Source organism: Pygocentrus nattereri, chromosome 17 (assembly GCF_015220715.1).
Source record: "Pygocentrus nattereri isolate fPygNat1 chromosome 17, fPygNat1.pri, whole genome shotgun sequence".
NCBI classification, from domain to species: domain Eukaryota; kingdom Metazoa; phylum Chordata; class Actinopteri; order Characiformes; family Serrasalmidae; genus Pygocentrus; species Pygocentrus nattereri.
The window spans coordinates 6,836,395-6,907,439 of NC_051227.1; the positions used below are offsets into that span (position 1 = coordinate 6,836,395).

The window sequence follows — 71,045 nt, forward strand, 5'->3', positions numbered from 1 at the left end:
ATTAAGCAGTAATTTTGAACTAAATGATGCTGCGGCCTGGCGACCTGTCCAGGGTGTATCCTGCCTTCCGCCCGAAGATTGCTGGGATAGGCTCCAGCACCCCCCGCGACCCTGACGGAGAAGCGGCTTACAAAAAAATGGATGGATGGATGGATGATGCTGCGGCCAGGCTTGTATGTGTAGCTTGCTTCATACATTGATAAGGAACCTGTACCAAACATACAGTGGCACAAAGTTAATTTGCGTAAACAGTTTTATCCATGAAACATAGTTCAGCCCGATAGCTTTCAGTTATAACAGCATTCATCAAGATGTGATTAGTTCAGGAACTTCTGAGCGGATTTAGGTTGAATGAAAATGAACGTCCGTGCACATTTTGTGCTTACGAGGTCGCAAGAGAGCGCTGTATTGATTTTGTTTTAAGGTTTAATTGACGTTTCCATCACAAACGCCCCTGCAGTACCTCCACAAACCACTAGGTGTCACAAAACTGAGCTGCAGTGCCGGAAACCCCACATTACTTGTTAGCTATGTTACCCTTGTAGCTCCAGTGCATAACTACAGAAGCAAACATGCCTCGGCTGGTCAGCTACACTCCTAAAAAAGATGGTTCTTCAAGGGTTCTTTGTTAAAGACAGTGGTTCTGTCTTTAAATACCCATTTGCATGCTTAAAGGGTTCTTTGTAAGAGTGAAATGCTTCTTCAGATCATTCGATGTGTTTATGGTTCTGTGTAGCACAAAAGGGTTCTTCGGTTGTTACAAGCTTGCCAGCAGAACCCTTATGGAACTATACAGAACCATATGCAGCACATTCTCCATCTATATAGAACCGTGAAGACTCAAAGAACCATTTGCATGCTTAATGTTGAAATGGTTCTTCTGATCGGTGGATAATGTGTTTATGGGTCTATGTAGCACTAAAAGGGTTCCTCTGTTGTTACTAGTGTGATGGCAGAACCCTTTTGGTGCTATATAGAACCACATACGGCACATTCTCCATCTATATAGAACCATGAAGACTCAAAGAACCATTTGCATGCTGGTGAAATGGTTCTTCAGATTGATGGAGGATGTGGTTATGGTCCTATGCGGCACCAAAGGGGTTCTTGTTAAAAGCTTGACAGCAGAACCCTTTGGTTCTATATAGCACAGATACACATTCTCCATCAATCTGAAATGGCCAGTTCGCCATGCAGAGAACCATTTAAGCAGGCAGATGGTTCTTTGAGCGTTCATGGTTCAATATGGAGACTAAAGAACCCTTGAAGAACCAACTTTGGATATTCACTATACTGGCTGAACTCCAGTCCATTCGTCTTCACAGATCAGAGTAAACCGTGCTGACCAGTGGTGGACGCACTTAATCCCTGACCACAGTAGGTGCTCAGTGGAGGCTCTTCACTCACAGTGAAACTGGTTTAAAGGCAAAAGCCAACATGGCTAAGAACCAGTTAGCATGGCTCATTAGCATGATGCTCATTGGCGGCTGTTTATTCTCAGCGTTGGCTTGTTTGGCCAAAAAATTCCTCTAATCCGTGTCACAATGTCCAGCCAGTGAGCATCTGCGCTTCTCTTCACAGCTGGATTAGATGGAGACGGATTAACAGCTGCTGTCCACGAGAGCCACCGACTTGACTGCGATTTCCTGTTCGACGATCTCTCCTCCACGGTGCCGTGGGACCACAGTGAATCTCCGCTGATCAAGCGGCTGAACTCCTGTCGAGCGTTTCTCGCTTCTGTTTTCTACTTCTTCGTTTTTTTATTATCTGATTTTACACTGGTATTTATTTCTTCGTTTTTAATTTAATGCTTATGTACTTTGCTTTTGGCCGTTCTCGAGGGTTTTTCTGATTTAGGAAGATGAAACATCACGATAGTTTTCATTCGGTTGGATACTGTATGATAATAAAAAGCACATCGTAAACGACGCTGGGCGTTCGACCGAGTCTGTGAAGTTCTGTTTCTGACTGTTTTGAAGTGGGAGACGTCAGGTAGACGTTAGTTTCTCGCTTTTGTAATTGTACTTATGTGTGTTTAGTCTACGTCCTTGAAAAAGATGGTTCTTCAAGGGTTCTTTAGTGAAGGCAGTGGTTCTGTGTAGAACCACGAACACTCAGCGAACCAGAATGGTGTATATGGTTCTATAAAGGACCAAACACGATTCTTCTATTGGTGCAAACTTGAGATTGAAACAGAAGAACCATATACAACACGTTCTCCACCAATCTCAAGAACGGTCTCACCATGCGAAGAATCATGTGAGCATACAAATTCATGAATGTATATAGAACCATTGTTCTTTACAAAAGAACCCTTGAAGAACTTTTGTGTGTGTGTGTGTGTGTGTGTGTATATACACACGCGCATGCATGCATACATATGTATGTATAAACTAAAACTGCATATCCCAGCAGCCCATGCTAACAACATACTGAGGTGTAGTAAGTCATTTTGAGTGTAGTCTGACTTGCCGAATACAAAAAAATGGAATTCTTGGAATTTAGCAGTTTTCTTTCTTCAGTATTCTTTCTTTCGTTCCTGACATGTTTAATGCCAGGATTAAGGACAAGAATGCTTAAGAACGATGTCCACTTACTGTAAAACTGTGTCATTTATGCCAAATCACTTCTAATCTTAGATTTTTTTCCAAAATTATACAAAACTAATATCATTTAAATGGGAATTCCTAAATTTCCTTATAACAGTGTGTGAGCTGTAAACAGAGAGATTCAGAGCGGTTTGCTGTGAAATGGTTCAGACATCTTTATGGTGGTGGTGATGGGAATCAGGTGTCGCCGTGATGACAACACAAATATAACCATTTTATTTACCCTCCAGAACCACCAGAGAACCTACGCGAGTCTTCTGAGTTTATACGAAATGTTGATGATGGAAAAATAGTGGGGCATTTATGTTACCTTGACTTTTTGATTGCTATTTTATGCCATGAATGGGACTTAAATAGACTTTATACCACAAATGTATCACAAAACTCTCATAAATACACCAGTCAGTGAATTCACAACCACTGGGAGGGAGCTTTTAGAGGTGGACGTCTGGTTCCTATCACCACCACTGTGAACAGCTCTGGGTCTGCCAGTTTCTCTAAAACAGAGCGTTTTACACCAAACCGCTCCGAACCACTCTCTTTACATCTTAAACCTTTAATTATGCAGAGGTTTGGAGAAATCAGTGGAGTTCACCTTTAAATTTTAAATTGGGGCCTTCTATCAATATACATAGTTTTATGTAATAAAACCCATATATATTAAAGCAAAATTAGACTTTATGATTTTATATCCTTTCCCCAAAGCTAAATGAGGTCCGCGGTTGTCCTTAAAACACTTTAAAATGGGAAAATGAGACCGTAAAGAAGTGAAAATCGGTGCTGTTGGGCGTGTGGAGGGTTAAGCCGCGGTTGCCATGGTTTCCGTCCTGCTGCGCTTGCTCTGTTGACAGCTAAGTTACCTTTAGCTTAGCTTAGCTTTAGCTTAGCTAATTAGCCGTCTGCAAACAGAAGCTGCTCGCGGTTGTAAACCGGCTGTTTTCCTCATAATGAACACGGTTCGTTTCTGACACCCTTTCTGCCTGAAAAGGAGGCCTAAGAGCGGCGTTTTGTGGACGGAAAAGGTGAAAACGGTTCGTAAAGTGAACTACGCGGTAACGTTAACGCTAACTTTTCCCCTCTCGCCAGTTAGCGGCTCAGCTGTGATGGCAATGCGAGTAAAACTGGACATAAAAGCGGCCAGCCGGGTGTCCGAGCGCTCGTGTGTGATTGTGTTTTCGCTAAATTTACTAAAACTTTATTGTTTTTTTTTCGTACGCAGCTTTCTGTTATCCAGCTCCTTGTTCGAATTGTTCCGTTCCACCTTAAATGGCGCAGCAGTCGCATTCCGCACGGAGCTGAGAATGGAACTGCTGCGCCGTTTAAGGTGGAACGGAACAATTCGAATAAGGAGCTGGAGAATAGGAAGCCAACTTCAGTCTTTATTGTTTTTTTAGAGGTTCTCTGATGGGGTTTAACTAATAAGACGAGATAATAACGACGTAATTGTGCTTTATTAGCACTAAATTACATTACAAAACGCTAAATTTACATAAAACGGGGATGTGAAATGAGTTTTTCAGCAGTATCTCACAGTTCAGCGTCTAGACGTTTTTAATACAGTTGGTGATCATTATTGCTATTCGTTCACACGAAGTAGAGAAAATCCCAAGTTTTAGCTGTAAAATGCTCAAATTAAAAACGTTTTGTTGAATATTCCTCACTAACGTTGCCGTGGAAATACAGCCAGGTAGCTGCCGCTTACTGACAGGATTAAAGGGCAATTCCACCGGTTTTACAAAATTTCTGAGTAATTCAGTGCTCGAGCTGTGTAAACAGGGTGGTGTGGTGTGAAATGGTTCAGATGTCTTTACAGTGGTGGTGATAGGAACCAGGGGTCACCATGACTATGACACAAACCTACTGTCCAGAAGCACCACGTGGACCTACACGTGTCTGGTTCATATTTGTTATTGATTTCAACCCTGCCTTGTTTCTTTTGTTCACCTTCAGTCAGCATGAATGCTGCTGCCCTCCAAATAGGAGACCAGCTGATCCTAGAAGAGGATTATGATGAGAACTATATCCCCTCTGAACAAGGTATTCCGTCCAGCCTCCCCGTCTAGTGGTCAGATTTTGCTCTTGCAGCGTGTTTTATTCCGAAATCTAGTGCACAGAAAAGTGCACAGAAAAGCACACTTGAAGAATTACGATGAATCTGAAATAATCATAATTGTGAAGTTTAGTGAAGATTAGACCTTATAATCTGGGTTCTTGCTGTGTTACTTTGCTATTTGAGTGTAGTTACATACTAAGTACATGATCTTAAAACATAATTGCATTCTGTATGGTCAGGTGAGTGTGTGTGAGAGTGTGTGTCCCTTTTTTCATCCCTGTGCTTCTTTCCCCACAGAGATCCACGAATACGCCAGAGAGATCGGCATTGATCCGGATCGGGAGCCGGAGCTCCTCTGGCTGGCCAGGGAGGGTATCGTTGCCCCGCTGCCCCCCGAATGGAAACCTTGGTAGGCCGAGTTCTTCACTCCTGACGCTCACATCAATAAACCCCAGCAGAATGAGTCCTTTAGGCAGCGTAGGGGCAGCAGCTGATGTATTATTCAACTATATACCTATGCAGAGGTAGACAAGGTGTAAAATTAAAGGGCAAGTCTGCTCATTTTCCTACGCTTCTGTGTAATTCACTTGCTGAGATGGGAAGTCATTCAGTGTGGTTTGACCAGAGGTGCGTAGAGTCTAAACCCACACTCAAGGAAAAGTGTTGATAGGTATTAGGTAAAATAATGACTCAGGTAATAGTTAAAAGTACTTTCTCAGAACGCAGCTTGAGTAGAAGTACAAAAGTATTAAGTCAAGTACTGAGTAATGTATACAACTGGAGTGGCATCTGTCAGCATGGGAAAATTAAGACTTTTAGGCTTTCTTCTTCTTTTTTTGGGATCTTTTTGGTCTAAAATAAAGTTCTAAAGCTCAAGGCAGGTTTGACGAATACCAAGACAGTACAGATGTTGGGGCAGTCGTGGGCTGGAGGTTGGAGGAACTGGCCCTGTGACCGGAAGGTCGCCGGTTCGATCCCCAGTGCCAACAGTCCATGACTGTGGTGTCCTTGAGCAAGTCACCTAACCCCCAACTGCTCCCCAGGCACCATGGATAGGGCTGCCCACCGCTCCACGCAAGTGTGCTCACTGCTCCCTAGTGTGTATGTATTCACTAGTGTGTATGTGGTGTTTCACTTCATGGATGGGTTAAATGCGGAGGTGGAATTTCCCCGTTTGTGGGATTAAAAAAGTACTTGAATAATGTGAAATTACTCAGAAGAGTACAAATATTTTCCTCAATTACATGTAAGAGTTGTTGAAGCAAGGCTAAGGCGAGAGGTTCAGATCAGTGAGCAGCAGTTTGGTTTCATGCCCAGAAAGAGCACCACAGATGCAGTTTTTGCGTTGAGAGTGTTGGTAGAGAAGTACAGAGAAGGTCAGAAGGAGCTACATTGTGTCTTTGTGGATCTAGAGAAGGCATATGATAGGGTGCCAAGAGAGGAACTGTGGTACTGTATGAGGAAGTCAGGTGTAGCTGAAAAGTATGTTAGGGTGGTGCAGGACATGTATGAGGATAGTGAGACAGTGGTGAGGTGTGCAGTTGGAGTGACAAATGGTTTCGAGGTGAAGGTGGGGTTACATCAGGGATCAGCTTTGAGCCCCTTCTTGTTTGCAATGGTGATGGACAGGTTGACAGATGAGGTCAGGCAGGAGGCTCCATGGACCATGATGTTTGCAGATGACATTGTAATCTGTGGTGAGAGTAGAGAGCAGGTGGAAGAGAATCTGGAGAGGTGGAGGTTTGCACTGGAGAGGAGAGGAATGAAGGTCAGTAGAGACAAGACGGAATACAAGTGTGTGAATGAGAGGGAGGCAGGTGGAAAGGTGAAGATGCAAGGAGTAGAGGTCGTAAAGGTGGATGACTTCAAATATCTTGGGTCAACCATCCAGAGCAATGGACAGTGTAGAAAAGAGGTGAAGAAGAAGGTGCAGGCAGGATGGAGTGGGTGGAGACGGATGTCAGGGCTGATGTGTGACAGAAGGATAGCAGCAAGAGTGAAAGGGAAGGTTTACAAGACAGTAGTGCGTCCTGCTATGATGTATGGTTTGGAGACTGTGGCTCTGACTAAAAGACAGGAGGCTGAGCTGGAGGTGGCGGAGATGAAGATGCTGAGATTGTCGTTGGGAGTGACAAGGATGGACAAGATTAGAAATGAGCAGATCAGAGGGACAGTGAAGGTGGAGCAGTTTGGAGATAAAGCCAGAGAGGCCAGGTTGAGATGGTTTGGACATGTGTTGAGGAGGAATAGTGGATATATTGGTCAAAGAATGTTGGAGATGGAGCTGCCGGGTAGAAGGAGAAGAGGTAGACCTCAGAGAAGGTTTATGGATGTAGTGAAGGTGGACATGGAGATGGTTGGTGTAAAAGTAGAGGAGGCAGTGGATAGGGCAAGATGGAGGCAGATGATCCGCTGTGGCGACCCCTAAAGGGAGCAGCCGAAAGAAGAAGAAGAAGATATTAGTGATGGAGCTGTTTAGGCTGTTGGCTCTTTTAGTCTGTTAGCCAGCTGACCAGCCTGGTTCTAGTTAAGAAAATAAGTTGTCAGCCGCTCAGTTTAAACAGAGCCGGGTTCTTACTTCATCAGTACACTCTGTGGTCCATAGGTGTGTATGTGGCAGAAAGCCAGAAATACTTTGTGGGACCACATCAGGTGGGGTGTCAGACCTCTAGTATCAATTGGCCTTGAGACAGTACTCACAGTGATGCAGACTAGAGGCAAAGGAGATCCAGCCGTTGTGTTGTTTTTGTTTACGTTTTGTTACATTTGTTTTGTTTTTGTTTTTTTCTGTGTGTGTAAATGAACGCACGTTTGTGTCAAGCACATGGAGGTGTGTGTGTGACCCCCTCCTCTCCCCCCCTCTCCAGCCAGGACGTGACTGGGGACGTGTACTACTTCAACTTCTCCACCGGTCAGTCCACCTGGGACCACCCCTGTGACGAGCAGTACCGCCACCTGGTGACTCAGGAGCGGGAGCGCGCTCAGCCGCGATTCAACAGGACTGCGCCCACCGCCTCAGGCTCCGTCCCCACCGCCGCCGCCACCACCGCCAAGAAGGACAAGGAGAAGAAGAAGAAGAAAGACAAGAAGGAAAAGAAAAAGGAGAAGAAGAAGAATGAGCAGGAGGGACTGAAAGCACCAGGAGTGAGTTTGAATCATTGTGTCAGATTATCCCTCCTTGTTTTGGAGTTAAAGTGATACTTTGTGGGAAAATCTAATGTGCAGTTTCCCCTTTTACTGCAAAGTCAATTTGGCATCTGAATCCTTTGGTTTTGCAGTTGAGCTTCAGGGCTAATGTAGCTAATAAATGAAGCTTAGAGTCGTACTCAGATTTGTAAAAAGGAAAATGTTTTATTTTGTTAATGGAAAATAAGCTCTAATAAATAAAACAAAAATGAAAGTCTTTACATTAACTTACATTAAAAGTTAAGTAAAGTTACTATTTTGGAGGTGTTTTTCTTTAGCGACGATGTATTAGAGAAAATTAAAAACAAATGTTTTTTATGTTAAATTTAACCAATAAACATAAAAATGTGCGTTTCTGTAGACGAAATGAACTTAGTCAGAAAATCAAGGATTGCCACTGCTTGGGTTTGTAGTCTGCTTGCTCAGCTGATGTTAAGTTAGCCGATCGAACACCACAGAACAGGTTTAGTTTCCTCTTTCAGTTCCTCCAGCGCCAGCTGTTCAGCTACACTCCCTCAGATTGGAATCATTATCATCTAAACTTGTGTCAGTGCTTTAGTTACCCAGCATCCAACATGTTCTTTTGTTAGAAGAGCTGTCGCTTACCTTTTGTCCCATTTCAACCAAAACCAAGCCACCTTGGGAGCCACAGCATTTCATGTCCATTTTATTGAAGTAACGATTTGCTACCTTGGCTGTAAATCTGTCTCAGTATGTGCTGATGTACTAGTGTAGGCCAAAAAGTACTAAATAAACAGAAGCACAGACTTACTTTGCTTTGCTTTGAGCTACAGCTGCTTTTCTCACGTCTCTGGCAGGAAACTTTCCGCAAAAGTAGAACAATTTCCAGTAAAATGTCTCTCAATATTCGACTTTTTACGAGGCGAAGTCAGCATCTTATTCGCCTGCTTCTAGTTCCAATTTTAAGTGGTGCCTGAGGTGCCACAATGTAGCTAAGTGCTGTACTATTTAAGGTGGAACCGGAAATTTTGAAGAATCTGGCGAACAAGAATCTGACTTCAGCTTTGCGACGTTTTAGTGTTTGACAGTTTCTCATTGTGGATTAAACGTAACAGGAATCCAGCTGGATTGATTATAAACACAAATAAGTCCATTCATCTCCAAATTCTTGATGCTCGTCTTAAATCTCTCTCTTTGCCTTTTCGCAGCTACTAGCCAAGTGAGACTGTTGTCTGTGTTGCTATAGCGACCAGCAGTCTATTTTTTATTTTTTAGTATGTACTAATTGAACTCTGCCATGGAGCCACAACAGGACAGTAAAAGAGCAGCATGGGGCTCCTGGGTCCCATGATGCCGACCCCTTGTGTAATTGAACTAAATGGTTTGATTGTTTTCAAGAGATACTGCCCAACCTTGCTGACCATATTCCAATAGTTGTGGCCATTTTAGCTTCTGAGACAATATGTAGTCAGACATCATAACATTGTAATCAGACACTGTTGTGTGTTTTGTTCACATATAATCAGGCTACAGATGCAGGTACAGCGAAGAGGAGTAAGAGAAAGAGTAGAAAGGGAGAGGAGAGATCAGATGATGGTCAGGACTCGTCTAATGCCACCCGACTGGCCCTCAGCCCGCTCCGAACCCACCCGGCCTGCTGTATGCCATGTTTATCGGCCTCTGTCCCCACGGCTCAACCTACCACAGCCCCTTCTCCCCCCTCAGTCCAGCCCACACCTCCTTTTGCTGCTTCTATAGACTCATCAAAGATGCTGGAGGATGTCGTTGAAGTCCTGAGCAGGGACTTGCTAGCCGAGCCATCTGACCATCATGAATACACTCAAAGGGAGGAAGCAAACGTGGAGCCTGGGTTCTGTAAGGCTCTGTCAGAAAAAATTTCTCTCATAAGCCTGGAGAGATACAGTGATGGAGAGATAGTGGTAGGGAGAGGAGCAAAAAGGCCGGCAGACAGCAGCAGTAGTGACAGCGGTAATGCTTTGGGCATTGATCCTTTAATCGTGCAAAACTACTGGCAGTCTCTAGAGGGTGCCGTCGGGGCAGTTTCACCAGTCTGTCACTGTTTAGAGCATTTTCAGCTCATACATGCCCGCACACCCTCTTCCACACTGGTCCCTCTTTCACAGCAGAAGGAGAGAGAGGGAACGGAGGGGATGGAGACGCTGAGGCTAAGCCGAGTAGAGGTAGGAAGAGAGGGAGCTGAGGATGTAGCACTCATGCAAACTTAATTTAATACTCTAGAAAATCATCACAGTCATGGTTTATTTATTCTTATACAACAATTAGGTCTGGCCACGCAAGCTGATTGGTTGAGGAGCGTTCTAACGCCGAAATAGCGGCATGTTTTTCTCACAAACTTTCGACGGGGTGGTCCTGTTTTAATCAGTATAGCTTTTCTAGCCTTTACGGTAGCTTTAGCGGCCCAGGAGAATCACAGACCAATCGCATGCGTCGTAAATATCACACATGATGCCAGTCAGCCAATCGGATCTGAGCATGACGATGAGCACTGAGACTTGATTGAGTGACGCCGCACGGGAGGGACGAGGCGAGAAACAGCAGTCAGAGAAGAAAGTGAGTCAGGTTATTTTACATGACGTGATCTAAAAAGAGAAAACTGAGAGTAAACGTTATTGAAATGTGACTGAACTGGACTTTATTTGAGCTGACATTCATGACGCAAGTTCCGGACCTTCGCTTGGGGTGTATCTTGTGTTTACGTCACGTTGTCTTCTCTGAGTTAATTGGCTGGTCGCAAAGCAGAAATCTGATTACTGTCTGACTGTCTGTAGACCCAGATTTCCCCATTATCTGATCACTCAAGTGCACGTCATCTCCTCTCTCTCTTCTCTCCCTCTCCTCTCTCTCCTCTACCCCATTCTCTCTCTTCTCTCTCTCTCTGTATCTCTCTCTCTCTCTCTCTCTCTCTCTCTCTCTCTCTCTCTCTCTCTCTCTCTCTCTCTGTCTCTCTCTCTCTCTCTCTCTCTCACCTCTCCCTCTCCTCTCTCGCTCTCTCGCTCTCTCTCTTTCTCGCTCTCTCGCTCTCTCTCTCTTTCTCTCTCTCTCTCTCTCTCTCGCTCTCTCTCTCTCTCTCCTCTCTCTCTTCTCTCCCTCTTCTCTCTCTTCTCTCTCTCTCCTCTCTCACTCTCACTCTCTCTCACACTCTCCCTCTCTCTCTCTCTCTCTCTCTCTCTCTCACTCTCTCTCTCTCTCTCTCTCTCTCTCTCCCCATCTCTCTCTCCATCGCTCTCAGGCATTGGGTCCTCTGGCCCCGTTAGGCTCTCTGGCTCCTCTGCGAGGTGTGAGTGATGCTCCGGTTCCAGCACTGCGTGGTTCCCTGGGCACCTCTGCAGGACTCCAGCCTTTAAAGACTCCACTAGGGGTAAAAGAGCACACTATAAAGACTCCACTAGGGGTAAAAGAGCACACTATAAAGACTCCACTAGGGGTAAAAGAGCACGCTATAAAGACTCCACTAGGGGTAAAAGAGCACACTATAAAGACTCCACCAGGGGTAAAAGAGTGCACTATAAAGACTCCACTAGGGGTAAAAGAGCACGCTATAAAGACTCCACCAGGGGTAAAAGAGCGCACTATAAAGACTCCACTAGGGGTAAAAGAGCGCGCTATAAACACTCCACTAGGGGTAAAAGAGCGCGCTATAAACACTCCACTAGGGGTAAAAGAGCATGCTATAAAGACTCCACCAGGGGTAAAAGAGCGCGCTATAAAGACTCCACTAGGGGTAAAAGAGCGCGCTATAAAGACTCCACTAGGGGTAAAAGAGCGCGCTATAAACACTCCACTAGGGGTAAAAGAGCACGCTATAAAGACTCCACTAGGGGTAAAAGAGCACGCTATAAAGACTCCACCAGGGGTAAAAGAGCGCGCTATAAACACTCCACTAGGGGTAAAAGAGCACGCTATAAAGACTCCACTAGGGGTAAAAGAGCGCGCTATAAACACTCCACTAGGGGTAAAAGAGCGCGCTATAAACACTCCACTAGGGGTAAAAGAGCGCGCTATAAAGACTCCACTAGGGGTAAAAGAGCGCGCTATAAACACTCCACTAGGGGTAAAAGAGCGCGCTATAAAGACTCCACTAGGGGTAAAAGAGCGCGCTATAAAGACTCCACTAGGGGTAAAAGAGCGCGCTATAAACACTCCACTAGGGGTAAAAGAGCACGCTATAAACACTCCACTAGGGGTAAAAGAGTGCGCTATAAAGACTCCACTAGGGGTAAAAGAGCGCGCTATAAAGACTCCACTAGGGGTAAAAGAGCGCGCTATAAAGACTCCACTAGGGGTAAAAGAGTGCTCTTAAGGAGCGCTCTTCTTTGTTGACACATTTTTCTGGATGACTGTGTGAACATTAGTGAGCAGCTTTGACTGAGGTGTAAAGGAGTTAAGGTGTGTGTGTGTGTGTGTGTGTGTGTGTGTGTGTGTGTGTGTGTGTTTGCGCGTTAGGGCATGTCTGGTGTAAGCTCCAGCTTGCTGAGAGGCCGACCAGTTGAGAGGCCGTCTCTTTCGCCACCCATATTTCACTCGGACCAGGAGGACGATGAAGTGGAGGAGGAAGAGCAGGACAGGGATTCTGTTCATGAGGTGTGTCTGAATAACAAACTGCTTGGTAATTTTCATCTTACATTCCCTTTGTTGCCCTTTAGTGAGCTGCGATAATCTACCGATTTCATTACAGGGGTTGTAGGTAAAGGAGGGGTGATTTGGGTAACATATCACATATCACTTATGATGCACAGCACATGATGTATGGCAGCATTGAGTTTTTCTGAGATTTGGAACAAGACTTTGAACGATGGAGCAGAAACAGTAGTGCCTTTAAAAAAAACTCATTTTTTATACAGAAATGAATAAATAAATCAGCTACTTGTTGTTTTTCAGCAGTTAGTCACAGTCCGTAGTTATACATCACCTAAATCTGTCTTTTTGTGGTCCCTGTGGTTGTTCAGTGTTCTAGTACTGACCATAACCACCACTGAAGCATGTTGTGATATAATTTAGAACCGTAGTCATATTATCATGTTTGTTCACTCTTCACATATGTTTGAATAGAGTCTACGAGGTTCATCTCGTCTGCTGCAGAACCTGCATTTGGATCTGAACGCTCTGGGTGGAGGAGGGCTGCAGTACGAGGTAACGGGTTTGTGCATCTCTTGAAAACATACACCGCCCGTCAAAAGTCTGGAGGCGCTATGACTTCTTTTGAAATTATTATTTGACTCAATAAAATACTAATAAGCTTACTATAGCAGTGAGATCCTAATGCGTGGTCACGACTAAGTAAGACGTGGGAGTGAGATAAGTAAGCTTTTATCACAGCTTAATAAGGCATGGTCTTGCTCCTACCCCTTGTCAATAGGCATACATTAGGATCTTGTTCCCATGCCTTACTAATTCTTAGGCATACATTAGGATCTTGTTCCCAAGCCTTACTAAGTCATAGTCACACATTAGGATCTCATTCCCATGCCTTACTAAATCATAGACATACATTAGGACCTTGTTCCCAAGCCTTACTAAGTCATAGGCACACATTAGGATCTTGTTCCCATGCCTTACTGAGTAATAGGCACACATTTTTGACATAATTTTAAAGCAGTTAAAAGCACAAGCACTGCTCACTGCTGCTCATCTCACTCTGACTAGACTCACGTGATGCTCGCTGTCATGGTAACGTTCCCTCTAAGTGGTTCTCCACCATGCGCATCATTTTGCATCGGATTACTTATAGCATGCATGTAAGCGACGATTTTCCTTCGGCTTGTTGAATAGAGTGAGCATAAACACCGCGGTCTAAATCTGTAGTCGGAATGTCTTCAGTCGGATTGACAAAAATCTTTGCATGTAAACACAGACATTGAGAAGCAAGTTTGAAAAGTGGTCGATGCCGCAAATATCATTAACAAACCAATAAACAAAAAATAGACCGGAGGCATCCACCTTTGTCAGTCCCTGAAGCTCTGCCGTGATTGGTCCAAGAGCTGTGTATGATCCGAAAATCAGACCTTTTCCAGCCCTGGAGCAGGTTAGGAGTGCAGCGTAAGTTGCCATGGTGATGTATCCTGGTGAAAAGTGATCCACCATCATGAAACAGAAAATACAGAAACACTTAAGCTGAACTGAGCTTAGAGTTAGCTGGCTAAGCAGGAAACCCTGCTTTATGAGACAGACCCCTGCCCAGTCTTGAATATGTTAGAATTACAGACGAACAAAATGTGCTGATTTGCATTAAAACAGTTTAAAAAGATCGGTGTCCTCGTTCTTTCGACGGGCAGTGTACCGACACACTGGGCAGCATGGAGGACCAAATCACATAAATATGTTTGTCTGTGCACCTGTGTGTGTGTGTGTGTGTGTGTGCGTACGCATGCATATGTCTGTGGGCTGCATCCATGTGTCCAGGACAGTGAGGTGAGTGGCACTGGACCTGCTGAGGAGAAAACTGAACCAGAGCTCCAGGATCTGGCTCTGTCTGGAGACCACAGTCCAGAACCACCTTCTCAGGTACCTTCATCATCACTACTTTTACTGTCATCATATCAAGCTGGCCACTTTATTAGAAACACCCACCTTATATTTCCACTCACTGGCCACTTTATTAGAAACACCCACCTTGTATTTCCACTCACTGGTCACTTTATTAGAAAGACCACCTCATATTTCCACTCACTGGCCACTTTATTAGAAACACCCACCTCGTATTTCCACTCACTGGCCACTATATTAGAAACACCCACCTTGGGTTTCCACTCACTGGCCATTTTATTAGAAACACCCACCTTGTATTTCCACTCACTGGCCACTTTATTAGAAACACCCACCTCGGGTTTCCACTCACTGGCCACTTTATCAGAAACACCCACCTTGGGTTTCCACTCACTGGCCACTTTATTAGAAACACCCACCTTGTTTTTAGTGTTTTATTAGAGACACTGGTAGTTTGATTTTCCTCTAGTGAAATGTAGAGTTAATGATTATAGTTGTAAGAGTTGTAAGCATGATATGAGGATAATTTAAAGTGTGCATTAGATCCAGCTTCCTGCTGCCGAGCCTGGGACTAACGTGCTGTGTAAGATGGTTAAAGTGCTAAAGTGAGTCTCACTCCTGTGTCTGTGTGCTCCTCACTCCCGTAACTGACCCTCTGCCTGTTTACGGCTCTGACTGGTTGTTGTAGGTGTTGTGTTGTTGGAACCTGTCGTTCGGTTCAGGCTGTCACTGTGTTCTCCTCCTCATCTTGCTCTCCTCCTACTGTCACTGCTACTGCTTCGCTGTCTAAACTCTTGTCTCCTCTCCTCCTCTTCTCTTCTCTGCTCATCTCTTCTCTGCTCATCTCTTCTCTGCTCATCTCTTCTCTGCTCATCTCTTCTCTTCTCTGCTCTTCTCTGCTCTATCTTCTCTGCTCATCTCTTCTCTTCTCTGCTCTTCTCTGCTCTGCTCTGCTCTATCTTCTCTGCTCATCTCTTCTCTGCTCATCTCTTCTCTTCTCTGCTCTTCTCTGCTCTATCTTCTCTGCTCATCTCTTCTCTGCTCTTCTCTGCTCTGCTCTGCTCTATCTTCTCTGCTCATCTCATCTCTTCTCTTCTCTGCTCATCTCTTCTCTTCTCTGCTCTTTGCTTCGTTTTTCTTCTCTGCTCATCTTTCCTCATCTCTTCTCTTCATTCCTTTTATATGCTCATTGCTGCTCTTCTCATTTCTTCTCTTTTCTCTTCTCTTTGTTTTTCTTTTCTGCTCATTTTTTTCTTCTCTTTTTTCCACTTGTCTGCTCATCGCTGCTCTCCTCTTCTCTTTTCTTCTCTTTTCTACTCTGCTCATCTCTCCTCTTCTCGTCTCTTCTCTTCTCTGCTCATCTCTCCTCGTCTCTTCTCATCTACCTTCTCTTCTATCACCTCTTCTTTCATCCTCTCTTCCTTTCTTTTCTTTCTCCTCTCACTCACATGCCACCTTCACTCTATCCCTTATACCTTATTCTTCCTTTCCTGTTCTGTTCTTTTCATCCCACTATCATTCAATTTTTCTCTTTCTTTCTCTTGGTCTGACAATGTCTTGTTTCTCTGTGTTTGTTTGTTTGCTAATGATGTTCCTGTTCTTTTTCTCGATGGGTTCCACCTTCTCTGAAAAGCGTGAGTGTATTTGCTCCTATCGTGTCTGCGTCTCAAATTGTCTTCCAACACTCCTCACCCCCCTCCTCCCATCTTCCTCGCCTCCTTTCTTCTCTCTTTTTATCCTACTCTAAACTCCAAACTCCAACCTCCTTTTGTTCTGGATGTCTGTCTTTTTCTCCCTCTTTCTCTCTTTCTGCACTTTCCTCCTTCTTGCCCAATGTTTTTCTGTGTAAGGATTCCCTGCGTGGGCGCCACGCTTCTTCCAAGCCACCAGGGGCCAGCAGAGACTGCAGCAGCGCTGATGTTTTCCCTCCCAGTAGCAGAGAGGGCGAATTACCCGATCAAGAGAAGGACGATGAAGAAAAAACAAGGGATGAGAGAAAAGATAGTTATGAGCTGGAGGAGGACGAGCGTGGAGAGAGGGAGGAAGACAAATATGTGAAAGAGATGGAAGATGGAAAATCACAGAAGGAAGAGAAAACAGAGAAAAGCAACAATAAGGTAAAGGAGGGAGGCGAAGACAGCGGCCGATCAAGTGGCAAAAAGGAGTTGGGAGCAGAGGAGGGGGAAGAACAGGTAGATGAAGAAAAGAAAGACAGTGATGAAGAGATAGTGGAGGAGATCAGGGAAGAGAGAAATACTGTGGACTCTGAGGAAGGAGAAGGGGATGAAATAGATGGAGGAAAAAAGAGAAATGAGAGTGATGAGGATGAGATTGTTGAAAGATTTGCAGAAAAAGAGGAGCCTAGAGGGAAAAATTCACAAGAGGAGGATGAGAATGAGGGAGAAGAGGAGGAGAGAATGGAGGGAAGAAAGACAGAAGAAGGGAAAATCCCAGAAAACTCGGAAAAAGATGAGAGTGATGAGATTCTTGAGAGATTCGGAGAAGACATGGATGAGTCTAGAGCTGAAGATTCCAAAGAGGAGGATAAGAGCAAAGGAGAACACGAGGAGATAAAGGAAGGAAGAAAGACAGAAGATGGGAAAATACCGGAACACTCAGAAAAAGATGAGAGTGATGAGATCCTCGAGAGATTTAGCGAAAAGCAGGAAGAGTCTGGATTTGAAGATTCCAAAGAGGAAAATGAGAGTAAAGAAGAGGAAGAGAAAAAGCAAAGGAAAAAAGAAGATAGGGGAATGCTGGAAAACTCAGAAAAAGATGAGAGTAATGAGATCCTCGAAAGATTTGGAGAAGGTCAGGATGAATCTGGAGCTGAAGACCCCGAAGAAGAGGATAAGAGCAAGGGAGAACAAGAGGAGATAAAGGAAGGAAGAAAGACAGAAAATGGGAAAATGCTGGAAAACTTGGAAAAAGATGAGAGTGAGGAGATCCTTGAGAGATTTGGAGAAAGTCAGGATGTGCCTGGAGCTGAAAATTCCAAAGAAAAGCATACGAGCAAGGAAGGACAAGAGGAGATAAAGGAGGAAATAAAGACAGAAGATGGGAAAATGATGGAAAACTCAGAAAATGATGAGAGTGATGAGATCCTTGAGAGATTTGGTGAAGGCAATGAGTCTGGGGCTGAAGATTCCAAAAAGGAGGATAAGAGCAAAGGAGAGCAAGAGGAGATAAAGGAAGGACAAAAGACAGAAGACGGGGAAATGCCAAAAAACTTGGAAAATTTTGACAGCGATGAGATCCCTGAGAGATTTGAAGAAAAGCAAAACAAGTCTAAACGAGGAGCTAAACATCCTGAAGAGGAGGACGGGAAAGACAGAAAGGAGGGAAGCCATGAGGAACTGAAAGGAGCAGATGAAGACTCTGAGGAGGAGGTAGAGAGATACATCCACAGTTTGGAGGAAAAAGCAAACGAGGAAGAGAGAGAGAGTGATGAAGTGATCAAGATCTGCAAGGAGCGTGAAGACATAGCTGTGGATAAACGAGAAGAAAGGAAGGAAGGAAGTGAAAAAGAAAAGGAAGAGAGCGATGAGATAGAGGAGTGGCTGGAAAGAGAGGACATCAAGAGCGAAGAGGAGGTGGAGAGATGTGTGAGAAGCTCAGACGAAGAGTGTGATCGAGGTGAGAAGAAGGCTGGAGCAGAAAGTGATGAAAAAGAAAGAAAGAAAGATGGAGAGAAAGACAATGATCTAGGGAAAGGATACCACAAGATGAAGCCTGAAAACAAAGAACAGCCTAAAAGTATCACTACACGAATGGTCAGGACTGCAGACAGCAGCGGTCAGAAAACGTCTGAGAGCGAGGATGAAGAGGTTGAATGTTTTGAGAGCCCAAAACTGTTGAAATTCCAGCCTTCATCCCTGGAGAAAGGCCCTCTTGGAAAGAAGGTCGTTCCGAAGTGGGATCGGGTCACCAGTGAGGTAGGCCACAGTGCTGTGGACGCTGTGTGACCCTTGACCCACATGTACTATATGTCCAAAAGTATCCAGACACCCCTTATAAAGAGTCTCTGGAGAGTAAGGTCACCGTACTCAATGGAAAGCCTGGGCTAGAAGGGTACAGCATTGGGCTGTGAAGCAGAACTGCGTTCTCTGGAGAGGTGGAGCTCCATTCAATACCTTTGGGATGAGTTATGAACCAGAACTGATCTTCCAACATGAGTACCTGACCTCACTAATGTTCCGCGAGTTCCAATGTCTAGTGTAAAGCCTCCCCAGAAGAGTAGAGGCTGTTACAGCAGCAAACCCCCTATTAATACCCTTCATTTCAGAAGAAACACTGTCTACAAACTTTTGGACATATAGCGTACATGCCTCCTCTTGTCCTCCATGCTCTTTAGATGGAGAAAACGCTGACCTGCTGCTGTAGCCCACTATGAGAACCATGCTTATGCTATCCCACTCATCCCTTCATCCGTTCTTCTATTCCCCTGTTAATGAGATGAATGTAGATGTAGTTCATCAGCCAAGACATGTTTGGGGTCCAAAGTTTGCTTGTTTAGTTTTTGCATTAGAGCTATGAGGTAGTGGTGGGCAGTACACTGGTTGAAAGTCTTCCCCAGGTACAAACAGGGCAAGCCACACTAATGTTAACCCCCTTGAGTGTCCGAGTCAGGGATGTTCCAATTACGTTTCCAATAAAATTGAGAACAGCTCGAAAACCTCCTGCTATCAAGTCCATCTCATCTGAAGTAGTCCATGTTGTACAAGGCAGTGGATGTAAAGGAACAGCTGGTCTTTTGGGGTTAGCTTTAGCCTGGAACAGAGCCACCGCAGCAGTTGCTGCTCTTGTATTTCACCTCCAGTCTTAGGTCCTTGTGCATGAACAGGGCGTGGATCAGCTGGTCTTTAAGCATAAATAACTGCCAAATGACTTAAGCTGAAGTTGGCTTCTTGTCTGAATTTCCCATTACACCTTAAATGGTGGAGCAGTTCCATTCAGGTGCTTGTACAGGTGCCCAACTGGTCGCTGCATTTAAGATGGAATGAAAAATTTGAATAAAAAGCTGCTGAATTAGAATCCAACTAAAGCCTTATTGAAGTTCCAGGCCCAGTGAAGGCAATATTGGCAGATTTATCTTCTATCAGGGTGTCCAGTCTTATCTGCAGATGGCCAGTGTAGCAGCTGGTCTTTACTCCAGCAAGAGGTCACCTGGTGAAATGTTTGAAGACTGAGACCAGCTGATTAATCAAGTAGAATCACCTGTGCTTCAGCTTGTTGGAGTGAAAACCTTCAGCCACACTGGCCCTTTGCCATTAATATTGGACACCCCTGATCTATGCATGGTTAAGTTTTGCTTTTCTATTTTGCACAATAAAAATATTTCAGATTTACTTGGGTTAATGTTTCTTATGAAAAAGTAAAATGATATCCCGGAATCAAAGTTTTGGCCATACCACCCACTGCTACTAGTCCTACAAGGCTAACATAGCTAATAGGTAATGGACGCTTATATTCAATCCTGTCACGTGTGTTACATAACCATCTGATTGGCTTTCACATTACATGTTCACGCTGTAATAATCAGATTAGAGGTGGATTTTAATCCATTTATCTGAGGCAAATACATGTGTGCACACAAATCTGATCCTTTGCCCTAACGTGACTCAGATCTGATGTTTTCAAATCCGACCTGAGCCATGTTCTTATGTGGATACCTCGGATCGAATACCTATCTGATTTGTGGCATGTGCGACCTTAATGTGACGCTCAGATCGGAATTCATATGCTATTTTTCTACATCACCATCATTCAGCGATTACCTTGGCATCTAGTAATGAAGCTGAGAGCTGATCAGAGTTAATGATCTTCTCAGCGAAGCTCGTTCTGCTTGTTAGTTTGTGCTGATGATGCAGTGATTCAGTCACGTGACGTTACTGAGTAGGATGGGCTCATGAGGGTCCTTTCAGGACGCCAGTTCGTTTCACCGTAATGATAGATTTGAATCGCTTACCTAAACGAGTGTGAACCATCGTGTTGGAGAGATTGGATTTGAGCAGAAAGTCGGATTTGAGCAACAAAGCCTGTAACGTGAACGTAGCTTAAGTATCGACTGCTAAGAAAACAAGATATCTAATTAGCCTAGATATGCTTGTACTTTAATAGTATGCACCAGTTAGCATGGTGCTAACTACATGCACGAGTTATCAAGTAATCTCAGACTGACTTTATTATGTGGTTCTGGCACTGTATGACCTACTGTTATCTAAAAACATGGACAAACAAGATTCAGGTTATTTACAACATTTGGCTGACGCTCTTATCCAGAGCGACTTACATCATTATACACAGGTAGGCCAAGGTGGTGTTAGGAGTCTTGCCCAAGGCCTTTTATTGATATAGTGTAGGTTGCTTTCCCTGGTGGGGGATTGAACATCAGTCTACAGCATAGAAGGCAGAGGTGTTACCCGCTATACTATCCAACCACTATGTCAATTTGAGTAGTATGAACAGTATGTCAATTTGCTGACTGGTTGATTGCTCTATGTAAGCTTCCATTGCTTGTTAGCTACATCTGCCTTGTAGTCTAAAACTAAAGAAGCAAGCATGTCTTGGCTGATTGGCTGTTTATGCTAAGGGGAAAATCGTGTAAATTTGGCCAGACTCTCCCACAAGCCTTCCCTGTTTTCCATTCATTCATCCGTCCTTTCATTCCTCTCTGTCGGTGTCGTTTGCTAAGGCTCTAAATTCTTTATCACAACTTCAACACAGCAGAAACAATGGGACAAACAAGTGAGTACCATCGAGAGCCTTTGGTTCAGAAGATGTAAATGACCAATAGGTGACCAGACTTTAGTGAACTGGACCAAACCAGACATTATTTGAGAGATCCAGGACAAAACGGACCAGACTAGGCTTTACTTAAGTACTGACACAACTGGACTGGACTGTTCTTCAAATATTAGAAAGTCGTCTCCTGCTTTCTTGTTTCTACTGTTTGCTCTTTGTATGGTTCTAGCTGTTCTGTGTGTCTGTCTGTCTTATTTGTCCTGCTTGCTTGTGCTTTGTGCTTCATATGTCTGTCAGGATGCTTCTTAAACAAGTTTATGGCTGTGCTGCATGTTAGAGACCCTCACTGCTCTGCTGTGTTAGACTGCATTACAGGAGATTTGAGGGACAGGAAGAGTTTCTGTTTCTGTTTGAGAAGTAATTTAGTGTCATTTTTTCCGATTTTACAGAAGTCAGAGGTCAGTGAGCATATTGAAGACGTGTCCTGCCGTTCTGATGATGTAAAGGTAAAAACTTTCATCCGTTCTGCACAAAGCGCACCTGTTGCTGTTGCTTGCTGGACAGTGGTTACTATTGTAACATCTAAGACTTGTTCAATAAGACTAAAACACTAAGGCTCTGTTCACACAGCAGGTAAAAGTGGCCCAAATCTGATTTTCTCAACAAATCAGATTTTTCTGTTTGGCTGTTCACAAAGCTCTCTGTTTACTGGTCAGTCTACATCCTGACCCTCACCTATGGTCATGAGCTGTGGGTAGAAAGAACGAGATTGTGAATACAAGCAGCGGAAATGAGCTTTGCAGGGTGGCAGGCTACACTCTACTAGACAGGGAGAGGTGCTCGGTCATCTGGGAAGAGCTCAGAGTAGAGCAGCTATTCCTCCCCATTGAGAGGAGCCAGTTGAGGTAGTTCTGGCATCTGATCCGGATGTCCCCTGGACGCCTCCCGAGGGGGAAGTACCAGGCACAGTCTACTGCAACGAGACCCGGGGTCGTCCTAGGACCTGCTGGAGGGATTACATCTCTAATTTGGACCGGGAGTGGCTGGGGGTCCCTGGGAATGAGCTGAAGAAAGTTGCAGGGGACAGGGTCATCTGGGATTCTCTGCTCTCCGAAGTGCTACTGTGACCATTTCTGGATTAAGTTAATGAGGTTGAATGAATGAATGAATGTTCACAAGATCTTTTAAATGTGATCTGAATGCGACATCAGTTTGAGCAGATCAGCTCCTAAACTGACCCACATGCGCAATAGAACAATGCTTCATGTGGTTCATCCAGAGGTAAACAATCACAACCGCCAACAAACTCCAGTCGCTCCCAGAGGATCATCACCAGCATCACAGGAGTGATTATGAAGTTCCAATGGTTGCCAGCTGGGTTCATCACCCAGAATGTTCACTGTAAAATGGGCGCATTATTTGGCTATGGCCACTTCTTTGGTTCATGTCCTTGGATTCTTTAAACTTTTGTCGCTGTAGTATCGTTCTCCTATGGCTGCGTTCGGTCACACGAAGCAGTTGCAATAAGTGCCATCTAATTTTTTTGGTGCATAAACATCAGCCTAAATTTATGAGTTTATGAGTGACTCATAAACATACATAGTTTATGAGTCTCAGCAGGGCAAAATTATGACGAATGTCCAGTTGGATTGATGTAAAAGTTGCATCACTTCCCGTCTGGCTCTTCAGACTGAGTCGGATATGCATTGGATTTCAGTATCACATATGAAAGTGTCCCAATTGGCATTGAAACTGTCAGATTCAGTGTGTTTATCTGTTCACGCTGACACACAGACACCTGTCTATGTCACATATGAAGAAAAAGATAGACTTTGGGCCACTTTTACCTGCTGAGTGAACAAAGCCTACATCAACAGCGCTAAAATGTTGATCATGCTGTCTGTTAGTGTTCCTGACCCGCATTTTAAACTTATTGTTTTATTCATTGTAATTAATGGTGGTTCTTCTCATATTAAATCAGATGGGTTTCCACTCCAAGTTTTCAGAGAACATTCTAGACCTGACAGAGCTTTCTCCAGCTGAGCCTTCAGCAACGCTGGTGAGTTTACCATCAGCTCACTCAGCTGTAGATGCTGCCCTCAACTAGCTGTACATATAGGCAGTTTTTACACTTCAACATTCATGTTTAGACCTAAACCTGCACTAGAAAGGATTTTCAAAGATAAATCACCATTACCAAATCAAGACTTCATCCATATATTGAAATATTCCCTTTGCATCCTACTGGAACTACATACAAAAATCTACTCATTTAGGCCGCATCGGCTGGTTTTACCATTTCTGTTAAGTTTTCTCAGGTATTTTATGGTCTATAAACTGTATGCATGTTCAGCTGCCTTTGTTATGCCATATGAATATGAATTCACAAAGTCACTTCCGTTACATCCCAGTTAGGCCTTGTAGGATGTTGAATCTCTTAATACTTTAAACTTTTTCATACTGTTTCTCCAGGATGAAAAGAAGAAGGACGAGAGAGTGGAAGACAGTGATGTGGAGGGGGATCTGAGAGCAGTCAGGTTAGACTCAAACATATTTCCTTTCTCACAAATATTTGACGACACAGTAGCCTCTTTTCCAACTGTAGAGCCAAATGGGTCTCACAGCTGTTGTGTGCTGGTGCAGACTCGTGAGACCTGTTATAGTTTGTGCTGCTAAATCAGGACTGGGAAATATCAAAGAAAAACTATGCAAGACAGTGGCTCAGTGACAGCTAACAGGCTAACAGACCCTACCCTTTGTTTTCGAGTGTCACCTTAACCCCTTGGAACTGAGTTAGGTGGTTGAACTCTTGCCCTACAAAATGGAACCCCCAAATAAAAAAATAAAAAAATTAACAGCTACCAGCCCTGCTCTGTAGGCGACCCTGCCCGTCTGCAGTGACAGCAGAGGAGGGTAAAGTTCAGCTCCTCACTGCTGGGCTTTAGTTACATTTAAGGATCATACGCTTCAAAGAGGGGGCACTTATTTATTATTTTTTTTCTCATAAAACTCTGTGAGTCTCTGAAAAACCTCCGTCATGTAGCCCAAACGCTTCGCCCCACCCCCCATCTCAACAAAAATTGGGACGCCCTACCCCTAGACGTGAAAGCACAAAATGGAGGGTAAGGGCTCAGTGGTAGGGGCGAGGGGTGAAATGGGATTGGGCAAAAATATACGTATCTTTAGTAGGCCTGAACACTGTAGACAAAAATATATGTTAGATTGCTGTTGTTGGAAGAAAACCTCATATCTCCATGTTTGATGTTTTCAGTTTGTGGCATAAATTGAAAATACATGTTGCTCTTTCCATTGTATGTAAATTTCATGATGAATAGACCAAAAGAAACAACCCAAAATGACTTGGAAAAACGTCTGGATCCATTCACTTACATTAAACATAAAGTATGTTTTTTCCTTCTCCTGTAAAGTTACCATTTTGGAGATACGAGGTTTTCTTCCAGCAGCTACATACCGTTTTATTTCCACACACGCCTCGCAGTGTATTAAACGTACTGGTGAATCTGATTGGCCTGAATTTTGACCAAAGTGATTTAAGTAAACCCAAAAGAGTTTACTGAAGTCCAGACTGCAGTACTAGTCTGGAACTGTGATTGTTTAGAGTGTTCATTTGCATATTGCACCCTTTTCAGTATCAGTACTGAAGTAAATAAACGGTATATTGGGCAGTTGTGTGTACATATAAATATAATGGATGATGCACCATCTGCATTATCAGTACTGCAAAGCTACAGATGACATATGGTTGTAAGTAAATGTTTGTATGAAAAAATACATATATAAAATGTGGCCTGGGCAAAAGTTATGGTGCAGTTTATATTTTACACTATATATATATATATATACAGTACTGTGCGAAAGTTTTAGGCATCTAAGCAAATGTTTAAACAGTTTACCTCAGCAGTGACAATAGAATAGAACAGAAAAACAATAAAAAGTAACAAGAATTTCTTGGGTCCATATTTTTCCTGGACACCTTCACAGCCGCCACTGAGACTCGTTAATATCATCAATTACATCATGAGCTCAATTTACTGAGCACTGATTGGTCAAACCAGGAGCTGCTTTTTAACTACATATAATACTGGGCTTCCTCGAGGAGAGACTTGGAAATGGGTAAACAAACACACCAACATCCAGAAATTCACCATCTATATATATATATATATATATATATATATATATATATCCATCCATCCATCCATCCATTTTCTAAGCCGCTTCTCCATCAGGGTCGCAGGGGGTGCTGGAGCCTATCCCAGCAGTCTTCGGGCGGAAGGCAGGATACACCCTGGATGGGCCACCAGTCCATCGCAGGGCAATATATATATATATTAATTAATATTCTATAAATGTTGTTTGTTCAAATATTAACACTTTTCTCAGCAAATAAACACAAACTACACAAATAAATAGATTTTGAAAATGTGTCTTGGGTGCCTAAGAATTTCACACAGTACTGTATTTTGCAAATATGCGAAACCCAGCAAATAAATGTAAATTGTACAGTAAAAGGTTAGCGGGGAAATACTGTACAATGTTGTAACTTCTTTTCACTTAGAAAATCAACAAAATGTGTGGTGCAGCCTTAATTCCCAGTAAAGTTAAATATGAAAGGTATTCACAACACAGTAGTTCAGGTGGGCTACGACTGTAAGAGATGCAAAATGCAATGATTGCTCCTTTTATTTCTCCTTTCAGCAGCAGGCGCCTGCGAACCACACACTTGGACGAGCCTTCCTCCCCTCCGTCCTCGTCCGCCCACTCCAGACCCTCCAGCCCACAGCAGGAGCGGCTCAAAACCAGCAGCAGCAACAACAGCGCCCCCTTCTGGCCCAGACCGGAGACGGCCCGCGGGAGGTTAACCAGGAGCGCTCCTGCTAAGGAAGAGGACGAGGAAAAGATAGAGGAGGAGAAAAGGAAGCAAGAAGCAGAGGGAAAAAGAAAAATGGAACAGAAAGAGAGAGAGGAAGAGAGGGAGGAAAGCCAGAGAAGGGAGGAGAGAAAGCATGCAGAGATGGAGAAAGGACGAGAAGAGGGAAAGAGGAATGGAGGAGAAAGAGAAAAATCTACCTTGCGTCTGCTCAGAGAGCAAGCCAGCAAAGAAGAGGAGAAGGAAAGGGAGGAGGAGAGAAGACTGCAACGGAAGAGAGAGCAGGAGGAGAGAAGGAGGGAGGACGAGAGGGAAACGGAGAGACAGATAGAGGAGGAGAGACGGAGGGCGGTGGAGGAACGAGAGAGGAGACTGCGCCTCCTCCGAGAGGAGCTGAGGAGAGAGGAGGAGGAGGAGGAGCAAAGGATGAAGGAAGAGAATGAGGAGAGGCTCAGGTGAGTTTGTGTTTGTGCCTTTACAAACATCTGGAGTTACTGTCCTTTTGCTGTAGTGTTTAATTATAATAACATACATAGTATTTTACATAATGTACTGTGTTTAATGTTAAACACTAAATTATATAAATTTAAGTTAAATTAAGTACGTGGCAAGTAAAAGCACATGTTTCCTAGCGCAACATACCAGAGTTGTAAAGGGTTCCCAATGGTGTCCTGCCATAAACCGTCCCATGCAGCTTGAATATTCTCACGAAGTTCCTGCAGATTTTGTGGTTGGGTGGAGCGTTGATGGCACGTCCAATAGCATCCCACACATTTTCAGTCAGGATCGGTCTGGCGGTGAGGCTGGTCATGGCACAGTATCTGTGTCTTCGAGGGAAGCCAAGGGAAGGGATGAGCGTTGACCTGTTGGGATGGTGCACCAGAGTGTGTGTTTAGGAAAGATGGGGCTGCTGGTCGCAGGACCTTGTTAACGTAACGTTGGTCAAAGTGCCTGTAATGAAGACCAAAGGTGATCTGGCTTCAAATGAAATTGCGCCCCACACCACCACACCAGGCCTTCTGGACATGTGATGCATGACGACAAACCATTGATCTTGGCGCTGACCACAGTGCCTCCTCACACAGATTCGTTGGTCATCTGCACCAAGACAAAAGCAGGACTCGTCACTGAAGATGACCCGCTGCCTTTCTGAGTCACTCCGTGTCAGTCTCTTTCACATAACCATTGCAGTCTTTGGCGATGTTGACCTGGTGTTAAGTGCGTCGTTTAACGGTCTGCATGCATTGAGTCCTGCGTCATGCGCCCGTCTGTCACTGGTGATGGATGAAGAGCATCGCTGCTTACTGAATGGCCACAACTGGGCTACTGGGTCGGACAATCCATCGGTTCCCTTCATGACGCTGGTGTGTGCCTTCTTCTATCCACTGCCGCCAACAGCATGCTATGGTAATATCCGTATGACCGGTATGGCGTGCAATACGGCAATAAGACCATCGCATTTCCCAGAGCCCTGCGATGTGACCCCTCTCAAACTCCTCCAACTGCTCAAATTGCTTTCGAACTCTTTTCCGAGACAGACTTCACTTGGTAAAGGATACTACCAACACATCAGCACGAGTCAGAATGGCAAGCGCGCACAGGTACAGCGATACGGCCGTCCTTGCTTATGTCATGCGTGGCTGAGGGGGAAACTTGAATCATTTGTGTGTCTCACGATGTCAAACCTACCCACCAAGTTTCAGTCCTGTCAGTTGATTCCTTTATGGGTGCAACTATTTTTCGATGATGAGTGTATCCACAGCAAATACCATCAGCTAAAATTGGTCCACCAAGGAATTTCTTAGATTAGGGCTGACATTCACTTCATTTCCTTTGACTTTCTCATGCTTTGTGCAGGTGGATTATCTTATATTTAGTCTTATATAGTCTTTGGGGCAGTCGTGGGCTGGAGGTTAGGGAACTGGCCCTGTGACTAGAAGGTTGCTGGTTCGATCCCCAGTGCCGACAGTCCGTGACTGAGGTGTCCTTGAGCAAGACACCTAACCCCCAACTGCTCCCTGGGCGCTGTGGATTGGGCTGCCCACCGCTCTGGGCAAGTGTGCTCACTGCCCCCTAGTGTGTATGTATTCACTAGTGTGTATGTGGTGTTTCACTTCATGGATGGGTTGAATGCGGAGGTTGAATTTCCCCGGTTGTGGGATTAAAAAAGTATCACTTAACTTAATATCTCTTCAGAAACATCTCCTGAAATGAACAACTTGAATGTAATTACTGTTTTGACTGGAAATTAAATTAATGAAGAGTGGTCCTGAGCGTATGGTCCTCGACAGCACTGTGTATGAAGCATGTGACTATGAGACATGTAAAATTATATGAGTATGCTCTGTTGCAAACTGTTTTTCAGGGCTCTTAAGCAGAGACTGCAGATAGAGCGGAGGGAGGAGGAGGATCGTCTGGGCCAGGAGACACAGACCAAACTCCAGCAGCTCAAAGAGCAGACGCTGAGAGAGCGAGAGACAAAGATACACACTCTCAGGTAAACATAGGAAAGTGATGTATGTATTGGACATTATACACCAATTAGGCATTATGAGCACCTTCTTGTTTCTATGCTCATTGTCCATTTGATCAGCTCCACTTACTTTACATCTACAAGGTGGACCCACAAGGTAGGAGTGTCTAATAGAGTGGGCAGTGAGTGGACAGTGTTTAAAACCTCCAGCAGCACTGCTGTGTCTGATCCACTCACACCAGCGCAACACACACTAACACACCACCACCACGTCAGTGTTACTGCAGTGCTGAGAGTGATCCATCACCCAAATAGTACTTGCTCTGTGAGGGTCCATGGGGGTCCTGACCAGTGAAGAAGAGGGTAACAAAGTATCAGAGAAACAGATGGACTACAGTCTGTAACTTTAACTGTTTTGATTTGAAATGTGACTGAAACATCCCTGACTCACTCAGCTAAACGGGTTAACGTTAGTATGGTTTGCACTGTTTTTTCTTCCTCGTTCATCTTGTGTTTGAAGTGTTTAAAAGGAAATGTACTTACAACCAGACCTGTCTGTGTTAAAGCACTGTACGCGACAGAATGGCAAAATAGAGATTAGATCGAAAAAGACTGGAAGCTTAAAAACTTTGTGCAATCGCGCAACCCCGCATGCTCTAAAATCCCTCGGATATTACTGCATTCTTCATTTCTCTGTACATTTGTGCATGTAGAGAGGAGAACGAGGTGCGCCTGAGAGAGGTGCGGTCAGAACTGGAGGCGGAGCGAGAAAGGCTGGAGGAGCAGAGGAGGCGGGACCTGGACGCGGTGAAGGCGGAGTCAGAGGAGGAGCTTCAAGCTGAGAGGAAGCGGCTTCAGGAGAGGAAGGAGGAGCGATTAAATTCACTCAAACTGGAGGTTAGAGAAAAAGACATTTGCTTTGCTGAAATAACAGCCTCTGCTCTTCTGGGAGGGCTTTACAGTAGATGTTGAACATTGCTGTGAGGATTTAATTGAGCATTAGCGAGGTCAGGTACTGATGTTGGGTGGTCAGTTCTAGACCTCCGGCTCATCCCAAAGGCGTTGGATGGAGCTCCATCACTCCAGAGAACACGGCTGTGTTGCACAGCCCAATCCTGGGGGGGCTTTATACCCCTCTAGCCCAGGCTTGGCACTGGGCATGCTGACCTTAAGGTCAGTTTATAGTCCAGATGACAAGCTTTGCTTGACAAAAAATGACAGAAAAGAGACAAAAATCTGTTGCGGACCTTGTTGCGGATATCAAAATGTTTGAAAGGACTTTGTTTGGATAGAAACTCAAAGTTCCACATTTCGGATTGTTGCCGTGGTCACGGTGTGTGGCTTTGTTTACTTTCTTGCTGCTCTGCTGCTGTTATACATTTATAACACAATTTGTTTTCATTGTCATATCTTTTTCTGCGACTGCGATTACTTTCAAAAGTAGCAGAAAACGCACCCGTGACTATGTAATTCCCCCTACTCTGCACTTTCACTACCCAGAGTTTTTGGGAAAATCGTGAATCTGTAGAAAAAATTTATTAGGCTGTGCCTGGTTGCCATAGCAACCCTACATCTTAAAATCCTACAGTTTCACTGCAGCCGCTGTTTTCTGTTCTGAGCAATTTCATTGTTTCAGTAGCTGCATCGTCATACAAGCTTGGATCTATAGATGATGTTCTATTCTGACTGTGAAAGTTTCCTGGTCCTCATGGTCCCAGTGCTCTTGGTCCTCATGGCCCCATTGCTCTTGGTCCTCATGGTCCCAGTGCTCTTGGTCCTCGTGGTCCCTGTGCTCTTGGTTCTCATGGTCCCAGTGCTCTTGGTCCTCGTGGTTCCAGTGCTCTTGGTCCTCGTGGTCCCAGTGCTCTTGGTCCTCGTGGTCCCAGTACTCTTGGTCCTCATGGTCCCAGTGCTCTTGGTTCTCATGGTCCCAGTGCTCTTGGTCCTCATGGTCCCAGTGCTCTTGGTTCTCATGGTCCCAGTGCTCTTGGTCCTCATGGTCCCAGTGCTCTTGGTCCTCATGGTCCCAGTGCTCTTGGTCCTCATGGTCCCAGTGCTCTTGGTCCTCGTGGTCCCAGTGCTCTTGGTCTTCGTGGTCCCAGTGCTCTTGATCCTCATGATATCTTCTATGTGTATCTTGCTTATCAGGGCAGAGCGAGTGACCGACAGAGGGAACTGAGGAGTCCTCGACCTGAACAGCAGCTGTCCGAGTACCAGAGAGAGGTAATGTAACTGATAACACAGCACAACTTCCAATAACTGACCACTTTCCAGCACCACGGACAGTTCTCTCTGACCACCGCCACAATGTCTTCTGGAAAAGGTTCAGTACACGATGGGGACCTTTTTACTGGGGACCAGTTAAAAACCAGCAAAAAACACAGGTTTATAGGGGTGAATCTCACTTTTTCAAATGATACTCATCTTAATATATAGTTTGTTTTAAAACAAAAACATTGTAGTTAAAAAAAAATCTGATACGATTCTGTTAAATTCTGGTCTGATTCAGTTCAGTTAAATTCAGTTATGTGTTATTAATATGTTTATACATGAAACATCAATTCTTTCTTTATTTAATAATTTAATTTGTTGCACTTGGCTTCACTATGTACAGTCAAATGTTTGTGCACCCCTGGTTAATACATTTTAATGCGTCCTCTGCAGAGAACACACTTCTGCACACTTAATACACAATTAAATTGAACACATTTGTGATCTGTGCAAAACTTGTAGCACATTTTTTATTGTTTTATTAAACCAATATGTTAAACTCGGCAAATAAATAGAGCTAAACCTTGCAGAAAAATGTTGCATGTATGTTTGTTCCATGTAGATGTGTTAATTTATTTTCATTTCATTGGACTGGGAGTGCCCACACATTTGCATATCTCTCATATACATTACTTTTTTAAAGTTTGACTTTTTGGTTGTAATTAAAAATAGAGTTAATTAAATTAATTCTCCATCATTATTCATTTGAATCATTCTTTATGTAACAGTGTATCACCAAACTTGTGTGTGTGTGTGTGGTGGGCAGCTGTCTGAGGTGTTGCAGGAAGTGAGGGAGGAAGTGCAGAGGGAGCACAACAGGAAACTGGAGCAAATTAAAGAAGAGCACCGGCACCAACTGCACACCATCAGAGTCACACACATGGAGGAGGTACACTTACTCTGAGTGTGTGTGTGTGTGTGTGTGTGTTGGTAGTAAAACAAGTGGAAAAACTGTTCTAACATTCAGAACTAGCAAAATGGTCCCAACTTTACAAACTAAAAGAGCAAATCCACTGCATAAAACCAAGTATTACGTGTTTGTCTGTGTGTGTGTGTGTGTGTGTGTGTGTGTGTGTGTGTGTGCGTGTAGGAGAGCATGCAGAGGGAGCGTCTGCTGAGCGCTCTTCAGGAGGAGAGAGAGAGGCTGCTTTCCTCTCATACGACTCGGCTGGAGCAGCTCAGACTGCAGCTCGACTCTCAGCTCCACAACATTCGCAAAACACACGCACAGAAGGTACGACATGCACGCACGCACCCACACACACACAAGGTACAAAACACACACACACACAGAAGGTACAAAACACACACACACACACACACACACACACACACACACACACACACACAGAAGGTACGACATGCACGCACGCACCCACACATACACAGAAGGTACGACATGCACGCACGCACAGAAGGTACGAAACACACACACACACACACACACAGAAGGTACGACATGCACGCACGCACACACACACACACAAGGTACAAAACACACACACACACAGAAGGTACGAAACACACACACACACACACACACACAGAAGGTACGAAACACACACACACACACACACAGAAGGTACGAAACACACACACACACACACACACACACACACACAGAAGGAACGAAACACACACACACACACACAAGGTACAAAACACACACACACACACACACAGAAGGTACGAAACACACACACACACACACATACACAACTCAAATGTGTTCCTCTGATTAGCACAAAACTTTGTACAGCTGATTTTTTGGCCTGTCAACACCAGGGCTGGAACTGAAAGAGGATATTAATTTGCATCCAGAAGAGGATGATATTAGATGGACAGCCGCATATCCGTTCATGAACTCTTGCAAATACTCAAATAGCAAAATAATACAACAACGTACTGTGGTCTGGATCGAGGGAACCGAACTACAAATGTAAACGCACCCTCACAAAACGTCTTAACCAATGCCGTACTGTGTTCGTGTGTAGGAGGCTGATGTACAGCAGCTGATGGAGCAGCTGGAGCTGAAAGCCAAAGAACTCAAAACTCAGGAAGCAAGATTGCAGGCTCAGGTAAGCAGCATTTACAGTGTAGGCCAGAGGTCGGCAACACGGGGCTCCGGAGCCGCATGTGGCTCTTTTCCTGTCCTGTTGTGGCTCCACAGCAGAATTAGGTTTGTAAAAGTAAAAATAAAATAAAAATTTGGTAATAATAAAATAATCCTCCTTTACAGTAAAATAAAGCTCTGCTGATCGTTCAACACAGTTTAACAGTAAATGGTCTTAAACACTGGAAACGCTGTAAAACTGCTGATTCACCCTTTAACCCTGAAGATCAGTGCAGACTGCTGGTCACATAGCAACGCAGACAACAGTCTCACCCGGCTAGTAGCTACGAAACGGCAAAGAGAGAGATTTACGTCAAAGATCAATAATTTGGGGACGAATGGGCTTATTTGCATTTAAAATCACTCCAGCTGGTTTCCTGATACGTTGAATCTACACTGAGAAACTGATAAACACTGAAGAAGTGCAGCAGTTACACTCTGGGCCTCATCTGGGCACCATTTAAGGTGAAACGGGAAAATTTGAACAAGAAGGTGGTGAAGGAGAAGCGACTTCAGCCTCGTAAAACGTCAAACATTGAGAACATTTTACAGAAACTATTCCACTCTTGCGGAAAAGTTTCCAGCTGGAGATGTGAGAAAAGAAGTTATAGCTGAGATAAAGCTTAAACCAGAGCAAAGCAAGTCTGCGTTTTTGTCTATATTAGTACATTATCACATACTGTGACATGTTTACAGCCAAGAAGGTAAAACGTTACTTAAATGAATGGACATGAAATGTTGTGACTCTCAAGGCGGATGATTGTTAACATTTGTGTTGCCGACCCCTGGTGGAGGGTGTGTAGAAGAGGCTGTGAGTGAAAGTCTGGAAGAGGGTGTTAACTGTGTGTGTGTGTGTGTGTGTGTGTGTGTGTTATCCATATATATTCTTGTTGTTTGATTGCAGGCAGCTGATTTGAAGAAGAGGAGGCAACAGTTGGGCGAGGAAGAAGAGGAAGTAGAAAGAGGCTTAGAGGTGTATACAAAGTGGAAATGTGTAACTGCATGTAAAGTACAGAAGAACATTTGGTGATGCTGGTTGTGCGAAACTGTAGAACAGACTCAGTTTATATCACAATACCTACATTTAGAGTCGGTTATTCATTCAGTCTAATGAGAAACTGTAGAACAGACTCAGTTTATATCACAATACCTACATTTAGAGTCAGTTATTCATTCAGTCTAATGAGAAACTGTAGAACAGACTCGGTTTATATCACAATACCTACATTTAGAGTCGGTTATTCATTCAGTCTAATGAGAAACTGTAGAACAGACTCGGTTTATATCACAATACCTACATTTAGAGTCGGTTATTCATTCAGCCTAATGAGAAACTGTAGAACAGACTCGGTTTATATCACAATACCTACATTTAGAGTCGGTTATTCATTCAGTCTAATGAGAAACTGTAGAACAGACTCGGTTTATATCACAATACCTACATTTAGAGTCGGTTATTCATTCAGTCTAATGAGAAACTGTAGAACAGACTCAGTTTATATCACAATACCTACATTTAGAGCCGGTTATTCATTCAGCCTAATGAGAAACTGTAGAACAGACTCAGTTTATATCACAATACCTACATTTAGAGTCGGTTATTCATTCAGTCTAATGAGAAACTGTAGAACAGACTCAGTTTATATCACAATACCTACATTTAGAGTCGGTTATTCATTCAGTCTAATGAGAAACTGTAGAACAGACTCAGTTTATATGTACACAAAAACCTAAAAAATTGTGTGTATGTACATCCATCCATGCATAGAAAAAGTTTTTGTTTATGTTGGTTTATTTTGGCTTTCTTGATGTTTATTACACTCTGTGTGTGTGTGTGTGTGTGTGTATGTGTGTGTGTGTGTGTGTGTGTGTGTGTGTGTGTGTGTGTGTGTGTTCGTTCTCCAGGTCCTTCCCCGTCTCCATAAAGAGAGGGATCGCCTGTGTGCCGAGCTGGAGAGACTGAGAGAGGAGAGAGACCGAGCATGGGAGGAGCTGGAGAGAGAGAGGGAGGAGAGGAAGAGAGCGAAGAGCGAGCTGGAAAGGGAAAAGGAGGAGAGGAAGAGAGCGAGGGATGAGCTGGAGACAGAGAAGGAGGAGAGGAAGAGAGAGAGAGAGGAGAACGCAAAGATGAGAGAGGAGAGAGAGAGACTGCAGACCAAAGTATCTCTGCTGCAGGACAGGTGTGACCGCCTCAGCCGGAGAGTCAGGTAACATGCACACACACACATGCACACACACACACACACACACACGCACATACACCTGCGCACACACACACACACACACACACACACACACACACATGCACATACACCTGCACGCATACACACAAACACACACACACACACACACACACATGCACATACACCTGCACGCATACACACACACACACACTCACACACATGCACATACACCTGCACGCATACACACACACTCACACACATGCACATACACCTGCACGCATACACACACACACACACACACACACACACACACACACACATGCACATACACCTGCACGCATACACACGCATACACACACACTCACACACATGCACATACACCTGCACGCATACACACACACACACACACACACACATGCACATACACCTGCAACGCAAACACACACACACACACACATGCACATACACCTGCAACGCAAACACACACACACACACACACACACATGCACATACACCTGCACGCATACACCCATACACACACACACACACACATGCACATACACCTGCACGCATACACACACACACACACACACACACATGCACATACACCTGCAACACACACACACACACACAAACACACACACATGCACATACACCTGCACGCATACACACACACACACACACATGCACATACACCTGCAACGCAAACACACACACACACACACATGCACATACACCTGCACGCATACACACACACACACACATGCACATACACATACACCTGCACGCATACACACACACACACACACACACACACACACACACATGCACATACATGCACATACACCTGCACGCATACACACACACACACACACACATGCACATACACATACACCTGCACGCATATACACACACACACACACAAACACATACACACACACACATGCACATACACCTGCACGCAAACACACACACACACACAAGCACACGCATGCACAGCCACTGCTGAACTAACAGGCTTTCTTAGTTTTTCTTTGTCTTATTTATTTCACAAAAAATTAGATGCAAGTTTGTCTGTAGTTAAGAAATGAATGAACAATCTTTTTGTTTTCAGCCAAAAACACATTTGATTCCCCCTGAAAACACAACATCCTGCTTGATACTCAGAATAAGGAATTATTGTACCCATGCGTCAGCCAATAGCAGATGGAGTGGGCAGGGCTTAAGTCAGTCACATGGCCTTGGAACAAAAGCATCTGTGTTTGTGTCTGTCAGTGAGCTGGAGCAGAGAGAGAGTGCAGAGCGCGAGGAGGAGAGGAAGAACAACAGAGAAAGGGATGGAGACAAAGAAGAGACTCTGCGAGTGCAGGACCTGCAGCCTCCTCTCTCTCCTCTGCCAGCGTCCCGGGAGAGTCAGAGCAGCATCGACGAGTACGTCTCAGTGTGTTTCATATCTTCATATCCTCATTTTCACAATAATTAACACACAGTATCTCGTGCTCTCTCTCTCTCTTACTGTCTCTTACACTCTCTCTCTCTCTTACTGTCTCTTACACTCTCTCTCTCTCTCTCTCTCTCTCTCTCTCTCTCTCTCTCTCTCTCTCTCTCTCTCTCTCTCTCTCTCTCTCTGTAGTTTGAGGGAGTACATCTCGTGTGAAGGCGTTTCTCTGCAGAGAGCTCGTCGGTTTTTAGAGAGACAGACGGGCAGTCTGAGAGAGAGACAAGCAGCTCTGAGAGCAGCACATACCACCTTGGAGGACCCCTCACCAGGGGGCTTCACCAACCAGCTCTACCACAACCTTCAGCAGGTCTGTGTTTGTCTGTTTAGGATCAAGTTCAGGCATTTTATGTTGTTCTGGCCCTCAGTGGGTCGTCTTCTGGAGTTCATCGTCTGCACTTCTGTCAGTGACGTCGTCTGCAATCACTAAAGACTGTTATCACTGTGCTGTGATAGTAGTTTGTATAGAGTACTGTGCGAATGTCTTATGTTTATTAGTATTAGATAATGTACTTGGATGCCTAAGACTTCTACACAGCACTGTATATGTGGTTCTTGCTGCTGAAGGCCTCCTCGTGTTGACAGCCACTGTGTCCCTTTGGCTTTGCTTTTAATCAGTTATTAAGAGAGTAGATTTGTATTTCCTCACTTTAAGGAGTTCTACTTTCAGGAATCTTCTAAGTCCTTTTCTTGTCTTCTCCTGCGTTGTAGGAGGCGAGCCATTTGGAGGAACTGAGGGAGACGGTGCAGAAAGGTCAGAGTCTCCTCAGAAAGAAGGAGGAGAAACTCAGCCAGCTGGAGACCTCGCTGGCTGAGGAGGTAACACACACACACACACACACACACACAAACGCCTTTGTGAACACACACCAGAGGGAGCACTTTGCTTGAATTCTGCTATATAACACTGATAAACATGCCATAACATCTCATGACAGATGTCATATGCTTTTCATGTTTCATGTCTTTTTTTTTTGTTCATTAAAGGATTCATACAATAACATGACTTACAACAACCAACAGTCAGGGGTGTGCTTACACGTTAAATAAATCATAGCATAGAAACAAAGAAGTCCCTTTTGCTTTCGTCTATTTTAGATTTTTTAAAGAAGTGCCATATTCCTTAAGCTCATAGAGAAAATGTGTAAAGCTTGGCTCATAATCAGACCATCTCTCTGTGTTTCATGTTACTATTACAGTCAGTTGTCCTCAGTTGTCAGTGATGTCATGACAGCTTATGTCACTTCTTATGACAATTACCAGTACTAGCAACACGACACTCTCATATTACTGAACATCTGTTATGACAGCTCTTAACAGTATATGACTTCTGCCATGACGTGCTTATAGCTTGGTTATGTCAATGTTATGTAGCAGAGTTCAAGTAAAGTGATATAGTAGGTTGCTACAAAAGCGGCGGATGCTGATAAATATCGAGACAAACATATCGCTGTTGTCAGAACAAAACCTTGTATCTCCGCTTTTGTCAATTTTCAGTTTTTGACCCACTTTAAAATTACCTATTGCCCTTTACATTGTGTGTAAATTTCATGATGAACGGACCAAAAAAAGCATCTCAGAATGACTCGGAAAAACGTCTGGTTCCATTGAATTGCATTAAAAGTAAAGTATGTTTTTTCCTTCTCCTGTGAAGTTACCATTTTGGAGATACGAGGTTTTCTTCCGACTACAGCGTTATATTCATAGAGGGACGTGGGAAGGTGTTTTAACTGGAGGTGCTAGAATTTTAAGCAGTGCACACATCATACAAAATGCCCTTTTTTCATTAGATTTTTTTGCAAATTTAGCAATCAGATTGTTGATATGTGATGCGGGAACCGATTGTGTCGCGTCTAAAGTCACGCGGTGAGATTTAACACCCAAAAACACACAGAATGGGCGATATGACGGTTGATAAAGACTTCATTACATTAGAGGATTCTTTTTAAGTTAAGAAAATGTTATTAGGCTCTTCAGGACTCAGAACCGGCCTGGAACTCTGGATAGACTTTCTGTCTTCGCTCTTCAACATGCATGTGTTTTAGATACATCTCCAAAGCAGCCAACAGCTGTCAGCTCACTGTAATGAAAAAACGAGGTTCACAGTGTGCAGCTGCTTCAGGTTTTGAAAACTCTGCTCTAAAACAAGCACACATGGGGTCTTTACTATGCTCAAATCATTAGACGGTTCAGACTGTTTTATTAGTAACATGTTCCAAACCTGAAGTCAGGGGGTGCTGCAGCCCCCTCAGCAACCCCACTCCCCACATCTCTGCACTGACCAAAGAATTTTTTGTTGTCTTTCAGCTTCTTTCAGGCTCAGTTGCTCTGAGCAGAGCCACACACACCGTTTGATGTGTATTACACGCTAAAATGTCCAGATATCAGGTTCTCGTCTCTCGCAGCTGCACAATATGGACAAAAGTATTGGGACACCTACACATCACACCTACAGGAGCTTTTCTGAATCCTGTTCTAAATCCATAGGCATTAATATGGAGTTGGTCCCCCTTTGCAGCTCTAACAGCTTCCACTCTTCTGGGAAGCTTCTACAAGATTCCGAAGAGTGTCTGTGGGAATTTTTGCCCATTTATCCAGAAGTGCATTTGTGAGGTTAGACACTGATGTTGGACGAGAGGGTCTGGCTCACAATCTCCGTTCTAGTTCATCCCAAAGGTGTTGGATGGGGTTGAGGTCAGGGCTCTGTGAGGGCCAGTCAAGTTCCTCCACACCATATCACTCAGCCATGCCTTTATGGAGCTGCTTTGGTCTCTGGGGCTCAGTCACACTCGAACAGGAAAGGTTCTTCCCCAAAAGTTGGAAGCGTACAATTGTCCACGATGTCTTGGTTTCAATACGTTTGTCCATGTTGTGTTGCTGTAAGTGTCTGCCAGAATGTGTAAATGTGACTATGGCTGGGGTGGTCCTGCCTCTCCCACTCAGCGCTACAGCAAGCTTATACTACAAATTCTGACCGGTTATAAGCAAATTATACAGACGTGTTTTCCAAGAGGATCAATCGTTAAAACGGTAACCTTATCCCGTGTAATTAAAAGTTTGTTTGTGAAAGCGCACGTTGCGTTTGTTCACCCTCAGAACAAATAAACACATTTAAATGAATTACAATTAAAGCTAACAAAACAAAACTGTGTTTCAGCTGTCCTGTGACGATGGCGAGAGGCTGGTGGGAGACCGAAAAGTCACGTTTGACGTCACAGATTCAGACATCAGCAGCACGTATGGCCAAGAAGGAACAGGTAAGAGACACACACATAATGTATATAATAAATGTTATAAAATAAAAGTTTGATGTAGTAGTTTCGTAACCAATCACCGGTTCATCATGGTTGTGATGTCACAACAATGAACGAATGAACATGTCTGAATATGACGGCCCACTCAGAGCTTCGGCGCCGACTGGACTTTATTTCCATATACAGAGAATGGGTACAGTGTGGTCAGTCAGCAGGATCAGGAGTCTAGTCTTACTCACATGCATCAATCATGCATGGGCACAGCTTGGTCACCAGTGTGTCACCAGTCCACTCTTGTCTAGCTTGGTCAGCGCTCCAGTCAAGGAGACCATACATTGTCTGACATGGTTTAGGTAGAGATACTGGGGGTCAGGGGAGGAAGATGACAAAAGGTTGGGGAAGAAGGGGAAGGGGGAAGGGACTCTGGGGTCAGGGGAGACCCCAAGAGTAAGGTGAGGTTATTCTTACCTCAGAGGGAACAATACAGATAAAACACCAAAGGGCACACAACTGTAAGACAATATAGCTGCCACAACAAAAAGACAAGGTAACAGCATGGAAGAAAGCAAACGTGAGAAGACCTATACTTTCTCTCAGCGTGCAGCAGTTTGGTTCCCCAGTTTTTATTGCAGGTGGTCCATCGTTATTAGAGTAGAAGATGTGATTCAGGCACGGTGCAGAGCAGCCAGTGAGAACAGAGGTCATTTACATATCAGTCTTGAAGACGCAGACTGTCTCCTCTTTCGTATTTCACCCCATCTTTCTTTCCCCCTCCTCCAGCCCCCACAGTTCCACTGAAGGTGCAGCAGTTGGCTGAGTCACTCCAGCACATCTCCGGTCAGTTGAACACAGTGTTGGGGGCGTTAGGGTCCCTCACCCAGAGTACAGCGACCCCTCTGGCCCCTCTGAACCCCTTCCAGCCGCTCTCTCGACCGTCTCATCCACCCTCCTCTCTTCCTCCTGCCCCTGCGTGGGCGTGGCCTCCAAGCCCCGCCTCCTCGTCCATCGTCAATCAGAACGGGTTCACACGCAGCAGCGTTAATGGCGTCACGGCGACGCGCGGATCTGATCTGCTTGGCTCTCATTGGAGCAAATTCCTCCCTGGTAGGTCTGAGCTGTGCCAGATAAACAAAGTGTTTTTAGTAAAATAAAACTGCGTGCTCCTCCTGTACATCACGGTTTTGAATAATTAGTAGTAAGAAATGTAGATGGGCAATACGGCAAAAGTGTAATATGTCAGTGCTTCTAGAAGTTTTCACGATACGTAATACGTCATATTTACTTTTTCTGACGTCCGCTAAGTTGCAACACAAAAAGGAGCCTCATTTTACAACGTTGCACATACATGCTGCACCGAATCCAAATAAACAGGACCAGTTATGCTCTCTTTGTAATCACATACAGTGAGAAATGTTTTTAAGTACCAACGATATCCACAACATACTTTATTACAGTATACTCTAATATACTGTCACAGTAACAGTAATTATCGCAAATATGTCCCATATATTTACACATTGCTCTGTCCTATGAAGAAATATAAAGGTCCTTGTATTTTCGTGTATTTTATTTTCTTTGAGAGCCACTTTTGATGTTTATGTATCAAAGATAGTCATAATTCATTTCTACATCTCCATTTATTAACTGCTTTTTATCCCTTAGAGCTAAACAGGCTGTTGCCGTTGAGACTGATGTATGTAAACAGTAGAGCTGATTGGCTGCTCGTGTTGTGCCTCATCCAGAAGCAGCTCAGGCTGAAATACTCCTTATAACTTCAGTGTGAATAAATAGGTGGAGGTGTGACATCACAAAAACAGGGGATTCAAAACAGGCTGTGTTCTTTTAAGCTTAGTTTGCATGTGTGGATGAGACCATATGAGCCCTTTAAGACGGCTGTAGAACATCAAGACTGAAGTTCTAACAAAATCAACATTCAGAGTATTTTTCAAAGTGGTGATGAAATCAAGGCAAGAGGGACGAGTCCGACTGAAAACCCCTGTTAACGGATCGCTGTCGTATATTTAAGGGAATGTACTGAATGTACAAACTCTTCTGTTGTACGTGTTGAGCAGCTCAGAGCTCAGTCAGCTCTTCAGCAGTTTGTCCTGTTCAAAAGCCGTTTGTCCCGTACAGAAGCCATTTGTTCTGTTTGGAAGCCATTTGTCCCGTTCGGAAGCTGTTTGTCCCGTTCGGAAGCTGTTTGTCCTGTTCGGAAACTATTTGTCCAGTTCAGAACCTGTTTGTCCAGTTCAGAACCTGTTTGTCCAGTTCAGAACCTGTTTGTCCCATTCGGAAGCTGTTTGTCCTGTTTTGAAACTATTTGTCCAGTTTATAACCTGTTTGTCCAGTTCGGAAACTGTTTGTCCTGTTTGGAAACTATTTGTCCAGTTTATAACCTGTTTGTCCCGTTCAGAAGCTGTTTGTCCCGTTCAGAAGCTGTTTGTCCCGTTCGGAAGCTGTTTGTCCCGTTCGGAAGCTGTTTGTCCCGTTCGGAAACTATTTGTCCAGTTTATAACCTGTTTGTCCCGTTCGGAAGCTGTTTGTCCCGTTCAGAACCTGTTTGTCCCGTTCAGAACCTGTTTGTCCCGTTATAAACCTGCTCTGTGCATCATCTCAGCAAAACTCTCTCTGACTTTAGGGGTTTCCGTGGATACCAGTGCACCCTTTCCCTCAAGAGCTCAACCTGCGTATTCTGGATACACTCCGGCGAGGTGACTTCACACACTTACACATGCAAACGCAGACATGCTTCAGCCCTCCTGGTCACATGAGGTGGTTTTGTTGGTGGGAATAAGTGAACATCCTCTGCAGAGAACACACACCTGCACATTTTAGTTCTCTCAGTGGAAACTGAACGAGAAAAGCTCAACACGGTGACTGTTTATGAGGAAAGTCCTGTCCTTCAGTGAGACGGGCCAGTCAGCTTGCTGTTTTAGCCACTAGCAGGACGAGCCCCCCTCGTTGTGGAGGTCTGTGGATGCACAGTAGCCAGAACAAGCTGAAAAATCATGCTTTTGTGTATGTGAACCAAACAGTACTAACTATTTATGCTGCTTTTTGGCAGATTTTATGAATGATTTCATCTGTTTTTGAAATATTAATTTGGCTTGTAGTTTGAGTTTTATAGGTCTCCCCATTCTGAGATACAGGAATCCGTCTTGTGCCCGAGGTGACAGCCGTCAAGCAGAGAAATGCCACACAGTGTGTTCTTTGTAGAGGATGCGTAACTTCTCTTAGAAAATCAGCAGACCATCATGGACTATCAGTTTTTTTTACATAATGTGTGTGTGTGTGTGTGTGTGTGTGTGTGTGTGTGTGTGTGTGTGTGTAGTCTCTCCTCTATGCAGTCTAAAACCTCAGAGATGGACAGCCAGACACTGCAGGGTCTGATTGAAGGCAACAAAAGATGGCTGGAAACACGACGCAAAGACCCCAACATGTATCCTTACCAACACTCCTATACACAGTGTTTCTAATAAAGTGGCCAGTCAGTGGAAGCAGAAGGTGGGTGTTTCTAATAAAGTGGCCAGTCAGTGGAAGCAGAGGGTGGGTGTTTCTAATAAAGTGGCCAGTCAGTGGAAGCAGAGGGTGGGTGTTTCTAATAAAGTGGCCAGTCAGTGGAAGCAGAGGGTGGGTGTTTTTAATAAAGTGGCCAGTGAGTGGAAGCACAAGATGGGTGTTTCTAATAAAGTGGCCAGTCAGTGGAAGCAGAGGGTGGGTGTTTCTAATAAAGTGGCCAGTCAGTGGAAACAGAGGGTGGGTGTTTCTAATAAAGTGGCCAGTCAGTGGAAGCAGAGGGTGGGTGTTTCTAATAAAGTGGCCAGTCGGTGGAAGCAGAGGGTGGGTGTTTCTAATAAAGTGGCCAGTCGGTGGAAGCAGAGGGTGGGTGTTTCTAATAAAGTGGCCAGTCGGTGGAAGCAGAGGGTGGGTGTTTCTAATAAAGTGGCCAGTCGGTGGAAGCAGAGGGTGGGTGTTTCTAATAAAGTGGCCAGTCGGTGGAAGCAGAGGGTGGGTGTTTCTAATAAAGTGGCCAGTCGGTGGAAGCAGAGGGTGGGTGTTTCTAATAAAGTGGCCAGTCGGTGGAAGCAGAGGGTGGGTGTTTCTAATAAAGTGGCCAGTCGGTGGAAGCAGAGGGTGGGTGTTTCTAATAAAGTGGCCAGTCGGTGGAAGCAGAGGGTGGGTGTTTCTAATAAAGTGGCCAGTCAGTGGAAGCAGAGGGTGGGTGTTTCTAATAAAGTGGCCAGTCAGTGGAAGCAGAGGGTGGGTGTTTCTAATAAAGTGGCCAGTCAGTGGAAGCAGAGGGTGGGTGTTTCTAATAAAGTGGCCAGTCAGTGGAAGCAGAGGGTGGGTGTTTCTAATAAAGTGGCCAGTCAGTGGAAGCACAAGATGGGTGTTTCTAATAAAGTGGCCAGTCAGTGGAAGCAGAGGGTGGGTGTTTCTATGTGTCTTATAGAGATCGAGTGTGATGCATTTGCCTTTACAGCCTTTCACACATTACTGAGTCCTTAACTGCTGCTCAGGCCGCTGTTCTCACGCTACAGGACCCCCCCCTCCATGAGTGGTTTGGTCCAACTCGGTCTGGACGAGAACAATCAGATAAAGGTGTACCATTACTGACCAGGGACGGAAAGAGGGAGGTTTAATGTGTCTGTGTTTTACACTATAATAGAGTTCAGAGTGAGAAAGAGACAGTCTGAGAGACTGATAACAGCACTTACAGTGTCACTGTCACGTCAGAACCTTGTACCTGTTTCATTCTTTCGTTTTTAAATGGTGTGAATATTTCATGATGAATGGACCAATAATGATCCAGAATGACCTCTTACAGTTTTTCCTGTCCATTTATCATTTCAGATACGAGGCTTTGCTGTGACAGTGACAAGATATAACACAAAAGGCCCATGAAGCACTAAGAGAGCTAGAACTATGAGACAGAGACATAAAGAGGGACTATAAACTAAGAAAACAGGTTCCTTCAGAAGTAAAGACCCTGTTTTGCCTCTTAAAAGTTCTTCCTCAGGTACAGTGTCCTTCTTACGGACAGCGTTAGAGACACACAGTATATAGACAAAAAATCTCGACTGAGACGCTCACTGTCCACCTTATCAGCTCCACTTAATATAGCTGCACTCTGTAGTTCTACAGTTACAGACTGTAGTCCATCTGTTTCTCTGATACATTGTTACCCTGTTCTTCAGTGGTCAGGACCCCCATGGACCCTCACAGAGCAGGTACTATTTGGGTGGTGGGTCATTCTCAGTACTGCAGTAACACTGACGTGGTGGTGGTGTGTTAGTGTGTGTTGTGCTGGTACGAGTGGATCAGACAGCAGAGCTGCTGGAGTTTTTAAACACTGTGTCCACTCACTGTCCACTCTATTAGACACTCCTACCTTGTCGGTCCACCTTGTAGATGTAAAGTCAGAGACGACAGCTCATCTGCTGCTGGTCATCTTCTGGTCCTACATCAGTGGTCGCAGGACGCCGCCCACAGGACATTGTTGTCTGGATATTTTTGGTTCTCAGTCCAGCAGCAACACTGATGTGTTTGGATCAGACGCAGCAGTGCTGCTGGAGTTTTTACTCAGACCAGCGCAACACACACTAACACACCACCACCACATCAGTGTTACTGCAGTACTGAGAATGATCCACCACCCAAATAGTACCTGCTCTGTGAGGGTCCATGGGGGTCCTGACTGCTGAAGAACAGGGTAACAGAGTATCAGAGAAACAGATGGACTACAGTCTGTAACTGTAGAACTACAAAATGCTACTTTATGGTCAGAGGAGGTGATAAAGTGGACAATGAGCATAGAAATGAGGAATTAACTGACCCATCAATGTTCCACCCACAAATGTGTGGAAAACAAAGGCTGATAAAAACATAACCGGATCCATTTTTAGCATAAAGTTTTCACCAAAAATGAGATTTTTCACCAAACAGCCACTTCAGGTGAAGCGACCTCAGGGCAGCTCCGACGTCCTGCATGTTTCCCTTTTTCCGAAACCGCGGCATGTGAGCCATACGAACTTCCGAAAAAGCACAAGGTTGTTTACAAAGGTCACTTCGGGACCAGGCCGCGATCAGCCGGCCCAACCCTGCTGTTTGAGCAGATGTGAATTTGTACATTTATTTTTGTAAAAGCCGAATAAACGTGGTGTTTTATATCAGCGAGGCTCGGCTGTGTGGTGTGCTGGTCAGTCTGGTGTGGAGGGAGTGCAGTGGAAAGGCACCTGTTTCACCAACACTTCAGAGAAAGCCTGCTGTGGTACCTCCCTCACACACTGGGGTGGGATGTTGGGGTCACTCAGACTGTATTGACCCCTTCTGATGTCTGATCATTACAGAGGGGGTGTGGCTACAGCAACAAAACAAATGGATGGACTAGATGTACGTTTTTAATAAGGGGTGTATTTTAAACTTTTGTCCTTGTTTGTCTTTTGCTATTGAATGCAGTTGACTTTCAACCCCATGGGGCAAACGCGAGGCCCCCAGGTCAAAACAGGCCTGTGAAGTTATTGTAATTTTCTGTTCATATGTGCCCGTTTCACCCTAAGCTGCACTAAAGTCCCCAGCATGCATTGCAACATTGCTCCAAGTCCTTTCCTCCAATAACAATCCATTGGCCAGCAGTCAGAGAACTTGTAGAGAGGAGAATTCCCGCCCTGTAATGTATTCCAGTTTTGCAAACATTAGGGGGCGCTCCCGAGTGAGTCTGATATGAAGGGGTTGATATGGAGCGTTTGAGCAAAATCATAGTTTTTAAACTCGAGTTATAAGAACTTCAAACGGCGCCTAATGAACGTTCATGACGTCAGCGAGCGCGAACAGCCAATGAGCTGCTCCGCTCGCCAACCAATCAGCACTCAGTAGAGCACTCAAAGTTTTCTTAGTTTTTTTTAGTGAAATACATCCTTCTTTCTACTTTCTAAAATGAAAGAAACGTTCTGGGCAAGTGATTAGAGACTATTGTAACTTCTCATTTTTAGCCGTTGAGCTCCCTTCACTCCCATTCATTGAGGACTCGCTCGTGGGCGCCCTCTGCTGTTTTGCAGTCACGCTTTTGATATAATGTAGGAAACAGGAAGCGGCCAGGCTCGTCATAAACCGGCTCTGCAGCGGTTACACAGAATATGCCTGGTATCTAGTCAAGCAAATAGGCAGGGTTTTAAAACCTCCCGAGGACACTTAGAGGTTTAACTGTTCTCTCTTGCTAATGTGGCTCCTTGTCTTATATAAAATAATTTGTTTTTATTTAAAATTATTTATGAATAGTTCAAATATTTGGTGCCTATTTTGCTGTTGGAGTACTGGCATATTAAATATGGCCAGTTGGGCTCATGGCCAAATGTTAAGTGGAAATAAAAGAAAAACACAGCTGACCGACAGACTTCCTGAGAGTTTTAACCCTTGTGTGGTGTTCAGGTCAGTGGCACTCGTTTTCACTGTTTACCAGAAGAAAAAATGATGATTTATTATTATTTCAGCCTCAGATTTTTCTCATTCATTTTCTGTGAAGAACATAAAATAACCCAATTTCAGAGCTTCACTCTGTTCACCCCCCACACATCTATATTACACATGTGGTGTTGGGCTGAACCTGTGGGGAGTAAAGGTGTGGAGGTGCTGTGTCCTTCACTCTTTCTCCTCCTACATGGCCTGCTGTTAGTGTGTGTGTGAGGGTGGATAACATGGACAGGCTGCTGACTGGCTACAGCTGCTAAAGAACCTTACACTGGACACTTGTGATATTTTAAACATCTGGTATTTCTACATAAATTGGGACTGTATTGATTTTAAAAAACAATAATGTGGGGAGTCCACCAGACCACTGAGCGACTAAAACATCCAACACCACACAGGGTTAAGACCGGGAGTGTTTTAAACTTTGTTGGCAACAATTTACTTCATCTTTTACTGTCAAATTCAGAAAACGGGGACGAAGCCGATTAGATTACATCAGACTGGTAGCTGCGTATTAGCCTAACTTACAAAAACACAAGGACACCAGCCAATCAACGGGCCTCCTCCTCCAACATCTTCCCAAGTCTGTTCTTAAACGCGTAACTGCTTAAAACTTCTTCAGAAAGGTTGGCGAATAACAGCCGAAGTGTTTTGAATCCAAGCAAGTTTGAGAGGTAAATTCCAAGTTTTAGCGAAGTATTTAGTGGCACCCACTTTGGGAAAGCCTAAACCAAAGCTATTGCCTTCCTGCCTCTAACCCTAACCCAGCGAATAAGAACTGAAACTGAAAAGTTACTTTGTCCACTGTATACATAAATCAAAGGAGCAGCAAGTCTATTTGAGGTCCCTGAACCACTGGACAGTTAAAAGTGAGCTGAGGCCAACGTGTTTTATCATTTTGGCTGTAAATGCGTTTGTGTGCGTTGATGTTCTAGTATAGAATTAAAATATAGAAATGAAATCTATAATTCAGCTATTCAGCTATAGCCGCTTTTCTCGCATCTCTGGCAGGAAAGTTTCCTTTAAAATGTCTCTAGACAATCGACTTTTTACGAGGCTGAAATCAGCCGCCAAACTATCGCTTTAATAATATCCTTAACTGTATCCAGCATAAGATGTAAAAAAGCTCACGTGGAAACGTGAACAGTATTGAAAAACATACAAATACTTTATTCTGTAACATCTTTTTCTTAAAAGCATTTTTACAGTGCAAATCGATTCCACCACCTTTATCATCATCTGAAAGGCTGAACAGCTACAGTAATTCTTCTGTGATCAGTTAAACCCCACAGGACCCCGAATAGAAACATGGAAGGCCACAAGTCGACTGGACACGTGCGCACACACACACACGCACACACACACCCTCAAACACGCAGCACTGGATTTACAAAATGCATTGACGTTTGCATGGCAGGTCTGATTTTTCTCGATTTGAACCGTTGACCATCATTTCGAAAGACACAGCGTCATGGAGACAGTGACCGTTACTACGGCGACAACAGGACGAGCTCCAGCAGGTGCAAAGTGAACCAGGCGGATATGATCGGCACATTCAGTGTCCTGTTCTACGCAGAGCCCCCGGCTCGCTCGGTCCGGCTCCGTCCGCTCAGGTCCGGTCCACCCGCCCTCTGGGCAGCGAACGCCGCAGGTTTGTGCAGTGATTGGCTAGAAAAGGAGTTAGAAGACGTAGATCTTGTCTCTCTGGACGGTGTCCAGGTCATCGTCCATCGTCAGGAGCACCTGAGAGGAGCACAGACGTGTAAACAAGCATTAACCTTCACGTCTGTTTACTAATATTTTAACAGGCGAGTTGATACACACACCGCCTCTGGTCTGCGCTCTGTTAATGTCCGAAAGTCTGTAACACAAGCAAAACGAGCTGGCCTGCAAAACCGCTGCCAGCTAACAAAACTCTCGGAATTTTTACTGTGTGTAACGTGTATCCGCACACGGAACAAGCCGCGGACTCACCAGGAAGGAGCCGAACATCGCGATGGATGACAGGAAGTGCCAGATGTCATGATCGTCAAAGAATGAAAGGAGGATACAGTCCCGATTGTGCTCACGAGACTCGGCCGGGGTTTTCTACACAGGAGAGAGAGAGAGAGAGAGAGAGAGAGAGAGAGAGAGAGAGAGAGAGAGAGAGAGAGAGAGAGAGAGAGAGAAAGAGAAAGAGAGAGAGAGAGAGAGAGAGAGAGAAAGAGAAAGAGAGAGAGAGAGAGAGAGAGAGAAAGAGAGAGAGAGAGAGAGAGAGAGAGAGAGAGAGAGAGAGAGAGAGAGAGAGAGAAAGAGAAAGAGAAAGAGAAAGAGAGAGAGAGAGAGAGAGAGAGAGAGAGAGAGAGAGAGTGAGATAGATATACACAACATCATACAACAGAACTGCTGATTAGATTCATCACTTTATTTACCGCAGTGTTTTAAAGGCTGGAGCTTCAGACTGTTCTAATGTCTGTAATAGAAAAACTAAATAAACAGTTTCCTTTATGAAATGTGCTCCTCTGTCCGGTTAATGTTTACAGCACTGAAGTCCCTTTTGGTGTAATTTCTCAGAGAGTCCTAAAACTGGTCTACGGAGCGGCGTCACCGGAACCAGGTCAAGATCTCGCAAGTATAGGAATACATATAGCAGGTGTGTGTGTGTGTGTGTGTGTGTGTGTGTGTGTGTGTGTGTGTGTGTGTGTGTGTGAGTGAGAGAGACTCACCTGCCAGGTACTGAGTCCCTGGAAGAAAAAGAAGAGCGCGAAGCCCCAAACCACAGCGGTGAAGAGGATACACACCAGCGCCAAACAGCGGATCCGCTCTCCGCTCCGCAGCTGCACACAATCACACAGTACAGAACCGGATATTTAGCTAGCTAGGACCCCAGCTTTAGGCCCGATCCCATTTCACCCCTCGCCCCTACCTCTCAACCCTACCCCTCATGTCACGGGGTGGGGTGTCTTGCTGAGATAGAGGGGTGGGGTGAAGAGTTGGGGCTACATGACCCTCCAAACGGAGGTTTTTCAGAGTCTCCAAACAGAGAGATATGAGAAAAAAGACAAACTGGCTGCACAGGAGACCAAAGAAACACAGATGTGAGGATTTTCTCAGTTTAAATCTGATGACTGTATTAGTTTTAATGTTGTTTCAGTGTTTTTTGGTCATTTTTCTTCATAACAAGCTGGAAAAAAAAAATCATTAGTACACTAATATCTCAGTAGCTATCAAGCTAACTCTCCCGTTCCACCTTAAATAGTCCAACAGTTCTGACGCCAGAGGCAGCACAATGTACCTGCTGCTCCATTTAAGGTGGAACGGGAAAATTCGAACAAGAATCTGGAGAAAATCTGACTTCATCTTATTAGGTATTAGGGGGGGGGTGATAATAAATAATTGCCCCCCTCTTTGAAGGCGTATGATCCCTAAACGTAACTAAAGCCCAGCAGTGAGGAGCTGAACTTTACCCTCCTCTGCATGTTTATGTTGCTTCGGGGACGGCGCCGTTTGTGGGCTCATCACGGTATCCATGGTTACGGGCCAAATTCATATCACACCAGTATTAACTTTTATTCACTTTTACACGTCCAACGCAGAGTGTGTACGTACAAACTACACACTAAATACAACAAACAAACAAACACAATACAAACTAACAGTCTCAACTCACCCTGAATAAACACACTGGTGCAGAAGCCAAACTGGACCACCTGAGGTGTGGAACTGTCTGGGAATCAGGTTTATTAACTCGTTTACCTTCATGATGATGTAGAAGGCGAAGTACAGCAGCAGGTTGCAGATGGCGATCGCCAAGAGGTACGAGGCGAAGTCGTTCGGCCTTTTAATGAGTCCGTACGCCGCCCTGAGTGCACAGATCAGAGTAAACACACCTTTAGGATGCATGTAAACAATAATCAGGATAAAATTAACATCAAACAAAACTCCACTATCTGTTACTCGTGTGTGCGCGGTGGAGATGCAGCACTTACAGAGACCAGTTAACGATGTTGCCCATCACCAGCAGCACCATTCGATCCTTACAGAAGAAACGAGACACATTAGACATTCGCCTCCCCTCATAAGGTTCTTTCCAGACCCTCCACTATGGCTTCGCCCACTCAGCAGGTAAAAGCGGCCCGAATCCGATCTTTTCCCTCATGTGTGACTCGGATGTGTGTCAGTGTGAACAGATAAACATATGTGGAACTGAAATCCGAGCCGTATCCGATCTGCGGCAGTGTGACTCAGAACAGCCAGATCGGAATTCAGAGCGACTTTTACGTCAGTCCAACTCATTTTGCGCTGCTGAGACTCATAGAGTAGGTGGTGTGACCAGAAGGTCGCTGGTTCGATCCCCGGAGCTGACAGTACGTGACTGAAGTGCCCTTGAGCAAGACACCCAACCCCCAACTGCTGTGGATTGGGCTGCCCACCACTCTGGGCAAGTGTGCTCACTGCCCCCTAGTGTGTGTGTGGTGTTTCACTACACAGATGGGTTAAATAAGGGTCACTTAATCTTAATAAACACCTGGGCTGATGTTTCTGTACAAAATATTAGATGAGACTTATTCAAGCAGCTCTGTGTTCAAAGAGATTTTAAGAGGAAATGTAGGCGAACGACTCCGCAGCGTCAGAGTACACTTAAAAGTCTGAAAGCAAAGTTTAAAGAATCCGAGGACACGAACCTCTGGGAGCGCCTGGCGTTCGTTGGCGGTTGTGATTGTTTACCTCTGGACGAGCCGCGTGACGCTCCGTTCTTTCACGCATGCGGCTCAGTTTAGTAGCTGATCTGTTCAGACTGTCACATACAGACCACGTTTAAAGACCATGTGAACAGCCAAACAGAAAAACCTGCTTTGGTGGGAAAATCAGATTTGGGCCACTGTTACCTGCTGTGGGAACGCAACCTAGACGTAACAGTGGAGATGAAGCTCATTGCACTACCTACAATTACGGTTGGAGGACAGAAGAGGCTTTAGCATTGCTTTTTCTTCCCAAATGCTTTGTGTAGCGTGAACACAGCGTCTAAGGTTTTTTGGAGCCTTCATGATCCTGAAATGGTCATGCTGGTCACCGTCTGCTGAAGATTGAAGATCTCCAACCGTGAAGAGTTTCTGCCCAGCTGATCGTCCTCCTCGCTCTAAAAATAAGCACGTGTCCTCCGGGGACGTTCACTACGGCTCTGGTTGTTTTAAACAGTTTTTAGTCTTTAACGAAGGTGATGGTGCATCTACGCTGCCTTCAAAAAGCAACCAACCTGAGGAAGCTCAGTACTCACTGCGACATGCATGGTCCAAACGGGTTGCCGGGTAATGACAGCGCTAACGTTAGCTACCAGGTTACCATGTGTTTAGCAATTCTCTCGGACCATGTGTCAGTCCAGAGTGTTTATACGTCGCCTTTCAGTATTGGCTCAGCTCGCCTGGGAATCTGGTACCCGGGAACAGATTTTCGTATTGGAAAACCAAACAAGACAAGTCAGACTGCGTCGAGTCGAGGCAAGTCAAGTACAATGCAGTGGAAAAGTGGCTTATACGTACTGCAGAATGAACGGCACTTTGTTTTTCCATGATATGGACCTTTAAAACTGGCTTTTGACTGAACTTCTACCAAATGTAAAAAGGGTGTCAGCAGTAACTGGGACTGACTGTATATATTAAAAAATGAGGTTTGGGAGAGATGCAGAAAGTGAACGTGTCCTTTCTACTCACTATGTACATGGGTCCGCTGCACTGGCGAACGCAGTCAGTGTAGATCACATACAGCATCCTGCGCAGGATTCCAGAGTCTAGAACACAGAACACAAACAGTCAACCTGCTGTGTTCGGTTATTGTTCTGCTATCACTGTTCAGTACAGCAGCAACTAACCATTCTTTCTAAAAATCACTTAAACTGTTACTCTGTTAATTTACTTCTTTATTTATATCGCCCCCTACGCTTCCTGTAGTGTATTAGTCTGTCAGAGCGGCTGTGTGGATCATATGAACATTATAGAGCTTTTTAAATGAAACAGTAGAAGCCATGTCGCCCCCTACGCTTCCTGTAGTGTATTACAGTCTGTCAGAGCGACTGTGTGGATCATATGAACATTATAGAGCTTTTTAAATGAAACAGTAGAAGCCATGTCGCCCCCTACGCTTCCTGTAGTGTATTACAGTCTGTCAGAGTGACTGTGTGGATCATATGAACATTATAGAGCTTTTTAAATGAAACAGTAGAAGCCGTATCGCCCCCTACGCTTCCTGTAGTGTATTACAGTCTGTCAGAGTGACTGTGTGGATCATATGAATATTATAGAGCTTTTTAAATGAAACAGTAGAAGCCGTATCGCCCCCTACGCTTCCTGTAGTGTATTACAGTCTGTCAGAGCGACTGTGTGGATCATATGAACATTATGGAGCTTTTTAAATGAAACAGTAGAAGCCGTATCGCCCCCTACGCTTCCTGTAGTGTATTACAGTCTGTCAGAGCGACTGTGTGGATCATATGAACATTATAGAGCTTTTTAAATGAAACAGTAGAAGCCGTATCGCCCCCTACGCTTCCTGTAGTGTATTACAGTCTGTCAGAGAGACTGTGTGGATCATATGAACATTATAGAGCTTTTTAAATGAAACAGTAGAAGCCGTATCACCCCCTACGCTTCCTGTAGTGTATTACAGTCTGTCAGAGTGACTGTGTGGATCATATGAACATTATAGAGCTTTTTAAATGAAACAGTAGAAGCCGTATCGCCCCCTACGCTTCCTGTAGTGTATTACAGTCTGTCAGAGTGACTGTGTGGATCATATGAACATTATAGAGCTTTTTAAATGAAACAGTAGAAGCCATGACGCCCCCTACGCGTCATGTAGTGTATTACAGTCTGTCAGAGCGACTGTGTGGATCATGTGTGTCTCACCGAGCTTCCAGCGGCCCATGTAGTAGAGCTGAGTACTGAGCAGCAGTGTGGCCAGGATATGAATGACCGAGAACACAATCCAGAACGCTGTGTTACCCTTACCAAACACCTGCAGAGCGAGAGCGAGAGTGTGAGAGAGAGAGAGAGAGAGAGCGAGAGAGTGACAGAGAGTGTGAGAGAGAGAGAGCGAATGCGAGTGTGAGAGAGAGAGAGCGAGTGAGAGAGTGCGAGATCAAGTGAGAGAAAGAGAGCGAGTGAGAGAGAAAGAGAGCGAGTGAGAGAGAGAGGAAGAGACAGCGAGAGTGAGAGAGAGAGAGAGAGAGAGAAAGAGAGCGAGAGAGAGTGCGAGAGCGAGTGAGAGAAAGAGAGAGAGTGAGAGAGCAAGTGTGTGTGTGAATGAACCAAACGCACTACATGACAGCAACAATATTCTTCTTTATAATGTAATACAAACAAAAAAAATAAACAATAATTAAGCAAAATGTAAACAATAATGATAACCTGAGTAATGAATGCTGGTGTTATTGTCCTGTTACATACTAAGGCTTATTGTTGAGTAACTACAGGGATTTCAAACCAAACAGGCTGAACTATTCAAAAGTTATAGCAGTGTTTAGTAACACTTTGGGTCCACCGGTGGGTTCTAGGTGTGTAAAGGGTTAAGTGTGCTGTGAATGAGATTTCTGTTCCTGTGGTGTTGAATGAAGCACTTCATTACGACTTATTCTACTGCCTCTATGGACACTGCACAACTGTTAGCAATGAGTGTGGCTGACTCAATAATTAGGAGGGGTGTCCCAATACTTTGTCTTTGTAGTGTGTATGTGTGTGTGTGTATACACTGCTCAAAAAAATAAAGGGAACACTCAAATAACACATCCTAGATCTGAATGAATGAAATATTCTCATTGAATACTTTGTTCTGTACAAAGTTGAATGTGCTGACAATAAAATCATCAATGGAAATCAAATTTATTAACCAATGGAGGCCTGGATTTGGAGTCACACACAAAATTAAAGTGGAAAAACACACTACAGGCTGATCCAGCTTTGATGTAATGTCCTTAAAACAAGTCAAAATGAGGCTCAGTATTGTGTGTGGCCTCCACGTGCCTGTATGACCTCCCTACAACGCCTGGGCAGCTCCTGATGAGGTGGCGGATGGTCTCCTGAGGGATCTCCTCCCAGACCTGGACTAAAGCATCCGCCAACTCCTGGACAGTCTGTGGTGGAATGTGGCGTTGGTGGATGGAGCGAGACATGATGTCCCAGATGTGATCAATCAGATTCAGGTCTGGGGAACGGGCGTGCCAGTCCATAGCTTCAATGCCTTCATCTTGCAGGAGCTGCTGACACACTCCAGCCACATGAGGTCTAGCATTGTCCTGCATTAGGAGGAACCCAGGGCCAACCGCACCAGCATATGGTCTCACAAGGGGTCTGAGGATCTCATCTCGGTACCTAATGGCAGTCAGGCTACCTCTGGCGAGCACATGGAGGGCTGTGCGGCCCTCCAAAGAAATGCCACCCCACACCATTACTGACCCACTGCCAAACCGGTCATGCAGAAGGATGTTGCAGGCAGCAGATCGCTCTCCACGGCGTCTCCAGACCCGGTCACGTCCGTCACATGTGCTCAGTGTGAACCTGCTTTCATGACAGACACAGCAAACCTTCTTGCCACAGCTCGCATTGATCCGCCATCCTGGATGAGCTGCACTACCTGAGCCACTTGTGGTAGCATGAGACGAACTCTACAACCCACACGAGTGTGAAAGCACCACCAACATTCAAAAGTGACCAAAACATCAGCCAGAAAGCAGAAAGGTACTGAGAAGTGGTCTGTGGTCCCCACCTGCAGAACCACTCCTTTATTGAGTGTGTCTTGCTAATTGCCAACGATTTCCACCTGTTGTCTATTCCATTTGTCAGTGTTGCTTCCTAAGTGGACAGTTTGATTTCACAGAAGTTTGATTTACTTGGAGTTATATTGTGTTGTTTAAGTGTTCCCTTTATTGTTTTGAGCAGTGTATACACACACACACACACACACACACACACACACACACCTCCACATCTTGACATGGTATGAACACTAATCTCCACGTGTGAATACATATACTCACCACTCCCAGTACAGAGAAGAAAATGACCGCAGCCAGGCAGGCGTACGCCGTATAGGCGCTGGCGTTGATGTCCGGGTGTCTCTTCTGATACAGCTTCAGCATACACAACCCCGCTATCATATACATGAAGGACGTATCTGACCGACAAAGAGAGAGAAAAAAACATGGGTCAATGTCCATTTAAACCTGTGCGCCAATACTGACTGAAGCCATTAATAACAGTATAACAAAAGTATTTTACTCACTAATTATTATTATTAGTAATTATTCTTGGCAATGATTAGCATCGTAATCCTAATCGTAGTTTCAGCTTCATAATCTCTCATTATAGATTAAGACCTACTGGAGATGTTATAAATTAAATAAAGGTCACAGACAAGAATCCAGTCCAGTATGAATCGGCATGGCGTACCGAACTGGAAGTTGGTGTAGTTTGGGCAGACGTGGTAACAGGCGCTCAGCAGCCCCTCCATCATCAGAGCCGTTCCCATCGCATAGAAAAGACCAAAATGCTTTGGGATACCGCACTCCTGCAGAAAGAGAGAGAGAGAGAGAGAGAGAGAGAGAGAGAGAGAGAGAGAGAGAGAGAGAGAGAGAGAGAGGGAGAGAGAGAGAGAGAGAGAGAGAGAGAGAGAGCGGGAGAGAGGAAGAGAGAGCGGGAGAGAGAGAGAGAGAGAGAGAGAGAGAGAGAGAGAGAGAGCGGGCGAGAGAGAGAGAGAGAGAGAGAGAGCGGGAGAGAGAGAGCGAGAGAGAGCGGGAGAGAGGAAGAGAGAGCGGGAGAGAGAGAGAGAGAGAGAGAGAGAGAGAGAGAGAGAGAGAGAGAGAGAGAGAGCGGGCGAGAGAGAGGGAGAGGGAGAGCGGGAGGAAGGGAGAGAGAGGGAGAGAGACAGAGAGAGAGAGAGAGAGAGAGAGAGAGAGAGAGAGAGAGAGAGAGAGAGGGAGAGAGAGGGAGAGAGCAAGAGATAGAGACAGCAAGAGAGAGGGAGAGAGAGCGGGAGAGGGAGAGAGGGAGAGAGAGGGAGGGAGAGGGAGAGAGAGAGAGAGAGAGAGAGAGAGAGAGAGAGAGAGAGAGAGAGAGAGTGAGCGAAAGAGAGCGAGAGAGCGTGAGAGAGAGCGTGAGAGAGAGAGCGTGAGAGAGAGCGTGAGAGAGAGCGTGAGAGAGAGCGTGAGAGAGAGAGAGAGAGAGAGAGAGAGAGAGAGAGAGAGAGAGACAGACAGACAGACAGAGAGACAGAGAGAGAGAGAGAGAGAGTGAGCGAAAGAGAGCGAGAGAGCGTGAGAGAGAGCGTGAGAGAGAGAGAGAGAGAGAGCGTGAGAGAGAGAGAGAGAGAGAGAGAGAGAGAGAGAGACAGACAGACAGACAGAGAGACAGAGAGACAGAGAGAGAGAGAGAGATGAACAGAATGTTTATGTTTAATGAGGGAAGACTGTGAGTGTGGTTGATCGACAGAGAGCTGGTGAGTAGCTGGTGTGGCTGTTTGTCTCACCAGTGCTGTGATGTCATTGCGCATCAGAGCGCGGTTGTGCAGGATGTCCCTCTGCAGCACAATCAGTAAGAACAGCAGCCCCAGCATCACGTAACCAAGGTTACTCAGGATGTTGTTGAAGGAACTACAGACGCAGACACAAACGCAGACGAGTTAGCATTCTTCTGCTCTGATGTTGTTCTTAGACTCCGGGCTCGGACACCTTTTAAACCAGGGGTGTGAACTCAACCACTGAAAGGGCCACGTTAAAAATCAACCAATCCAAACTACACGTCCCCAGGAGCTCAGTCTTCTACAGCCTGTCCGCTGGAACTGAACACCCTGCATCGTCCCTTTGCCACGAGCTCATTGCCTCTCCTGCTCGGTTTCTGAGCTGCTGAGCCGACGGGCGTTTACACTGAAATGCAGGCAGTGTTTGGTGATGACTGGTGTGTAACTGTGTAGAACTGAGGCTAAACCGCTGTCCCATAGATTGCTGTTGCGAGTAGGAGAGTCGGAATGCCGTTATGCCGCAGTGCATGCTGGGGACTGTAGTGTGGCGCTGTGAAACCAGCTTATATCAACAGAAAATTGAAACACTCTGCCGGCCGGAGAGGAATGCGCCGTGGGCCCGATCTGTGTTTGACACACGGCTTTAAACAGTGGAATTTCGTGACTTTTCTATGCCATAAAATTCAATTTCCATGGCAAACATTCAGCACAGTGCTGGACGATACATCATTCATACCGGTACACCGCGATACAACACATTCCCTGTTTTACTGATATTTTCAGCGATGTATTTCACATAAGGAACATTAAATTTACTCATGGGGCGCAGTTTACATTTAGCTCACTTGCATAAATTCCATAAAAATGAGGAAAACTGAGTTAATTAACTCTATTAATGCTAAACTTTAATATCACCTGATAACACGATACCGTGATATGTCTGAAAATACTACAATACTGAATTTAAACAGCCGTCAGTGCATCAGACAACGAAACGCATGTGGAAAAACTTCCATGACGTTTCAAGCACTTATTATTTTCCATGACTTCTCTAGGTGTGGAAAACCAAATGTCTATTTTTCATGACTTTTCCAGGATTTTCATGACCGTTCGGATCCTGTATATTTAATTTTCCCCCCTCAGAGGTTCACCACTGCGTTGGACAATGTCCCGTCAAACACACTGAATTCAGAGAACACACTTAAATATGACATTTGCTGCTAATATTACTGCCCGATTTCTTTTTATGTGCTGAATTTAACGATGAAAATACTAAATATAAAATGTGCTGTGACTCTTCTTCTTCTTCGGGCTGCTCCCTTTAGGGGTCGCCACAGCGGATCATCTGCCTCCATCTTGCCCTATCCACTGCCTCCTCTACTTTCACACCAACCATCTCCATGTCCACCTTCACTACATCCATAAACCTTCTCTGAGGTCTACCTCTTCTCCTTCTACCCGGAAGCTCCATCTCCAACATTCTTTGCCCAATATATCCACTATTCCTCCTCAACACATGTCCAAACCATCTCAACCTGGCCTCTCAGGCTTTATCTCCAAACTGCTCCACCTTCACCGTCCCTCTGATCTGCTCATTTCTAATCCTGTCCATCCTTGTCACTCCCAACGAATAAAATGTGCTGTGACTAAAACCACCGTAATACTACACTGGAAAGAGATCAGGCTTTTGTATTTCGCTGTTGTCGGAAGAATCTCCAAAATGGGAACTTTACAGGAGAAGGAAGAAACCTACTTTACTTTTAATGGAAGTCAATGGAACCAGACGTCTTTCCAAGTCATTTTGGGCCGTTTCTTTTGGTCCATTCACCACGAGATTTACACACAATGTAAAGGGAAACAGGCTTTTTCAAATAATGTCAAAAACTGAAAAATGTCATTTTATGTGCTTAATTTTGCTTCAAGTCAAGCCAAATAAATATGGTATATAAATATAAACAAAAAAAGCCCTAATTTTTGCACAGGCCACATTTTATGTTTTATTTTATGTCAACATTCAGCCAATAAACAGTAACTGAGCATTAACCTGTGTTAAAATCAGCGTAATGCCATTTTAACAGAGTACACAGACTTTAGCACATGACTGTACTATACGGCTCTATGAAATAAATATTATTTATTTATTTATTTATTTATTGAAGTCCCTTGTAAAGTCACCACTTTGGAGATTTATACTGACGTCCTCGGTGCACAGACAGTCGGTCGCTCACCTCAGAGCCCCGAGAGGATGGGCGCACAGGAAGTTGTAGTAGCAGATGTCTTGGTTTCCCGTCACATTGACAACCTATTAATACACATACAAATGAATGAAGAGAGTCTCAACACCACAGACAGATGTTTCCATCATTACACAGAGTCGGAGTGAAGAGAGGAAGAGGTCGATCTTCTGGACAGAACTGACCGTCTGATAGGTGATGACCAGCTGGATCACCGGCAGGGCGTAGAACACCGCGATGGTGGAGATGTTCCTGCAGAGAAAAAAAACACACCTAGAGAAGTCATGGAAAAAAACACATCACTGGACTGACGACTGAGCCGGAAGAAGCCAGTAGAGCTACACCACCACTCGAACGCTCGGGTTTAGAGGTGGACGATATGGCAAAAACATAATATCGCGATAGTTCAATCCATAAACGACGTCATATGTACTTTTTTAGCCATTTGATCAGTTGAAAGTGAGAAAATGGAGCCAGTAGTGCTACATTTAGGAAAAATACTATGTTTATTCAGTATTTGGCACTAAATTTAGATAAATAGAACTAATGTTGCTCTCTTTATAACAAAACTGTCACACTGGCATATTGCCCAGCCATAGTTGACGCTATACAGCCAATTTTTTATGAAGAAACAATTTAAAATGATTTTTAAGACGATGCGACTACTCTACAGCTTCACAGGTTGAGTATGATCAACAGAGCAGGTTTCTAAAATGGCAAAAGCGTAATATGCCACTTCACGTGTGCATCATACATAATCACGATATTCATTTTCTGACCAGATGGAAAAAATAAAGCGGCACCACATTTAAAAAATAATGTACTATCAAAAACTATCAATACAGTGATCTGCGCTCAACATCTCACACACTGCGCTGCACCAAATCCACATAAACAGGACTAACTTTCCTCCCTTATGAGGAAACATGCAGTTGGGAAGTGTTTTTAACGCTAACGATGTCAGGGATACGCTCAGAAAAGCTTTCTGTGACTAAATTTATCACAATAACAATAAATATCCACAAACTGCCCAGCTATACTTTTTATTTTCAGGCATTAATCCACTAAATAGATGCTGTTTTAAGTGCCTTGTGAGGACGTTTGGTACAGCAATACAAACACCCGCAGTCACTGTGTTTATAAGATACTGTAAAAAAGGCAGATCATCTTATAAACATCGGCACAGACTCACCAGAAGTAGATCTGGTATTTCTTGTTCAGGACGCGCTTGTCTTTACGAGCCAGATCAGACACACACAGGTACTTCTGCAGGGACGACACACACACACACACACACACACACACACACACACACACACACATTTATAGGAGCATGAAAACTTCCAGTCATATTACATGTGTTGTTAACTGTCTGAGAGAAAAATTCATCGATCAATCAACCTCTACGCAGCCTCTTAAACTCCTCGGGACCACCGGTGGTTCCAAACCACACCTCGTCATGTTCTTCATAACTTTCATATTTCATGAGCTCCATTCAGAAGCTGGGCGTCGTGTGAGGCTGTAGCTCTTCTCTCCAGTCTAATAGACGGTGATGTCATTTTAAACCCTTATAATAAAAGAAGCTGAACTCAGTTTGTTTTTCTACTGAAAGTCGACCCGTTTTTCCCCAAATCTGGGCTCTAAACTATAAACAGACGGCGTCTCTTCAGTGATCTGCTCTGGAAACATCACTTTTAGAAAATAACACAAAGAGCGTCTGAGATTTTTGGCTTTCAGCAGTAAATTATAAGGATATAGTGATATGTTGAGATCATAAAACACATGATCTGTTCATTTGAGAGGAGCTTTTAAAATAAATAAATGAGTAAAATAAAATGTGCATTTATTTCGTGCAGCTACTGAATAATTTGCCTTATGATTTGGCCCTGGAGCATTGAGGGTGCCCGAGTTGATGCAGGAAAAAGGGACTGATAATGTGTAAGAAAATCAAACGGTAAAAGTAAGTTTAATCATAAAAGTGATCAGTTAAGTAAGAAAAGTTTATATATAGACAAACGTATACGTCACAGACTTGTGAAAACGTGTTCAGTGCATTTTTAAAAACAATCAAAGTGACAATAACGACCAAAATCATTCAGGCATTTAAGGTACAATCAAACTACAATGGATCTTTTTAAAATTTATTCATTTGTAATTAATTAATTTTATTTATTTACTTTTTTTATTTCATTTTGTTGAGAAGTTCTGCTTTTGACCCAATGCACTGACCTTAGTGCGGACGATGTTCTTGTCGGAGTCGATGTCGGCCAGTGTATCGTAATCGTCTTCCTCTACTGAGCTCAAAGACTCCTGCCGACAACGACCCACCGTGTCCATGGACCGCTCTGAGAGAGAGACAGACAGAGAGACAGAGAGCGAGAGAGACAGACAGAGAGTGAGACAGAGAGCGACAGAGCGAGAGAGAGCGCAAGACAGAGACAGAGAGCAAGAGAGAGAGCGAGAGAGAGAGAGAGAGAGAGAGAGAGAGGAGAGAGAGACACAGAGCGAGAGAGAGACACAGAGCAAGAGAGAGAGCGAGAGAGAGAGCGAGAGAGACACAGAGCGAGAGAGAGACACAGAGCGAGAGAGAGAGAGACAGAGAGCGAGAGAGAGAGAGACAGAGAGCGAGAGACAGAGAGCGAGAGAGAGACACAGAGCAAGAGAGCGAGCGAGCGAGAGCGAGAGAGCGAGAGAGAGCGAGAGAGAGAGAGAGAGCGAGAGAGCGAGAGAGCGAGAGAGCGAGAGAGAGAGAGAGAGAGAGAGGAGAGAGAGAGAGAGAGAGAGAGAGAGGAGAGAGAGACACAGAGCGAGAGAGAGACACAGAGCAAGAGAGAGAAAGAGAGCGAGAGCGAGAGCGAGAGAGAGAGAGAGAGAGAGACACAGAGCGAGAGAGAGACACAGAGCGAGAGAGAGAAAGAGAGCGAGAGAGAGAGAGACAGAGAGCGAGAGAGACAGAGAGCGAGAGAGAGAGAGACAGAGAGCGAGAGAGAGACACAGAGCAAGAGAGCGAGCGAGACAGAGAGCGAGAGAGAGACACAGAGCAAGAGAGCGAGCGAGCGAGAGCGAGAGAGCGAGAGAGAGCGAGAGAGAGAGAGAGAGCGAGAGAGCGAGAGAGAGAGAGAGAGAGAGAGAGAGAGAGGAGAGAGAGAGAGAGAGAGAGAGAGAGAGGAGAGAGAGACACAGAGCGAGAGAGAGACACAGAGCAAGAGAGAGAAAGAGAGCGAGAGCGAGAGCGAGAGAGAGAGAGAGAGAGAGACACAGAGCGAGAGAGAGACACAGAGCGAGAGAGAGAAAGAGAGCGAGAGAGAGAGAGACAGAGAGCGAGAGAGACAGAGAGCGAGAGAGAGAGAGACAGAGAGCGAGAGAGAGACACAGAGCAAGAGAGAGAGAGAGAGAGAGAGAGAGAGAGAGAGAGAGAGAGAGAGAGAGAGAGAGAGTCAAATAATAGTTAAATAATACATTTGGTTATTTTTGAGTGACAGGCCAATTTTATGTTTTTAGCTGATTTCGCTCAGAGGGTCTCACGCTTTCATCGTTTTAATGATCATCACAAATCACAGTCTTGTATTTTTCAGTCTTGTATTTTTTGGTCAATCTACATTGATTTGCCATCTGATCCAAATCTCATCTCCTAAAATCTATTACTAATGCCTTAATTTGATTGTTTCATTCTTTTTCTTTTTTTTTTTCTGATTTATTTCTGATCATCTGGTCAAACTGCGGCGTTCACTGAAGGATCGTTCTGGATTGGTAGAGAACTGTGTGATTGGCGGTGCTGATTTTGCAGTGAGAGATTGGGATTGGACGACTGCTCGAGTGGGCGTGTCACCGAAGCGGATGGCTACGTAGTGTGAGCCGATCGGGCGACGCTTGAAAGGCTCCTGTCCTGAATGACAAAAATAAACCAATCAGAGACCAGAGCACATATGGGGGCAGCCAATAAGGGGCTGGGGGCGGGGCTTCTGAACTCTAACAGCGCTGATCTTGTGCAGGAGTCGCTGTTCAGGGTTACAGGTTTATACTGTATGTGGTGTCTGAGATTATTAATGAGAATATTTCATACCCATGTATCCATAAGTGCCTTCAGCTGACGCCAAACTGTCTGTGACCGGCTCCGAACTCATCGTGCTGCCGTTATCAGCTACAGAGAGAGAGATAATAATAATAATAATAATAATAATATAATTTGTTGATCTAACACCTATTATTGAAGCTCAACTAACAAGAAAGCTCAAAGGGGGGATATATATTGCTAGGGAGTTGCACAGGTTTGCTATGGCAACCCTTGTGCTTGCTAGGGTGTTGCTAGGTGATGTTCCAGGTGGTTACTATGGTATCTTTGGTGGTTGCTAGGGCATTGCTAGGTGCCTGCTATGATGTTCCAGGTAGTTGCTAGGTTATCTCTGGTGGTTGCTGGGATGTCGCTAGTTGATGGTTACTATAGCATCTTTGATGGTTGCAAGGGTGTTGCTAGGTGGTTGCTATAATTTTCCAAGTGATTGCTAGGGTGTTGCTTGGTGGTCACTGGGGTGTCGCTTGGTGGTTGCTAGGTGGCTGCTATGATGTTCCACATGGTTGCTAGGGTGTTGCTAGATGTTCACTATGGTATCTCTGGTGGTTGCTAAGATGTTGTAATGGTACCCAATGTGGTTTCTATTCCTACAGGGAACAAATCACCCACAGATCTTACAGAGCGCTGCTTTTATTGTGTTGCTTTGATTGTATTTGAAGATTAAACCTTAACTGACATGCTGTTTGCTGCTGTGTCCACGTTTCAAAACTAACCCTACAAAAAGTTTTGCTGTCATTTTATTTTATATTGGTGCTGTAATCACTGTTACAATTACTGCAGTGTATGTAAAATGTACACTGTGTATATACACAACTGCAATAAATAAATAAATAAATAAAAACCCCAAAGTTAACATAAAACTCACCGAAGGAGCCATATTCATATGGAGAGGGTGGAGTCAGACCTTTACCTGCATGATAAACACATAATTACACACACAAACACACAGCTGCTGTACGGAAATGACGTCTACAAAGAAAAGCACTTTTAAAGGTACACAAGAGAAACAACTAACAAACAATGCACTTTCCTTTAACACCAACGTTTAATAGAGAGTTCCACTGTGTACCTTTAATGAGGGTTAGCAGTGTTAAATCAACAGTCTGGCAAAAACTCTAACTTACAGTTTCCCTTCTTATCCTCTATTACTGCCCTGTTGTGGCTCCACAGCAGAATTAGATCAGTAGGTAATAATAAAATAATCCTCCTCTACAGTAAAATAAAGCTCTGCTGATCATTCAACACAGTTTAACAGTAAATGGTCTTAAACGCTGGAAACGCTGTAGAACTGCTGATTCACCCTTTAACCCTGAAGACCAGCGCAGACTGCTGGTCACATAGCAACGCAGACAACAGTCTCGCCCAGCTAGTAGCTACGAAACGGCAAAGAGAGAGATAATTTAGAGACTCATGGACGTAAGTGTTTATAATCACTCCAGCTGGTTTCCTGATACGTTTAATCTGCAGCAAGAAACTGATAAAAAGTGACGAAGCTGAAGCCGCTTCTCATTCGCCAGCTTCTTGTTCAAATTCCTCCGTTCCACCTTAAATGTTGCAGCAGCAGCTTCAGGCATCATTTAAGGTGGAACGGAAAAATCAAAGTGGAAGCTGGTGAAAAAAATGTTGAGAGACATTTTACAGAAACGGTTCTACTTTTGAGGAAAAGTTTCCTGCCAGAGATGCGAGAAAAGCCGATATAGCTGAGCTAAAGCTTAAAGCAGAGCAAAGTAAGTCTTGTGTTTTTATTTATATTATATGTTTTATCCTATACTAGCACATCAGCACACACTGAGACAGATTTACAGCCAAGATGCTAAAATGGACAAAGTGGCTCCCAAGGTGGTTTCACTTTTGGTTCAAAGGACAAAATGGCATTAACATTACCATCTGGGTTGCCGACCCCTGGCCTAGACTGTATATTATACCATAAACATTGCTTTTCCTTAATGTTTCTCCACAGAAACGGCTGGCTTGCTGCATGCAGTGCACAGCACGTCTCAGAAATAGACCCAAAGTATATCACCGTTGTCGGAAAAACACCTTGTATCTCCAAAATGGTAACTTTACAGGAGAAGGAAAAAGCCCTCTTTACTTTCAATGTAAGTCAATGGAACCAGAATTTTTCCAAGCCATTATGGGTCTTTTCTTTTGGTCCGTTCGTCATGAAATTTACACACAATGTAAAAGGTAACAGGTATGTTCAAATGTCAAAAACTGAAAAATGTAGAACAAGGTTTTCTTCTGAAAACAGCAATATTTTTGCGCTTGTGGTGTTAAAAGGGCTTAAAGACCACGTTTGCTGTGAGGTGGAAACTGTAAATTAGATTTTTTGATGAACTATCGTTTTAATGTTAGTACAAAGCTGCGTCCAGACACCAGCAGACAGAGATCTGTCAGTGAGCGCTAGTCAGGATGGGGTTTGTTGGTGTTGTAAGTGGATTTCAGTGCTAAAAGGCAGATTGAGTGACGGTAGATTGAGTGAGTTTGTTAATGTTGAAAAGATCCTGGTTTAAAGGAACGATTTGAGGTAAATTCAAACGTAAACAACCCTCTACTGAGCACAGAAGCAGTTGATCAACAAAGACGTGGTGCTTTTGGTTTGCTTCTTTAGTCAAGTGAGACAAACATGGTGAACAAACACTAGAAGTCCATAGTCACCTAAATAATTTCTGTAAATACATCCACAAAACTCCCCTCAACCTGCTCAGACCACAGACAGGCTGAATGCTGACTCCCCTGTGCGCTCAATCACATCACACAGGCACACGGTCACTACAGGTCACATTTCTGTTGTTACTCTTATTAATACGTAACTGTTAACGGTAACTCGCTGAAGTTGTGTTTATTTTTATATCAATGAGTCAAACTAAACCACATCGACAAGCCTGCGTGACCTCGATGAAGGGCTGGGTGTGGTTTGATCGGGTTGTGAGAGGTTTTGTGGATGTAGTTACAGAAAAGATTTGGGTGACTATTGACTTCCAGTGTTTGTTAGCAATGGTAGCCTCTTAGCTCCAGCGCTAAACTAAAGAAGCAGATTCACACCAAACTTGTCTTAGCTGATCGACTACATCAGCGCAATGTGGAAAATCGAGTACGTTTACATATAATGTACTCAATAACATACAAATACACACACACACACACGATCAATACAGTTCTTACCTAACAGAGAGGCTGAGGCATTAAAATGGGAAGAGAGCGAGAGAGCGAGAGCGCGAGAGACAGAAAGAGAGAGAGGGAGAGAGGGAGAGAGAGAGAGAAAGAGAGAGAGAGAGAGGGAGAGGGAGAGAGGGAGAGAGAGAGAAAGAGAGAGATGGGGGAATGAAAGAGAAAAATCAATAATTGTTGACAGCACTGATAACACAGTTTAAACTCCTTCTAGCGTGATTGATCGATCGATCAGTATTAGTACATAATCACTGAGCTGTTATGACTACATCAACTACACGGTTTACTTCGCCTGATGTGGTTAAACTGAGATTGTCCTACAGACGCAGTCCGCAGTGACGGTCCAGCAGAAGATGAAAATAATCAGCTCTGTGAGAGGCTGAACACTCCACACCGACTGAGACGCTCAGTCAGCGCCGTGCTATCTGACGCACAGACTCACTGAGCACTGCGGGACTCTGTTTTGGTCCTTAGTGACTGGTTGCTAGGTTACCTGTCTCTGCTGGTGACATGTCAGCAGGCTGCAGAAAGCCCTCCCTCTTTCTGTTCATCCTGAGAGAGAGAGAGAGAGAGAGAGAGAGAGAGAGAGAGAGAGAGAGAGAGAGAGAGAGAGAGAGAGAGAGAGAGAGAGAGGAGAGAGAGAGAGAGAGAGGGGTGAGAGAGAGAGAGAGAGAGAGAGAGAGAGAGAGAGAGAGAGAGAGAGAGAGAGAGAGAGAGAGAGAGAGAGAGAGAGAGAGAGAGAGAGTGAGTGAGTGAGTGAGTGAGTGAGTGAGTGAGTGAGTGAGTGAGTGAGTGAGAGAGAGAGAGAGAGAGAGAGAGAGAGAGAGAGAGAGAGAGAGAGAGAGAGAGTGAGTGAGTGAGTGAGTGAGTGAGTGAGTGAGTGAGTGAGTGAGTGAGTGAGTGAGAGAGACGGTCAGTATATAATAACCAGTGTGAATGAATAATGTGAAATATCAGTGCGACGTACAGTGTGAAGAACAATGCAATGAACAGTGTGATGTACAGTACGAAGATCAGTGCAAAGAACAATGAACATCAGAGCGAGGAACAGAGCCAAGCTCAGTGAGATGAACAGAGCCAAGCTCAGTGAGATGAACAGAGCCAAGCTCAGTGAGATGAACAGAGCCAAGCTCAGTGAGATGAACAGAGCCAAGCTCAGTGAGATGAACAGAGCCAAGCTCAGTGAGATGAACAGAGCCAAGATCAGTGAGATGAACAGAGCCAAGATCAGTGAGATGAACAGAGCCAAGATCAGTGAGATGAACAGTGTGTATATGTGAAGCTATAACTGATCAAACCATCACACACAGACCTCTTGTTCTCTATGCAGGCCACCAGGAAGGTCAGCACGTAGAAGGACAGAAAGATGCCCAGACAGAACAGCATCCCCATCACATACACCTCCGCTACAATGAGAGAGAAACGAGATGGGGCGAGTCCGTGAGGGTCAGTTAACGAACGCTTAATTATCCAATTAGTTCACTGATTAACCTCATATGACTCACAGTTGATGGCAGGAGAGACGACAACGTCCAGAGTCTTACTGCGATTCCCAGCATCCAACAGCTCATCTGAGAGAGAGAGAGAGCGAGAGAGAGAGCGAGCGAGCGAGGGAGAGCGAGAGAGTGAGAGAGAGCAAGAGCGAGAGCGCGAGAGAGAGTGCGAGAGAGTGCGAGAGAGAGCGAGAGAGAGCGAGAGAGAGAGCGAGGGAGAGAGAGAGAGAGAAAGAGCGAGAGCAAGAGCAAGAGCGCGAGAGAGAGCGAGAGAGAGCGAGAGAGCGAGCGAGCGAGCGAGGGAGAGAGAGAGAAAGAGCGAGAGCAAGAGCAAGAGCGCGAGAGAGAGGGAGAGCGCGAGAGAGAGAGAGAGCATGAGCGAGAGAGAAAGCGAGAGAGAGGAAACAGGGCATGCTTAGTACGCTCTAGAACCTGTAGTATTCATATGAAGGCAGTCGTTCAGGCTTGTTTTCCAAATGAGGCGAGTTTTTATTCAGCAGTTACAAAATCGTGAACACAGTGAAGTTGAACTGAACTGCATTGTTTTGTAGTTACTGTTGTGCATTGTGCATTTTGAGTGCTTTCGTGTGGAAAAACTGCGTAGTTTTTCCACACGAAAGCACTCAAAATGCACAATATATAAACACAATAGACACAATAAATATTTATAAATGCAAATGTAGGAATTTTGGTGGAATACCACTTTATTAAGGGGTAGTCTGACTGAAATGAGTCATATTACTGGACATTTGAGGGCAGGCTGATTTTGAATGAGTCACGATTGGCTGTAACGTAAAATCACTGGGCTTTGATTGGCTCACCAGGCAAAAGGGGGTAGAACTTGAGTGGCCCGCCACACGCCTCATCCTCCGTCTTCACCACGACGACAACGTAGAAACTGTTGCTTGGGAAGTCCTTCCTCTGAACACAGGAAACAGGACATGTACTTCATTAAATTAGGGTAACTACTGTGTGTAGATAAAGAGTTAGCCTGTAACGCTAAATATGACAACTGATGTGACTGACCTGTCCAAATCAATTAACTCATTATAAACTAATCACAAACAAAAATGTGATTACTCTAAAGTGCTCCCACATTGCCCGCCCCACACTGTATGCTTCGTGACTGTTAATGCGACAGAGCCGTCTGACGGTATATCCTGCAGTACAAGTACAAGGGGCAGTGGTGGGCTGGAGGTTAGGGAACTGGCCCTGTGACCGGAAGGTCGCCGGTTCGATCCACACAGCTGACAGTCCATGACTGAGGTGTCCTTGAGCAAGACACCTGACCCCCAACTGCTCCCCAGGCGCCATGGATAGGGCTGCCCACCGCTCCGGGCAAGTGTGCTCACTGCCCCCTAGTGTGTGTGTTCACTAGTGTGTATGTGGTGTTTCACTTCACGGATGGGTTAAATGCAGAGGTGGAATATCCCCGTTTGCGGGATTAAAAAAGTATCACTTAACTTAAACTGATTCGACTGAAAGACGGTCAGCATTAGTTCTACCTGCACTGTAACGGCTCCCTTCTTGGTCATGGTCTGATACATTCCAATAAAGGCCACGTTGTTGTCCAGATCATACACAGGACACTAAGGATGAAGAGAAAGAGAGCAAGTTTAAAAAGTGCCCACATTATGTTCAGCTCCCGCGGCCTCAGGAGGGCAGCCAACACATGAGGGTCACATTTCACCCGGGACATGATCTGTTCAACCTGCTGCCCTCTGGTAAACGCTTTAGGTCTATCCCATCCCGGACAAACAGGCTTCAAAACAGCTTTTACCCCAGAGCCACACGGGAACTGAACACTTCCAAAACACACACACTGACTTTCTATAGAACACTGTGCTCAGTAGAAGTGACTGAGCAACGCTACAACCCTTCACTGGCACTGACTTCAGAGAACACTACACTGTTCCAGTGATCCACTGCACGTCTGTCCTATTTATTATTCCCTGCACTGTTTGTTCTCGAGAGTGCGATCTATAATCTGTGTTCTTTCTCTGCAATAATTCTTAAGATGTGCAATATTATATAACTCTATAAGCGATAAAAGAAATGTGCAATAACTAGCCTCTACCTCACCTGTCTATTGTCTGTTTAGAATATTTAGTTTTATAGTCCTTTTTCTTTATATTTCAAATTTTTATACTATTTTCCTTAAATATGCACTTCATATATTTTAGCCGTATGTTTAACTGTTTTGCGTGTAAAGTGCCGTTGGATCGCTGCTCAGTTTCGTTGTACGTTGTGCAATGACAAAGGCATCTTATCTTAAACAGGTTGACGAGTGTTTCCAACTAAGGCTGCTTTGGTCGTCTGAGGCCACCACCTTCAACTAGAAGGGGAAAAGAACGGGTGCCAA

General features: G+C 44.6%; 2 protein-coding genes across 9 annotated transcripts in view; one reads left to right on the forward strand and one right to left on the reverse strand.

Annotated features, from left to right (window-relative positions):
- The first annotated feature begins 3,461 nt into the window (after nt 1–3,461).
- Nucleotides 3,462–44,962, forward strand: LOC108443012 (centrosomal protein of 164 kDa-like). Of its 3 annotated transcripts, none has more exons than XM_037546806.1 (29): nt 3,462–3,640; nt 4,560–4,646; nt 4,960–5,071; nt 7,530–7,806; nt 11,081–11,209; nt 12,295–12,432; nt 12,901–12,981; nt 14,251–14,352; nt 16,185–18,269; nt 21,528–21,584; nt 23,060–23,137; nt 23,551–23,615; nt 25,798–26,424; nt 28,335–28,466; nt 29,156–29,339; nt 30,591–30,665; nt 31,480–31,602; nt 31,804–31,947; nt 32,708–32,791; nt 33,731–33,799; nt 34,732–35,033; nt 36,285–36,440; nt 36,643–36,817; nt 37,219–37,326; nt 39,665–39,764; nt 40,542–40,865; nt 42,400–42,472; nt 43,093–43,200; nt 44,282–44,962. In XM_037546806.1, the coding sequence occupies exons 2-29, from the start codon at nt 4,565–4,567 to the stop codon at nt 44,376–44,378; spliced, it is 6,087 nt and encodes a 2,028-aa protein (XP_037402703.1). In that variant the 5' UTR covers nt 3,462–3,640; nt 4,560–4,564; the 3' UTR covers nt 44,379–44,962. The 3 variants fall into 3 exon arrangements, with proteins under 3 accessions (XP_037402703.1, XP_037402705.1, XP_037402704.1); XM_037546808.1 differs by having other exon boundaries at nt 25,801–26,424; XM_037546807.1 differs by having other exon boundaries at nt 3,462–3,631.
- A 3,410-nt stretch (nt 44,963–48,372) lies between these two features.
- sidt2 (SID1 transmembrane family, member 2) overlaps nt 48,373–71,045 on the reverse strand; it is a 35,049-nt gene continuing 12,376 nt past the window's right edge. For 3 of the 6 annotated variants that reach the window (XM_037546687.1, XM_037546686.1, XM_037546685.1), the window contains 23 exons: nt 70,189–70,272; nt 69,505–69,604; nt 68,696–68,761; nt 68,503–68,596; nt 67,684–67,742; nt 67,185–67,196; nt 64,885–64,929; nt 64,011–64,088; nt 63,777–63,833; nt 62,177–62,292; nt 61,140–61,213; nt 60,133–60,199; nt 59,942–60,015; nt 57,723–57,846; nt 56,648–56,765; nt 56,236–56,372; nt 54,110–54,218; nt 52,919–52,995; nt 51,197–51,243; nt 50,964–51,069; nt 49,934–50,044; nt 49,203–49,316; nt 48,373–48,971 (listed from right to left, as the gene is read on the reverse strand). In XM_037546687.1, coding sequence (XP_037402584.1) covers nt 48,909–48,971; nt 49,203–49,316; nt 49,934–50,044; nt 50,964–51,069; nt 51,197–51,243; nt 52,919–52,995; nt 54,110–54,218; nt 56,236–56,372; nt 56,648–56,765; nt 57,723–57,846; nt 59,942–60,015; nt 60,133–60,199; nt 61,140–61,213; nt 62,177–62,292; nt 63,777–63,833; nt 64,011–64,088; nt 64,885–64,929; nt 67,185–67,196; nt 67,684–67,742; nt 68,503–68,596; nt 68,696–68,761; nt 69,505–69,604; nt 70,189–70,272 — 1,932 coding nt within the window. In that variant the 3' untranslated portion in view covers nt 48,373–48,908. The remainder of the gene's footprint in view (nt 48,972–49,202; nt 49,317–49,933; nt 50,045–50,963; nt 51,070–51,196; nt 51,244–52,918; nt 52,996–54,109; nt 54,219–56,235; nt 56,373–56,647; nt 56,766–57,722; nt 57,847–59,941; nt 60,016–60,132; nt 60,200–61,139; nt 61,214–62,176; nt 62,293–63,776; nt 63,834–64,010; nt 64,089–64,884; nt 64,930–67,184; nt 67,197–67,683; nt 67,743–68,502; nt 68,597–68,695; nt 68,762–69,504; nt 69,605–70,188; nt 70,273–71,045) is intronic. The other 3 variants (XM_037546688.1, XM_037546689.1, XM_037546690.1) reach the window with 3 other exon arrangements.

Coding starts and splice junctions, on each gene's coding strand:
- LOC108443012 (XM_037546806.1), top strand. CDS start 4,565: ATGAATGCTGCTGCCCTCCAAATAGGAGACCAGCTGATCCTAGAAGAG. Junction 29,340..30,590: donor TAAATTCACTCAAACTGGAG/GTTAGAGAAAAA, acceptor CTTGCTTATCAG/GGCAGAGCGAGTGACCGACA. Junction 43,201..44,281: donor CGACGCAAAGACCCCAACAT/GTATCCTTACCA, acceptor ACTGCTGCTCAG/GCCGCTGTTCTCACGCTACA.